This window comes from Cyrtonyx montezumae, unplaced genomic scaffold (assembly GCF_038088225.1).
Source record: "Cyrtonyx montezumae isolate F1298 unplaced genomic scaffold, pur_monq_1.0 scaffold_13, whole genome shotgun sequence".
NCBI lineage: Eukaryota > Metazoa > Chordata > Aves > Galliformes > Odontophoridae > Cyrtonyx > Cyrtonyx montezumae.
Window position 1 is genome coordinate 34,036,727 of NW_027071859.1, and position 53,799 is coordinate 34,090,525.

General features: G+C 41.8%; 2 protein-coding genes across 5 annotated transcripts; one reads left to right on the forward strand and one right to left on the reverse strand.

The window, feature by feature from the left end:
• The first annotated feature begins 2,340 nt into the window (after nt 1–2,340).
• On the forward strand, nt 2,341–21,439 carry PM20D2 (peptidase M20 domain containing 2). Of its 2 annotated transcripts, XM_065731022.1 has the most exons (7): nt 2,344–2,811; nt 2,885–3,033; nt 6,291–6,433; nt 9,216–9,370; nt 10,976–11,111; nt 15,323–15,430; nt 16,210–16,433. In XM_065731022.1, exons 1-7 carry the CDS (start codon nt 2,386–2,388, stop codon nt 16,410–16,412), a joined length of 1,320 nt encoding a protein of 439 aa, XP_065587094.1. In that variant the 5' UTR covers nt 2,344–2,385; the 3' UTR covers nt 16,413–16,433. The 2 variants fall into 2 exon arrangements, with proteins under 2 accessions (XP_065587095.1, XP_065587094.1); XM_065731023.1 differs by lacking the exons at nt 15,323–15,430; nt 16,210–16,433 and adding an exon at nt 21,242–21,439 and having other exon boundaries at nt 2,341–2,811.
• A 671-nt stretch (nt 21,440–22,110) lies between these two features.
• LOC136045217 (gamma-aminobutyric acid receptor subunit rho-1) lies at nt 22,111–50,658 on the reverse strand. Of its 3 annotated transcripts, none has more exons than XM_065731019.1 (10): nt 50,537–50,658; nt 39,463–39,516; nt 35,167–35,273; nt 33,751–33,818; nt 32,276–32,499; nt 30,351–30,433; nt 29,021–29,161; nt 28,428–28,580; nt 23,061–23,257; nt 22,111–22,398 (listed from the first exon to the last, which is right to left on the reverse strand). In XM_065731019.1, exons 1-10 carry the CDS (start codon nt 50,656–50,658, stop codon nt 22,111–22,113), a joined length of 1,437 nt encoding a protein of 478 aa, XP_065587091.1. The 3 variants fall into 3 exon arrangements, with proteins under 3 accessions (XP_065587091.1, XP_065587089.1, XP_065587092.1); XM_065731017.1 differs by having other exon boundaries at nt 35,167–35,276; XM_065731020.1 differs by lacking the exon at nt 39,463–39,516.
• Nucleotides 50,659–53,799: the final 3,141 nt, after the last annotated feature.

A 53,799-nucleotide genomic window follows, 5' to 3' on the forward strand; every position in this document is an offset into this window, starting at 1 on the left:
AAAACCATGGTGGAATCAGAAAGACACACTGTTGTCAGAGGGACATTATGTGCCTTGTGAAACTGTACTCAGCTGAAAAAACATATTCTGGGTTGCTTCTTGCTGGCCTTATTAGATGCCAGACCCAGGCAAAAAGGGTTGTCAGACCCAGAAAAGAGAAGCAGCAGGAGCAGGCTCCTGGAACTGGGGAGGCACAGAGCCCCGCAAAGAAAGACCTCTCAAGGAATGGCACCCTTGGGCATGCTGTGCTTGGCATTTGCTTCCTTCGTGTAGAGAAAACAGACACTTTCCCAGAGTGGCTGTTTCTAAAGCATGCTGGCATCACGCTGCCTCCTGCCTGCTCCAAAGCACTCTCAGCCCTTGAAATCACTGGGAAAGCAGAACTTATGCGACTCTTTCACTGTGTATGGGCACACTCTGCTACTGACTACATGTATGCATGACACAGTTGGAAGCGCAGTGCATATTTCTGGGTGGAGAGATTTGTTCTGCCTGGAAGTATGTGGGGAATAGAACAGACCACAGTATTTGCTGGACTGTGTTACAAGAGTAAAAATAACTCATGATAAATATTTGTGTCGGGGGCACAGGAGCATGAGCTTGGAGTGACCAAGGGTCATGCAGGGTTTGAATGGCACCAGGAAAAGAGAAGGGAAATGTGGTGTTTAGCAGGACAGAACACTCCTCCAGGTGACAGAAACATCATGGAGAAAGGGTACTGCTGATAAACATTTGATAAACAGCCTGGAGAAGAATTTTATTCAGTAAAATGAGGTAATTCAATAAATACAGGGGAAAAATCAGAATTTTTGTTTCTGTTGACTTTACCTTTGCCAGGTACAGATTGGTTACATAGGCAAGGTTCCTGCTGCCAGGCTTGTATCAAATATTAATCCATGATGAGCAATTCACTCCCATTACGACTACCGATAAGCCCTTGTTAGGGATATATGCATAAAGGATTTTAGACAAATACCATATGGCACAACAGCTCCAGGAAAATAAAAGAAACAAGCACCATGCACCCAATCATCAAGATTTCATTACAAAAGTCAGCTAGGCCACAGGTTGTCACAGGCGGTTGTTGAGGGCAGCAGCACAGTGCAGGCAGGCTGCACTGCATACTGCCAGCAAGGCCAATGCTTCCCAAAATCATCTTATTTGTTGTGCTCAGGCTGTGCAGATGCTTCACTCACACACCTGGGCTGCAGCAGGTTTACAGGGAAAGCATGAGTGAATGCCTATTTATTTATAAAATAATTGAAGCAAATGAGGGTTGAAACTGGGTGGTCTTTAAGGTCCATTCCAACCCAAGCCGTTCCACACTTGGTGCTGCTGTAGGTTCAGATGTGCAGCTGCACATTGCCTTTGCCTGAAAGGAGCAGGAAATTCACATGGTGAAGGAGAGGCTGAGACACACTGATCATACCTGGAGTACTGTGTCCAGTTCTGGACTCCCTGGTACAAAAAAGACCAGGATCTCCTTGAAAGAGTTCAGCAGAGGGCTACAAAGATGATAAAGGGCATGGAACACCTACCTCATGAGGAAAGGCTGAGAGACCTGGGTCTGTTCAGCCTCGAAAGAAGAAGACTCAGAGGGGATCTGATCCATGTCTATAAATATCTATGGAATGGGGGGCAAAGGGACGAGGCTGGACTCTTCTTTGCAGTGTGTGGTGATAGGATGAGGAGGAATGGCCACAAACTGAAGCATAGGAAGTTCTGCACAGATGTGCATGGGAACTTCTTCACAGTGCAGTGACGGAGCAGTGGCACAGCTGCACAGAGAGGTGGTGGAGTCTCCTTCTCTGGAGATGTTCAGGACCCGCCTGGACGCCTACCTGTGCAACCTGGGCTAGGGAGCTGCTTTGGCAGGGGGTTGGATTTGATGTTCTCTAGAGGTCTCTTCCAACCCCTACAATTCTGTGATCTCAGCAATGCTCACAAACACCCAAAGGCAGGATGCAAAGAGGGCCCTTTTCAGCGGTTTCTGTTGTCAGGGCCGAAGGCAATGGGCGCAGACTGAGCAGAGGAGGTTCCCTCTGAATCCCAAAAAGCACTTCTGCGCTGTGTTGCCACAGCGGGCATCTTTATCTTTAGGCCGAGAGGAAATGGCCTTAAGTTGCACAAGGAGCGGTTCAGTCCGCACATTAGGAAGACTTTTTTCTCTGCAGGAGTGGTGCTGCGCTGGCACGGGCTGCCCAGGCGGTCGCGGCACTGAGGGGCACTGCCGGTCGCGGTGCGGCTCAGAACTACATTTCCCAGCGCGCCGTGCGGCGCCGCGGAGGCAATAAAAGGCGGCGTGGCGGCGGCTCCCGGCGCATCCAGCAGCCGGCAGGTGCGAGCGGAGGAGCGGTGTTGTGTTGGCACGCGGGCCGCCCCGCCATGGGGCCGCAGCAACCGGCGCTGGACGAGCTGAAGCGGCGGGCGTGTGAGAGCGTGGAGCTGAACGCGGCGCGTCTGGGCGAGCTGAGCCGCAGCATCTGGCGGCGGCCCGAGCTGGCCTACCAGGAGCACCACGCGCACGACGCCATGACCGGCTTCTTCTCCGGCTCGGAGCTGCCCGGCGCCGCCTGGTCCGTGCGGCCGCGCTATAAGCTGGACACGGCCTTCCGCGCCGAGTGGGGCACGGCAACCCCCGCGCGGGGTCCCCGCCCGCTGAGCGTCGCTTTCCTGTGCGAGTACGACGCGCTGCCCGGCATCGGCCACGCGTGCGGACACAACCTCATCGCCGAGGTGGGGGCGGCCGCCGCGCTGGGCCTCAAGGCCGCCCTGGAGAGCCTGCCGCAGCCCGCGCCCGTCGCCGTGCAGGTGGGAGCGCTGCCCCGGGCGGGGACGGGGAGCGGGGCCTTCCCCGTGCTGAACGCGTGCGTTTGTGCCGCAGGTCACGGTGCTGGGGACGCCCGCCGAGGAGCAGGGAGGAGGCAAAATCGACCTGATCAATGCCGGGGCGTTTGACGGCCTGGATGTGGTCTTCATGGCGCACCCCTCGCAGGAAAACGCGGCTTATCTGCCCGATGTGGCGGAGCACGAGTGAGTGGGCGCGCTCAGGTGGAAAGGGCTGCCTCGGTGTTGTCCTTCCCTGTGTCATTAATTGTAGCTTCTTGCTTTTCTGGGCACCAGGTCACAGAGTTCTCTAGGCATCTTATTCTGATCGCCTTTGCAAGTGTTTGTTTTCATCTCTTGCTTTTGGAAACAGCTGACAGCCAGCAGAGCTTGATTGCTGTTTGGGTCCTGATTAATTTTCAGCCTAAATTTGCTATTCTGTATCTATTAACTCCAGTGTCAGCTGTGTCTTTTGACTCAAATTATTTCCTGGCATCCCTCGTGTGTACTGTCACTGTAAGTACAGGCAGCAGTCGTGCCCTCGCTCCCCTTTTTTCCAGTCAGCTGGCAGCACACCTCTTTGGCAGTGCTGCCTTGTCATCTCTTGATTAGCTCACATGTTCATTTTCAGCACTTGTTCTGTATTTGTACTTGCAGAGACTTGCTCCTTGCAGGATGTGTAACCAGAGCTGTGCACTTCTGGTGGAATTGCATTACTGAGCTAATGTGGGGTGTCTCATTTCCCAGAAATTTCAACATCTATGCAATCTTAAAGTGATTTGGCTTTCAGTAAACTGATAATTTATTTTGTAGGCAGCTGACATCTGTGGGGCTCTTCAGTTATTTTCAAGCATGTGGATTTTACAGAGAGATGCTTGGTCTGTGACTGCATGATTTCAAGCATTTTTCAGTTGAGTTCTTTTCCTGCTGTATTAGTTCTTGCGATTGTGCCATTCTTCTTCTGGTGATAGAAACCTTTTCCACTGTTATAATCTCAGGAGTATTCTATCAGCAGCTTTTTGATAGCAAATACCTTTTATGCCACAGTTATGAACGGTGCTTGATCCTGTGGATTTGCCCTGCAGGGTCTTTGCTAGTAACCTCTTTCCAGTGATTTTTTTCCACAGGTATTGAATTTGGCACTCTTAAATTCTGTAACAATTGTCCAGCCATGTGACTCGAGTAGTGAGTGCTGTTTTCATCTTGGCTGTTATCTCTCAGCCCCCTGTTCTTATTAGCTTTTTTTTTTTCAGTGTTGTTCCTGGTGAATAATTTATTCTGTTACTGCTTAGCTTTATGGTTAAAATTGACAATATTGGCAAGATCTACTCCTCCTTCCGTTGCTAGCTCTTTAACTCCCAATACACCACATGATGTTATGATGTAGAATATCAATAATACAACGAAAATCATAAAACCATAACACTCTGCTAGATTCTTTCATGTGAGGAATCTGAATTGTTTAATGTCCTTTTGACGCTTAGCTCAGCCTGGCTTCTAGTTGCTCTCCCTTAAGACTATGTTTGTAGCCTTCATTGACAGTCCTTTCTCCATTTCATCTTTTATGAAGGCCCCCTGAGATTGATGCGTCTCCCTTCAGAGGTGATATTCTATTGTAGGGTACAAATCCCAACTAGCCTTTAAAGCTTGAAGGTGGAGGAGACGTGAAATCGAAGCACTGAGTGGAAACAGCTTGCTGCCTCCAGAAGCTTGAAATACTCAGCTTATGCCATGATTGAAATAATGAGATTTTCAACATACAAAGACTGCTTTCATGCTTTGCATTTGGTCTTTTGGTTGTTTCTAAGGAATTTAAGAATTAACAATCACGAAATTATTAGAGCATCTATTTGCAAACTCAGTCTGACTTGTGCCTGAGGTAAAATCAACTCTCTGGGATAAGTGTTGTGAATGCATTCCATAATGTGTTGTTTCTTATTCATTTTTCATTGGATTAGCCAGAGGATTTTTTGGGTTAGTCAAACGAAAACTTAAGGCTTGTGTTATCCACCAAAACCTGTTTTCATTCTGTATGTGACATTTATACTGCAACAGAGGTCCAAAGAGAACTGCTGAACTTTTTAAATAAGCAGCTCATGTTTCTTGTGGACAAAAATGATTGCAGCATGACTGTGATCTTTACTTTGTCTTCTCTCTGGCTTGTTGGAGAATATTTAGGAGTTTGTCCTGTCATCTTTATGAGCTGAATTGAAGGCTGCAGGCTAATGCTTGGGATGTACTGATAGTGTGGAGTGTACGATCCTTGGGGAGAAGGGGAGAGGAGGGAGAAAGGGCATTATGAAAGCTTGCTTAGTTTAGATTGCAGATGCTAATGGAGACATCTGCTGCTGCAACAGGGGACTCCACTGTCTCCTTCTGTGCTGTCTGGTATGTAAGTGCCAGTATTGGCTTACAGCTATGGTATGAGGGTTCAGTTGAGGGCAAGTGGTTGAGCTGGCATTTGTGCAGGACAGGGACAGCCATGGTAGGCCTTCCCTAGCTGGGTTAGTGATGGGTGTGTCTCGAGAAACTCTGTGAGCCTGAGGATAGAGCATTGTATGTAAAGCCCTGGGATTTGAGTTCCAACCAATTTAGTTAAAGCCTCTGGTATGGATAAAAGCTGCTATTTGCATGTTTGAGAAATGGCAATAAATAGGTCGATGTTTAATATTTGCCTTGTGTGTAAGGTGTTATCATATATCTGAAGACACAGAATTTCTTTTTAAGGCCAATAAATGGCACTCATCAGAAGAGTTCATACTTGCTTCATCCTATTGGATATGTTGAGGTATGGTATTAAGACTTCTGTGAAGCTGGAGGACTCCTTTTGCAGTAGGTTTCTTCATCACTGCAAGCTTTTCTGTGTTGTTTTTTTTTTTTTGAGGTGTACAGGGAAAGGGCATTCTTGCTGTAGTGTTATGTACATTTTAATACTAGGCTGTCCCACTACTACACTTAAAACTTGCTTTTCTTTGTTTAGGCATGGGTTACATGTGATCTTACCAATGTACTTTTACTGTCAATTATATATAATTTACAGCCCAAATTTAAAAGTTTGGCAAGAATTAAGGCAGTCAACTTCTAATGATGAATTGATTATCCTCTGAGAACAATATTATTAGTTTCTCAGAACCATCAGGAAGGTATAGGAAAGACTGGAGAAATGTACGTAATACAAGAAGCCTTTAATCTGCAGGAAAGACTGTACATTATGGGATGTACATCTTTTGCCTGATTGGCTCTTGATATAATCTGATTTCATTAGTTTTGTAGAGATCTTTCAACACCTTCCTGCACTCAAAGGTAGTTTAACTTTGCAGTGATGTTGTGCTAGGTAAATTGTTGTTTGGTGTTCTTCTGCTCAAGGCTTAAATGTGACTATGTGAACAAAAGGAACTTTTTGTTTTAGAGGCTTTTTTTTAAAGTGAATGAATAGCAAATAAGCAATGCCTTTTATTTCCTAGTGTGACTGTGAAATACTATGGAAAAGCTTCTCATGCTGCTGCTTATCCTTGGGAAGGAGTTAATGCATTAGATGCTGCTGTTCTTGCATACAACAATCTGTCTGTTTTAAGACAGCAAATGAAACCTACCTGGAGAGTTCATGGTGAGATCTTCATTAAATCTGATATCCAGCACGTAAGACTTTAGGCTGTTCAAATACTAACTTGCAAAATCCCACAATTTGAGATATTGCACTGTTGCATTAAATTAGTAGTGTCACTTCAAATATGATGTAATATCACTGTTTCACTTAAATAGCATGTAATATTTGCAGTCATATCTATGTCACAATGAACTGTTGAAGATAGCTTAATTTTAAGCCTTTGCACTTAAAGTTTCAGTTCATAAAGAAGGAGCTAAGTATGCATCAATAGAATTCCTTAAAATTTGTGTTTTTGCAGAGGCTTAAGGTCAAATGCTTCTGAATAATGAAGTATTACTTTCTATATCATTTTTGTAGTAGACTGTAATTGTCATTTATGTTGACATTCATGTAGCGTTTTAGTGACTTAAATTCGTTTTCAGAAGTGCTAAGAAAGGTGATGGCAGGAATCTGTAGTTCTGGGTAGTGGTCCAATCAGATGTGCTGGATTCTACTGTTTAATATTTAGTAGACCTTGAAGTAGAAACATACCTTTCTTTTGCAGTAAGATATGTTAACTATTATACAAGATTTTGAAAGTAAATTAAGCCTTTCTTTTTGCATGATGAGGAAGTTACAGAAGTTGAGCTGGAGGCTGCCTATTGTCTGTAAACTCAGATTTCCCTTCCTATATCCAGTGCAGCTTTCCCAAAGTTCAAATTAAGAAATGTGCCCATTGCTGAAAGGATTTAAGAATGTAGAGTTGTTTATTTGGAAAACTCATTGTGAGCTATATCTAAATGGAGTGTGGAAGCCCTAATCCTTCTGACTGTAAATGAAGATACATTTGCAGTTCTGCTGTGCAGCTTACCCATAGGAGTTTCAGTAGGCATAGGCTAACCTCTCTAACCTATGGCACCATAGGAGATAAGGCATTTAATGATGAGTTTGGGTGTATGAACCTGTTGCAGGTTTAAGAAGGGACTTGGAAGTGCCTAACTCCTCTGCTTTTGTTTTGGTTTCTGCAAGCCTCATTAGCAAAAAAGACCTAAACAAACCTTGTAGAGATAACACTCCCACAGCTATAGTAAAACTTAAATTACTGTATTGTTTCTACTACTGTCATAAAGCTGGCTGTCAAGCTGGAAAAAATTTAAAATGCCTGTTGGGAAGGTGTAAGCAAGCAGAATGAGATTTAATTCTAGGAATGTTGTGCTTACAACTGTATTACAGCTTTTGTTTTGCAGGCTTGCATTAACTGCCCTAAGCAATCCTCTAAATCTTAGTCTTAATCCACTAACAAGCACTGAAATGCTTTTCCTTTGTTTTAAGTCTAGAATCTCTGAGCAGTGTTTTATGTAATTGATCATGTTACATTGAGTTGGTCTCGTATTTGTTGGGTTTATCTTCCTTCCCCACTTACAAGTAAATGTTGGAACTTAAAAAATAGTAGATTCCTTTTCTTTCTGCTCAACAAGTTGTGTTAAACAGTGTGTCAAAGAAAAGTTCCATCTAGAAGCAGGGTTCCGTCTGTAAAGCAGCCTGCTTTTAAGATTTGCTCTCCATTTATTATTTAAGTGAATGCATACCTATAGACTCTATCCAGTTATGCTTACGAAGTGCTGCATTGGAGAAAAGGGAAAGCTGTTTGCTCATTAAGCTACTTGTTTGAGCAGATATGTTTTGGTATGTCATGCAGATCTGTGTGATTGCTTTCTTTCTTTCTGGCTCTTTATGATGTCTCTCTGTCTCATCTGAGCTATTCCCTTTATGGCAGACAAGTGCTGATTGTTGCTTGATTCAGCACTTTGTTTGCTTTGACTGTATTCCAGGCTGAAAAGGTTGACTTGGGGTTTCCTAGTATTTATAGACTTCCTGCATCAAAGTTAAAGATTTTTTTGCTCCTTTGCATCCCGGCAGCATTGCACATTCAGGCTTCAGTCACACAGATCAGTAATTTTGGGCACTATTTCCATTTAGTGTAGATAAGATGATTTCTCAAGTTCTATGGGAAACAAATCGTATTCCACGTATATAAATTGAGAGCAGGAGGCCTGGGAACAAAGGCAGCTTGTCAAAAGCAACTAGCTATCTTGTAGTATTGATAATTACAGTATTTTATTGTTGGAATAGCTATGTATTATGGTTTTTTTCATAAGACCTTCAATGCCATAATCAAAAACAATGTAGCTGTCATATATTTCCTTGAAGGAATACTTGGAACTCAAACTTAACTCTCCAATAAAATTGTGTGTATGTAGTATAACACTAAGATTTCTGAAGAATTAGTATGAGAAATCTAACAAACTATCTGTCCTGTGTAGCATGTACATTATATCAACGTTGCAGAGAAATTGAGCTTATTACATTTTTTCTGCAATCTGATAGAAGTTGGAAACATCCCAGCTAAGAAAGCCTTTAAAAGCTGGAATTGAAGGTAGCCTTTTTAAAAGGCTAATTTCTTTGGCAGTGTCAGCCAGATTACTTTGTAACTGTAATGCATTTAGATTCCAGGGGATTAATTACAAATGCTAACTTGGTTTGTCTTTAGACTTATAACAGATGTCTAACAAAAGTATAGGATGAAACCATGCTGGAAAGCATGCACACATCCCACTTAATCTGATGCAATGAAATATTTTGCCTATGCACTATTATTTTTGGGCATTTTGTATTTCATACTCAGCTGATGCTTTGTTTTTGTATGTATTTAGTTCTTGAGTGAACAGTTTCATGACAAGGATGAAGATAAAGCAGCAGGATTTAACACTGATAGTTTAACATGACTTTTCTCTTTCTACAGGTGTAATAAAAAATGGTGGTGTGAAACCTAATATCATTCCTTCTTACACTGAACTGGAGTTTTACTTGCGTGCCCCTTCAATGAAAGATCTTTCTGTTCTGACAGAGAAGGTTGAGAACTGCTTCAAAGCCGCAGCACTGGCCACAGGATGCAAAGTATGAATATATTCTCATGGCCCTGTGTTTTGATCTTGAGTTGAGGAGCACGGAATTGAACACAGCGCACCAAAGGAGGAGAAAAATCTTTTTCCTTATCCTGTCAGTTTCTAACACAGCTCAGTTTACATTTGGTCCCGTTACCTCAAGGGCACCCTACTGAGTCCTGTTCACTATATCGTTTCCTTGCCATTTGGCTTCCAGACAGCACTGCTGCATGGGATTCTTCCCTCCTAGATGTAGGACATTGGGTTTGTTGAAGTTCATGTGGTTCCTGCCAGGCTGTTTCTATTTTTGTCGTGTTGACATGCTTCTGAATAGTACATAGCTCAGCCCTTCAGCTTATCAGCTGCTCCCTATGTATACCTTCACATTATCACCTGTTCCACTCTGATTAGTTATAGTTGGCAAATTTGAATGTGTTCCTGTTGTCTGTAACAGTAATGAAGATACCAAAACAGTAGTGACACCCATATTGATTCCAGAGGGATGCTACAAGTAATATGTAACAACTTGGATTTTTGTGTCACTGTTTGTTACGCTTTGAGACTGAATGTGGTCTGTGTCCATTGAGCCAGGTGTCATCGTGAAAAGCAGCTTGGTCATGTACCATCTAGTCTTCAGTAAATCTGTGCTTGATGTTCACTGTCACCTTATAATTCTTGTACCTGGACATTGGTTTTAGGGAGAATTAACTCCATAATCCTCCCCAGGAGCTTGAGCATAGGGTAGTAATTTCCAAGATCCTCCTGACCCTTCAAGATGAATATGTCAGCAATTTTTCAGTCACTTGGAACATTCATCTACTTCAGTGACATTTAAAAAGTGATAGCTCACGAATTGCAGTGGTATTCCTTTCTCACTGAACATCCCAGATGCCTCCATTCATCTTCCTGTGGCTGGTTCAAAGAATAGGATTACCTTGCAATGTATTTATGAGATAGGAGGTTCTTATTGCCCTCTTGGTACAGATTGCTAATACAGCTCATCAGAGCAAAGGGGGTAGTGTGTATATCATTGCGAGCCAGTGGATTGTGAGGATGTGTTTTAGGCATTAGATGCTGTTTACCTGTTTTGGCTTCTCCACTACAGCTAGAGAAGGGTTTCAGAAAGTCTGCTTCATTCTTATTAAAGTTAAAATCTCTTGGAGCTTGACATGGGTAGGTATTTTTTTACACTTGTTTTCAAACATTTATTGTGTGAGTTCATTCCATAAACACTATTGAGGCTGCAACTATTGGAACTGCTCTAAACAAAACTACTGAAACAGAATTTGGTGTAAGACTTAAATTGGTTTTGACATAGGTTGATAGTACCTGCAGTGAAAATCATTAGAAGATGATTAGAAGAATCATTACAGGAAGACTTTCTTACTTTTATTGGAGATAGGATTTCACAGACTTATGCAATTTGACTGTCTAATGGGAGCTTGACAGAAAATAAAGCTAATGCTTGGCTGAATGTTATATTTGTGAAAGAAACTTTGTGCTTTTGTCTGCTTTGATATGGTTATGGAGTATGGATATGTACTTTTTCAGTCTTTCTTTACATTAAACTGTCTCTGGTTGGAGAAAGGTGTCTTAACTGCTTGTTTCTCTTGACTAGGTGGAAATAAAAGGGGGTAAAAATGATTACTACAATGTTCTTCCAAATAAGAGCCTGGAGAAGATTTACAAGGAGAATGGAAAGAAGCTTGGAATAGAATTTATATCAGAAGACTGTATTTTGAATGGTTTGTCAGGTAACAGTGTTTTTTGGGTTTTTTTTTTTTTGTTATGACAGATTTATCAAGTCTTAAGTGTATAAAAGGATGACATGGAGGCAGGTTAAACAAAACAGTTTGATGAGAAGAAAAGGTCAAATTAGAAGACAAGCAATGCAAAAGGATCTGGACAGTGTTGGCTCTAGAAGCAGAGAAATTTTCCCACCACACATTTAAAGCAATTGCTTTATGGTAATATTTCTGAAAATACTAGGAATAAATAAGAAACACTCAGTTCTGGGATGAATTGAGGCTCCTTGTGTTGCTTTGAAGCACAGAATTCTGTTTTATGCTGTGACTAGAGATTACCTTTTAGAAACCTTGTTTTATAATATTGTCAGACTAACATATGAACAGATTTATGGACATCTAACTAAAATTATACCTTTTTTGAAGTGATTGTGTAAAGTTTTATGCATCCCAGTAACTGATTAAAACCTTATTCCATGAGCAGGTGATTCTATGCTTCTAGTTCACAAGTTCAGTGGATTAGTTTTCCATAGTGTGCCATTCAAGTAGGTGATCACTTCACTGTCTTGACTGTGTCTCAAAGCTACATTGTTTTCTTAATCTGAGCTGTATAGTAGTAGGACTGAATTCCTGAATGCTCAGGTGGGTTTCTTGTTACCTTTTGCAGTTTTTTAGAATCTTCCTGCAGGAGTGCTGTTCAAGTCTTGTAAGTGCTGCTAATACTTTATAGATGTACTGGTTGTAACTCATATATATTGTTTTTAGTCCACTCATGTTAAAAGCGTTTCTCTTTGGTCAGAAGGAAAAGTCTGTGCTCAGTAAAAATAGTTACTCTAATTAGTTTGTGTTACTAATATCCTGTATGTTAAACTCAGATTAGCTTTAGACAGATGAAGTTCTTGCTGTCTGGGCACAGATTTCTCAGACTCTTTGGGCGGGGTTTGTAACAGATCTAATGGGATTCTGGTTGCTTTTTTCTTCCATTTGCCACTTCTGAACTGAGGCAATGCTAGCACATTTTCCACCAATTGTTTTGGTTTGTTGGGTATAGAATCAATTTGTAACGAAGTCAGGTTTCTTTTTTCTCCCTTCAGTGTGTTACAAGTAAGATCTACTTTGCCCATTTAGCCTAAGAAAGGGGTGAAGCAGTGAGGAGCCTTATTTAGAATGTTCACTGTAGTGACATTTTTGGAACTATACTGGTTGTTTCCCTTGTTGTATTAAGTGTTCAGAAGGTCGTTAACAACTAGTGGTACTGATTGGTCAGGAAACCTTTAAATGAACTTGGTATAAACATCTATCTACTTGTAATAGTGCTTTCATATGTAAGTTACATGATACTTTTAGTATGAGACATTAACTTGCTTATGAAGCTCCTTATGTGGCTGTCCTGTCCTTAAACTGCTTGTCAGATGTCAAAATAGGGCTGAGAAGTGACATTGTTCACTACAGTAGGCTTTTACTGCCTTTTAATTTCCACAGTTTCTCCTGTGAGTTCTTGTGGTGGTGGGGCTGCAGGAGTAGTAACAAAGCACAGCCTCCAGACACTTAGAAGGAAACGTTTGTATGCAACCCTGTTTGGGGGAGGGTCGAGTGTTTTGTGTCATCTTCTTCAAGACCTCTATTTCTGTTCAGTTTTCATATGGTTTTCAATGTTTTCTTTTAGGATGTCAGTTTCTTCTGTTGAAAGGGAAGGAAAGCTCAGTTGCTTCTCCATGTCTGTGCAGCTGAAAAGTCGTTAACAGATGAGCGTGCTCGCTGCTGCCTCTACATGCGTATTAGTATTGGTCTGCTTCCAGGTATCACTCTAGGCAGCTAAGCATCATGAAAAACTCCTTTAGTCTATCAAATCCTTCTGCCTTGTGGCACACTCTGCTCATTTTGCACGCAAATGGAATGATGTCAAAGAACTGAGTTAGATTGCAGGGGTGCCATGACCTATTCCTCCTGCTGATGGGATAGCTTTACTGCAGGATCTTGGTGACCTCTCAAAGCACCCACCCTTGTGATAACTTATTCTGGTATCTTTAGGACTCATAGATTTTGCTGGTACCCTGTGCACAGGATTGGTTTAAATTAAGTTAAGGAACCAGTATGTTTTGAAAATGCTGCTTTTGAGTTTCTGGGGCTGAATAGTAAGGCTACCTGGCATCTATTGCATTTTTCTCTTCCACTCATTCTTCATGGTAATAACTGACTTCTATTAGGTGCTCAGTGACTTAAATAGGTTTTGGTACTTGCTTTGGGGTATTTTTCTGAGAGGCTGGAGCTCCAGTACATTTCTGTTGAAGATGGTGCATGAGTGCATATTGCATTCACAGCCGTGCTATTCTTCGTACTTCCTGAAGGAAGTCTGATCTGTACTTCTCTGGCAAGCTTACAGTTTCAGGTGATTGTCTGCAAGTATTTGGGACAGCTGTTGCTTTAAACATACTGATAGGTTGTTGTCACTACGGGGTTAACATTTTTCTAACAGAGGGTAAGATTTGACTTACATTTGTATTTAAATTGTTATTCAGTGAACTCATCTTTTAAACTGTCAGTGCCTGGTTTAAATATCTTACATTCAGCAAAAATAATTTAGAACTGACAGTAAATTGGAGATGAATGAGGTTTCATATGAATTAGTGAATTGAGATGCACTGGAAATCTAGGTTTCATTTGTTGGTTGAAAGCAAGAAAAAAAGCCAACTCAGTCTTTCCAGCTGATTGTGTATTAGGTAGGGCAAGTTTACAACTCTTGGTTCAGTCTGGATGAGGCAGACCTTTCAGACTCCTGGTTTGACCCTCCAGATTTACCAAAGAATGTATGAATAGTACAGAGTCCTGAAAAGGAAAATAACTTAGTGCTGTGCCAACAGTTGAATTTTCTTCAAATTCAAACTGTATTTATGGGAAAATAGCACTTTTTTTTGGAGAAGTCCTTCTCATTCCATTTATGTACAGACCCAGAAGGCACCAAACTTGTCCTTTTTTATCACAGAATGTAGTCCCTGTGGACTCACTTTTATTAACTACATTTCAACTTAAAAATCTATATTCTTCAGTCAGTTCACAACCAAGTCTCAAGGCATTGCTGATGTATTCTCACCAGCAATGTAATGGTATGGAGTCTACCTGGTGTGTTAGAAATGATTTTAAATAGTTGGCAATGTCCTTCCATAAGCTACTTCTAAAGAAACTCTTCACCTCTGACCTGAAAAAGGCTGATTAGAATCTCTTTAGTAGTTGGTCATCCCTCTTTACCCACCCCCACTAGGAAACAAGGTCATTTTATGCCTTCCCTGCTACCTGAATTTCACAGGAACTAGCATGTTCATTTCTCCAGCTTCTAAATGTCTCTTTAACAAATATGGAAGAACTGAGTGGATTGCCTATGTAGCTTAATTAGTAGTAAAAAAAAGCCTCTCAGGATGTAGTTATGGACACTTGGATGATTTATTATAAGGAATCCACCACTTTGGGATGGTATGTTTAAATAAACGATGTAGTCTTCAAGGTGGTTGCTGTTGCTAGCTAATATACCAGTGGTGCTAGCTAGTCAGATAGGGAAGAATCATTAAAATCTTGAGCATTGCTATCAAAAATCTATCAAAAATTCTTTACATCTACAGAGCAGTAGAGTCTTGTGTAGAGTTCAAGTTCTTGTTATTTCCAGAAGTTTTGTGTAGTTAATGTAACTGAGAATGATGAAGAAGCGCCAGAAAGCCTACTTGTCCTCAGTCTGGTTTTGTTTAAAAGTACATTGCTTGTACTTCAGAGTTGTTACCTCTTGTGAAATGTTTGCACAGTGGTGAAAAGAGGTAACTGTTGGGCATGCTCATAGGTGCTGGAGCAGGATTTGAAATAGCTGGGCTGTGCCAAATGCAAAGGCTTGGAGCTTTCCTCTTTTCTGAATTAACAGCTTACTCAGGAGATGCTTGATGAGCATCTCAGTAAGTGGGATAGGAACTGGTTGATGCAGCTTTCTTGCAGTTCTGTAACACATTAGTGACCAGAGCACACTGGAGAGCATCTGAAGATGGCTAGTTAGGAGAAAATTGATTCTCTGATGGGAGATTTTTATGTAGATCATGACTCATTGGAAATGCTTACATATTAGTATTTAGGACAAAGGATATTCTGTTTTAAAGGTGGGATGGAGATGATATTGGTCATAGATTCTCCTACACCATTTAAAATTTCAACACATTGACTGAGAATTTTCCTGCTACTTCTAGGTTCCACGGACTTCGGAAATGTTACCTTTGTAGTCCCTGGGCTTCATCCTTATTTTTATATTGGCTCTGATGCGTTGAACCATACTGAGCAATACACAGAAGCTGCAGGTGAGTGGAAGTGGAAATGTCAGAAGCTTACATCTAGAACTATGAAATACTGTACAGTCTGGCTGCTGACTCTTCACTACAGTGTGTTTAGGAACTAAATATTTTGAATTGCACAAGTTTAAAGCTTTTTAGTGCTTCTGCAGTGTTCAGAGCTACTGTATAGTGAATGTATTGAAGTGTAAGTACTGCATCTAAAAGTGGAGCTGCTTTCTTCAAGGGTGATGAGATAGTGAGCTGAATATGGATCTTGCAACAATTGCAGAGCTACAGACAAAAAGCTGAAAATGTCTAGTATTTCTATTTTTGCATTTAAAAATAGATATGTATGGACTAGATGACCCATTCCTCTTATTAAAAGCCAGACTTCTCTTCAGAGTACTGTCTTCTAAGAAATTAGAAGCATTAGCCAGCACTGCTGGCACATTCTAACAGTCTTTAAATATGAGACAAGAGATAAAAGTAGTAATTTTTACTCCTAAAACACAGTGTTCTGCAAATAGAGGTGACATTGTAAAACTGCTTTCTGTAAAAATGGAAATGTGAACTTTTGTTCTCCTATTTTCCATCTTGCTTATGTGAGAAGTAGAAAGTAAAGCGCTTGCGTGTCAAAAAAGTGTTTTGAGGCATCAGTCAGGCTTCGTGCAGTTCATTTTTGAGAAACTTTCAGCAATTGAAGCTCTCTAGGGTCTTATCTTATGAAATGCTTTACATAACTGATATTGGATTCCAACTACTAGATTGTCATATAACCTGAAATGTCTCTTACCTTTTTCCCACAGGGTCACAGAATGCCCAGTTCTATGCTTTGCGCACAGCAAAAGCTTTGGCTATGACAGCACTGGATGTCATTTTCAATCCAGATCTTCTAGAACAAGTTAGAGAAGACTTCAGACAAGTGAAGCTAAAAGAAGAGGGACAACTAAATCCAGTAGAAACTGACAAAAAGCCTGATGCTGGTGTAGGAGCCTGTGCATCACGCTGAACTTCATTAAACCTCTCTCAATGGGATTGATCCAGTGGAGACACCATTTGAATGTCAGTCGGGCCTGGGTAGGTGAGTAGCTGAAGAAACACTGTCTTTAGGAGAATCAAATAATAACATTGCTTTTAAAAATGCACACTTTTCTGTTGCTGTAACATTTGCTGTACTCTGTATGGTAGTGATTCTCAGACCTCGGATATGTTGTCTGTCAGTTACAGAGTTGAATAAATGGTAGCATTTAGATCACTAAATGATTCTCTGTTGCTGTTGAAATATCCCTTATGGAAAATACAACATTTATACACAAAACTTCTGAAATAAGCATTATTCACTTCGATCACAGGCTGATTCTGACTTACAGGGGCATTTGTCTGACCAGTTAGCTTGTCTTGGAACAAGGCAAACTTAAAACCTGAGATGGTTTCACTGGAAGGTTGGATGTTTGGAAGCAGGCCTGTTTTTGATGGTAGTAGAAGATAACTTTTTATAGAGGCAAGATCTGTAAAGATTGACTGTCCTGAAATGCACTGACCTTCCTTCTGCTAAATTTTAGAGGTGTTACTGAGTCCTCAAAAAACAATAAGCAGATGAATGTTTTTGTCTAGCCGTAATTGGTATGTGCTAAATTTGTACTCCAGGGCAAAACAAATATCCACGTAAAGCATTTTCATTAGCCTGAACTGATGAATGTATACAGCAAAAGCAGTGGAGTTGTTTTTTATGAGAATGCAAGTGTGATACCATGGAACATCAACTGAAGGTAACTTTAAACTTGCTTTGTTCAGACTCCTGTAGTAAGCTCTGAGAAGCTTGTGCTGAAGATTTCTATTGAAAGAGCTGATTTCTCAAACCTGTTTTGTCCTGTATCTCACGTGTCAGATCTGTTAAGTCTCACCAGTTATCCTTTCTGTGTGTAGTGTGTTTAGTCTGTTTAATCCTTATTACTTGACTTCTCAGAGACGTTTGTGTGGCAGATTTTATTTGTGGAATGGTCTGTATGAAAACAAGCTATGTTTTTTAATTGATTCTTCGAACTATCATGTGAACACATAAGAAACTAATTTTTGGTCAGATGCAAGTTACTGAATAGACAGACTGAGTGAAAAGCAGCTTGTTGGCTGATGTTTTCCTATGCATAGCCTCGAGCTTCTGAAAAATCAGTAAGTCTATATATCTAAAACAATTTTGGAAACATTTGGAAACGTTTTTGAGATGAAGTGACAGAATCCCAGTGATGGGAATATGTGCTAATTGTTGTGCAGGCTGATGTGTTACTGCCTTCTCAGTGCTTTGTCCAACCAACTGGCAGTTCATTGCATCATATCCAAGGTCATTTTAAACATCTCAGTAATAAAAGCACATCTTAATTTTCTTGCAATCATTGCTGGAATGAAAAGACGACTACTCAAAGTACTGATTAAAGATGAATTTATATCAATCAGAATTGCAATTGTGGCTGACTTTGTTTGTCTACTGATTAATATTGGTAAGCCATTTGGGTTCATTTGTATTTGTATACTGTGCTTGATTTATGTTTTCTGGTTTGGTATAATTACACAAGAGCCAAGGGGTTTTTGAGCTCTCCTGTTTTCATTTTGGTCTCCCAGCAAACAGTTCTTTCGAGGGATATAGTGCTTTTCAAATGCAATATTTGATAGTAGTTTTTATCATTCTCAGGCTGGTTCAACTGTTAAAACTTGTTAGAATGTGTAGGGTTGGCAGGGTCCTCCAGAAGGAGCTCGGGCAGTCCCTGTCCAGCCTCCAGCTTGAGGTGGGGCAGTCACCCCTGCTGGGTCAGGTTAGTTTGGCTTCATCTGAATCCTGAAAGCCTCCAAGCACTGAGGCTTTTCAGCTTCCCCAGGCAAATGAATCCTGCTTTCTCTCAAAAAAACTTTTCTGAAGTTCAGAACCAAAGCAGTTTGGGATTCAAGGTAAGACATTCATTGTCATGATGATGTGTGTTTTGTTTTCAGCAAAGGTATTTCAAATCTCATAAAACCAGATTGTAACAGGCACTATTCTTTCAAGAATCAAGTATTGCAAATCCTTCTAAGTTTTTGCTAACATATTTCTGAAAGTTACTGTTTACATGGACACCATATATGACAGTCCAGTTTTGATGTGTGGCTGTTTTGTGAGTTAGTGGTGCTGTGTATGTTTAACAGCAGGCAGTGCTTATGTAAACCAAGGTGCTGGGTTTGAGAGAAAGTGGGAGGCAAAGCTCCTTTTAAAATTACCTTTGCTGATGGATGTATGCCTCAGAAATAACAGATCACTATAGATGAAGTATTGTAAGTGGTTTCTGGAGCCCATTAAGGGGTCCCAGTGCTCTCTCCTTGTCCCTTAAGGCTTGTAGGGTTCTGTTCTTTACTGGATCACTTGCCCAGGAGAGAAAACTGAAATCTAATTATTTGATTGCTATGAGAATGCCCTTCTGGTAGGAGAGGTAATTTGTTTTTCTTCATGCCTTTTCATTAATCTAGCTGTTTCTGACTGAAATTTTCCTTCTTGCTCCTTCACCACCTCGGTACAGAGTAACATCCTTCAGTCTGCAAAGCTTTTAATCCCTAGCAGAATTTGTCTAACCAGAACCCATCTGGACCAGCAACAGACTTCAGCCTCTAAAAACAGCACCATCCCAGAGGGGACTTTAGGTTGAGCTCTGAGAAGTTGGTCTGAATCATATCACAATGCCTTGAGCAAGACAGGTGAGAACTGCTACATCCTGACAGTCTTGGGTAGGGGACAGAAATTAATGTCATCTTCTCTGATTCTCATCTGAGCTGTGGCTGTGAAATCCTGGATCTCTCTGGTGCTGTGGGATTTAAAGTTGTTTGGTATTTGATCAGATCCAGAGCAAAACATATCTTTTGTACATATATAAACTCAGAGAGATCATTCCTTTGAAGGTGGGAAACATGGTGCTGTACAAGTATGGAGCTCTGATTCTGATGATGAGCATTTCTAGAAACAAACCAAAACAGAGAAACCACTCATTTATTGTGGAAATGAGAAGGAGCAGAGGGTTAAAGTTTGGATACAAACCAATACACTGGAAGGTGAGAAGTAGTTACTGTGTATGAAGTGCGTTTAATGGTTGCTATCCTTAATAGCAAACACCGGCTGTGTATGACATATCCTGTTCTTATACAATGCATCTACATACACACATAAGACTGAAAAGGCACTCAAGTTTCCAAAATAAAACACAGGTAATTTAATGATGTGAGTCCAGATGCGGAGGCTGCAGAATCTGTTCAGGATGCTGTGTCAGAAGGGAAGCTTTCAGAATCTTATGGAAAGTTAAAAGCCAGTCTTCCCCTGGAAGCCAAGGGATCTGAAAGTCCAACTCCCATTTGTATCTCCAAAATCTTAATTTTCTGGTTAGTGGTCCTATGATGAAATGTGTAGTACTGAACCAAATAGCACGGTATAGGCTTCTTAATAACATGGGTAGGTCTCTGTAATATCTGGTACTCCTCTCTGTGCTGTTCTTACAGTTGTGGGAGCGGATGGGTTCTTAGGAGTCTGAGGACCTAAAACATATTCCTGTGTAAGCAGTTCCCGAGACGCCTTGGAGCTCTCTGTGAGGAAAGGTGCTTCTACTGTGGTGATCTTCCCACTTTCATCCAATGAATATGTTACATTTTAATGCATGTTTTCAATCTTTTGAAGAAAACCCTCAGTGGATAGAAATACAGTGTGGTAAGAAGAAGCTAAGATGGTATGTGTATGTGAAGAAAAATCTATGTAGGAATTGGTGACAAAGCTTTCTCATGGTGGCCGGGTTTGTCTTTTAGTAACAGTAGAGCTTGTGGTTTCAGTGGCACATAGGCTGTAAGCGCAAGAGGCCCTGTAGGTACATTTTGCATTTCACAGTTTCAGCAGATATAAGAAGTGCTGAGTACTTAAGAGTGGCATTTATTTACATGATGAAGTGGCAGTCAGCAGTAATGTCCGTAATGTCTATGCCACGAGTACAATGCATGTAGTCCAGGGCAGGTTTTGTGTGACAGGATTCGATGTTCCTTCTGGAGACACCACTGTCTATTATCAGTCCTATTACCAGAGCAGCTACACCTGTGGAGGACAAGAGCATGCTCTGTGTGAGGAAGTGTTCAGTAGAACACCTGCAGTGTGTGCCTGTAGGATTCCGTAACAGCATGCATGTGCTTCAAGTCCTGTTCGTGCCACACCTTGGTTGTCTGTGTATGTGGGTGACGTGGCAGCAGACCTGACACGATGACTGATTTTCTGAGATAGCTTCAGTGCTACTATTACTTTAAAGGCCCCTGAGTACTTCTGCACTACAAATTTTGCAATGTACAGCTGCAGCACTTATGCTGACTGACTGCTCTTCTGAAGCTGTGATGTCACATAGGGACTGAGGTGAGTGCTGTGTGCCACCAGTGCCGGCCTTGTCGTCTTGTCCTGCCCTGGATGGTTCTGCACCTGCTCCGAGGGCCCACTGGGTTGTGAGGTGCCAGGGAGAAGCAGAGTTGCTCCAACGGGTCTGGGTCTCTCTCACGGTGGGAGCTCCTTTCCACTTCATTCCAAAGCTTTCAGCAGGGTAACTTTACAATGGTAATGCATCTGCTTTGTCACCTGCGGAGCACCTTTCTGCTGGGCTTTCACTAAAACAGATGGACCAGGCTTCTTCTGGAACTGCCTGCACTCACCAAAGGCTTTGGCAGGGGCAGGAGTTTTTACAGGCCGCAGCAGTTCTTGTCATTCAGGTTGCAGAGAGCTCTCCTGTACCAGCCAGTAGCACCGAAGCTGTCTCAGTGAGAAGTGGCTTCTCCTACAGTGACTGTGTTCTTTTTTTGTAGGCACCCACTTGTCTTCACTGGACCACTTTGCAGAGAAATCCTTTTCCTCTCCTAGGAAACTCAAGCAAAACTCCCACTGACCCAAATAAGCAGCTCCATGGAGAGGTCCTGTGTTTCCCAGAGGATTTGGCATCACAGAAAGTCCAACTTTTGTTCAGACTGATGTATTCCTTGGTGAATACACTGAAAGTTACATTTTTAAAGGTCAGTCAGTACAGCTTGGAAATGCTTCATTGTTTTTAAGAACAACTGAGTCAGCATAAGTCTGAAAGGTATTGCTGCTTGGCTCTGTCAGTGCAGTGCTGCCTGCACAGTGTGCACAGAAAGCCACCTTTGGCCAACAATAGTCTTTCTGAAACGTTTCCCACTACTGGACATTTTGTTTTTGCAATAGCTGCTTCTGACCTCATCCTGCAAGCACACAAGTGTTTGCATATCTTTTGTACTTATCAATGCCAAATGCTGTGAGAGTGCTGAGTTCAGAGGTGTGTGCATGTATGTGCTCAAATACTAAGAGAATTAGGATTTGGGGCACAAAATGGAAGTTGTGATGTATATAAGCAGCTGGCAATTAGTGTCACTCCTTAAAGTAATTTACAGTGGCCTGTGAGGCACAAGAAGGAACGTAGCACAACTTTAAGTATGTATAAAGTTTTAGATTGGATATCCTATGTTTATTTGAAATGTGAAACTTGCACAGTTATTTATGCCACAGATGAGTCGTTGCATCTAGTAAAAAAAAAAAAAACAACAACTTGAAATCCTGAAAGAAGTCGATCTTCAAATTAATTCTCTATTTCCATGTTGTTAGCCTATGAGACAGTACTCCGGCCTCCTGCTGCAACACACCGTGACTGCAGGAGTTATGTTTATGAAAAAATGGACCAGTATATCAAATTAAATAGAATGTATGCACCAGGGAATATTATCCTGGAGTACTTGTCAATGGCGTGGGTGTCGATCCGCATGCTGACGTATCTCTGGTTTTTCCTCCTGCCCGAGCCCCTCTCGGACCCCAGTGCTAGGTGCACCATCATTCTGTCCTGCTTGTCCCCATTCTCAGACACGTAGTGCCCCAGCTCATTCACGTCACCATCATTGTAGCTGCCGTCCACCATCATGGGCCGGGGCTGAGGAAGGCTGCATGTACAGGGGAGCTGTGGACACAGGCAAGGGCAGAGATTGGGGAGTTATGTCCAGGTAGGCACAGACAGCCCTTTATTCCCTGTGAAAGCAGTGGGGAGACGAGCCTGGGGAACTAAGATGGCTGGGATATAGAAAGAACAGTGAGAGTTATTTCACATCTGCCAGACACAGTGTAATCACAGAGAGAGCAAAGCTGTCTGTGGGAAAGTTCCTTTGGTTTAAGCACAGGTATCAGGGCAAAAATAAAGGTGGGACCTATACATAGAAGCTGAGAAAGTCAGAGAAGGCAGAGGGGAATTCCAAGGAGAAGTGTATTCAGGTTTGCCCCATTTGAAGAGAGGAGCCTAGGCTGAAATTTTGGGCAGGTAGTTATAATTTAAGGTTAAAAGGCAAAAGGGGGGAAATAGGACCACTGTGTAGAAGTCTAGGGCTATATGTGGAGGGAAATATTGCCCTCAGATCCCAGTGAAAGTACACCTAACTGTTATGTTGGGTGCCTGTAGCACATCTTTATAACCAGGAATGTCTCACTGCTGGTATCTTTTTGCAAACACCATATTTTCCCAGAGCAGACGAGGGCAACACACTGTAGGTGCAAACTTCTGAACATCTCCAGACGTTTGCCACACTTTTCTCAAGGGCATAAAACTGCATCTGAGGTGGCGAAACTCACCTTATCCCGGAGTTTCCTCTCCTTCCGCTCTTGCACTGTGGTCAGGTAATTCACTGCTGCGTACTCCAGCACTGACAGGAAGACGAACACAAAGCTGACCCACAGGTAAATGTCCACTGCTTTGATGTAGGAAACGCGGGGCATGGAGGCGTTCACCCCAGTGATGATGGTAGACATGGTCAGCACGGTGGTGATCCCTGGGAACACAACAGCAGAGGGATCCTGTAAGGTTTCTTCAACCTAAACTCTTCATCACCATTTCCTGACATCTGACCTGACCTTTTCACGTTGGTGTGGTGGGTTTCGCTGCCTGGGGACGGTCTTTCTTACTTGGGTTTCTTTTCTTTTCTGTGAGAACACCTCTAATTCTGATTCTCCACACCACTGCCTCCATCCTATGGCAGGCAGCAGAGCTTTAAGCCTGGACTACCTGTGTCCCATTGTCAGGTACAGGACAGTCCCATGGAAAGCACGAAAGTCACAGCTTCTAGTTCAGCTCCTTCAGCTGCTGCTTCCACCAGGTTCCCCAAGCCTGGTGTGCTCCATCTGCCCCAGGATGTGCTGTTTCATGGGAAGTAACCAGTCAGCTCCCACTCTTGGAGCATGTCTTCCTCTCAGGGACTAATGTGGCCCACAGGGCAATGCTGCCATGAATTACTCTGTGAGTGAGTGCAATGAACCCACTAGGAAGGGCATGAGCCTCCTATGACAGGGGCTAATAATTATGGCACGTTAATGATCCTCTTGAAAGTTGAAATGAGATATTTCAGCGGGGCAAAAAGATGTACTTCTGACTGACAAAGAAAGGACAGGGAACACAGATTGTTCTATACCTCGATGTCTTTCTTGTAGTGAGGAGCCCAAAACTGAATGCAGTGCTCAAGATGCTGCCTCAGCAGTGCCATGTAACAGAGGGACAATCACCAACCTGCTCCCGCTGGCTGCACTATTTTTGTTATGCGCCAAGATGCTGTTGGCCTTCTTGGCCATCCAGGCACATTGTTGATTCCCATTAATCTTGCTGTCAACCAATGCACCCAAATTCTTTTCTTTCACACAAACTTCCAGCCACCCTGCCCAAAGCCTTTGGTGATGCTTGGAGTTGCTGTGATGAAAATACAAGACCCAGCACTTGGTCTTGTTAAAGCTCATTCAAATTGGCCTTAGTCCATTAAAACAGCCTGTCCAGATCCCTCTGAAGGGCCCTTCTACTCTCAGGCAGATTGATGCCTCCTTCCAGTTTGGTGTCACCTGCAAACTTACTGAGGGTGCACTCAATCTCCTCATCCAGGGATAAAGATATTAAACAGGACAGGCCCCAATACCAGCCCCTGGAGAATGCCACTATTGACCAATAACCAGCTAGAATTAATTAAGTTCACCACCACTCTCTGGTCATCTAGCCAGTTCTTTTTCCAGCAAATAGTGTAGCTGTCCAAGCCACAGGCTGCCAGCTTCTGAAGGAGAATGCTGTGGGAGACAAAGTCAAAGGCTTTGCTAGAGTCTAGGTAGGTTACATCCACAGCCTGTCCCTCATCCCTCAGGTGGAGGTGGGTCACTCAGGTATAGGAGATCAGGTTGGTCAAGCAGGACCTGCCTTTTATGAACTCATGCAGGCTGCACCTGAATCCCCAGTTGTCCTGCACTTGCATTGCACTCTGGAGATTATTTACTCCACTCTGCTGAGTACTGTAAGGATATTGTTTGCTACAGTAAATTTCACAGTGTTTAAACCACTGATTAGAGGAGCCCCAGGAATTATTAAATCCTATCTAATTGCAAATCAGAATAAAACCAGAAATGACAGAGAATAGAATAAAAACCAAGGCATCAATGCTCTGAACTCTCTCAGACAATTCCCTGCATGAGCAAAATTAGTATACAGTATTGTTAACTACAGCCGTGAAGCGGGTGAGGATAACGTCAGCCCTGAAGCCCTGGGGAAAAGTCTATAAAGAGACCCATAAAACATGGAACAGAAACTAAGTTAAAGGGAAATAAATCTGAAGCCCTGCAAACTAAACTTCTAGAACAGTTAAATGAGTTATGGAACACAGCATTAACCCTAGACATACCCAGAGCAATGATGCACCCTCTACCTACTAGCATTATTTTGAGCCTAATTGAGGCATTCCAGAAGCAAGGTAGCAGTGAAGGAAAGGATCACATTTTAGCTCCTCTGGTGCCAGGCTCAGAAAGAAACAAACTCCTTAAGGAAGTATTGCAAGGACAGAAGTAGGAACCAGTGGTGCGCAGAAACGACAGGGTCTGCCTGTTTGAGCAAAAGCTTATCAGTAAGTAATAATAGTCTATTTCTATATGCATCTATATATATATGTGTGTATGAGTGTATGCATAGATATATACATTAATTTCAACTGCTCCTTAGGAAAAATTAGTGACATCTTCTTAATAAATACAACAGAACAAATGTTAATGTCAACATAACCATATGCCATGAAGCTGAGCATGAGATCTGGATGGCAAAGAGTTAAATTTAGTGTTTTGAATGGAGTGAGTGTTGTTTGCCAAACTGCCACAGCCAATTTATGGCTCCCAGACAAGAAACACATGTTGGCTACTTGCTTGCAATTTTAAACTGCCATGAAAAATGTTTCTGATTTCAATGTCTTAAATGGACAACTTTGGCAACTGATCCTCCAGTTCAAACATCAATCTCCAACCCTGGTAAGAACAGGGAGGTTACAGTATGTATGTTTCTCACAACTCCTGCACTTTCTAATTCAGAATTACTGAAATACTGCAATAATCTATTCCTGTAGAGACGCAGGGTGGAATTTTTAAGACCAATTAACTTGGAAAAATAGCAAACTATCTCTTTTTATCACAACGGTTTGTGCTGTTCATGCTGAACTCTGAACAGTTTTACCCCCACAAGATGTGAAATTGCACCAACATAATATTACACTCTAACTGGAGGAGCAGCCCCTCAAAGGGCGAGGAGAGCAGCAACAGTGCAACTAATTCAACTGCTTTTCAAGAGAGAGAACAGCAATACTCTGTATAGACAACAGTCCCTTTGCCTTTCATTTGGATAGTCAGTCAAATAAGCCAAGAAAATAAACACCACCACTGAAGCCAGCTATGTGAAGCAAAATGTACAGTTAGTGCACAATAGATTTTTTTTTTTTTACTTTTTAACAGGCTAGGTAACCATCTCAGAATCTCCCACCCAGAACAAGTTTTTATTTTCTCTTTATTTTCTCAAGATGACAAAAGCATGATGTTTATGTTGTTGTTTGAGACATTAGTAATGCTACACTTTCTAAACCAGTGATCAGACAACTTGGGAGCGGCCATGAACCCATGCTCATGAGTATAACAGGAATATGGGAATCAAGTCTAAGATTGCCTAAAGACAATCACCTTGTGGACCTATAAACAGAGGTCCTTAGCAAATTGCCCCTTGAGCTCTCCAAGATAGTACTGGACTGTGATCCCGAATGTCCCTCTGTGATACTTCTTAGGACAGATCTTTCCAAGATCAAAGCTTGTTCACAAGTGAACACCACCGAGGGAGGAGGATGAGTAGTTCACCAATGGGGAAGTGTTTGGGCACACAGCTGAGTTTAGAAATCCCCCACTACCCTGCAGTCACGTGACCCTTGCTATTCTTGAGTCTTTAATTAAGTTACTCTTTCGATTGTAGCAAATTCAGTTGAGTGATGGTTTTAAACTGGCTGATGATAAAGTCCAGATAAAATGATGTTAAGGATCATAGAATCTAACTTGTGATTCAGATAAAATTATTAAAAAATCCTGAATTGCTGCTAAATCTAATCTATACAAAGATCTATTCATGACAGTGTGTTTGCGACCCAGAAAGCCAGCCACATACTGGGCTGCATCAAAAGACCTGCAGTAAGCAGACCAAGGGAGGTGGCTCTCTATTCTTCTCTCATGAAACTTGATCTGGAATACTGTGCTCAGGTTTGAAGCCCCTCAACATTAGAAGGAATGGAACTGTTTGAGTGGGTCCAGAGGAGGACCACAATGATGATGATCAGGGGACCAGAGCTCCTCTGTCATGAAGAGAGGCTTAGAGAGTTGGACTGTTCAGCCTGGAGAAAGAGCTCCAGGGAGACCTTGAAGTGGCCTTCCAGTACCTAAAGGGGGCCCTACAGGAAACAAAGGGACTTTTTACATGGTCCAGTAGTGACTAAAAGATGGTAGATTTAGATTGGATATTAGAATGAAATTCTCAGAGCATAAGAATTTCCCTCTGGGGAAATGAGGCACAAGAACAAGTTGCCCAGAAAAGCTGTGGATTCGCCATCCCTAAGTGTTCAAGGCCAGGTTGGATGGGGCAGACTGATCTGGTGGGTGGCAGCCCAGCCCAGAAAGGTGAAGGGGTGGATATAAATAATATTTAAGATCCCTTCCAACCCAATCCATTCTATGATTCTACAATTCTATGATTACATGATTCTACTATTCTATGTCTCTGTGCTTATGCATCATGTAAACATGAAGGACTGAATTCACAGGAGTATTCAGAAAAGTTCTCCCGAACTCAGTGCCTTCATCTCAAAAAGCCACAACACAAATGTTTTAGTTCCCTCTGAACAGTACCTCATAGCTATGGATGGTGATTCTAAACAGACATGTGGCCCATTGCCATATCTTTCAGTGGAGGGGAAACAGAAATGCTAAACATAATTTTAATAAATAAAACTCTGAGATATGCTCCCTGGAACAAATGGAATCAAACTTGGGCTTCAAGTCTGCAAAATATACAAACGACACTTTGCTAAAGGCAAATAATCTTCTTCAGAATATTTATGTCAACAACATAACTGCACTCCCATGGTGGTTTCTCTGGTATACAGCTTCATCTGTCAAAACATGTTTAAGAAGGGATGCTGTATCCCTCACATGAGTCTTTAATCTTATTTAACAAGTTGAAAACAAGTAAGCTTGGCTTACTGTTTTACCTCCACACTCTCTTCTAGAAAAACTCAATAAACTGAAATGTTGTCACAGCTGCTAGCTGTGTTTTTCATCTTCTTACTCCCTTGAAGTCTCTGAAGGATACTGGTACTTCATCTCTCTGTGTCCCGGGTATCTGTTCAACAGCAATAGAAGCATAGCATGACACTTGATCCCATGTGCAACTACCGCTTATCAGAGCAGGGAAGACAATTTATTTGGCACTGCAGGGCAAATGGAGAGAGGTCTAGTCCTCATCACAGGGGGAATGTGTGGCATAGATCATTTCTGTGCCTCAAGATTATGTAGGGACAACACAGAAACAGTGCATGGCACAGGTGATTTTGTCTTGATGGTCAAAGCCGTAATTGCATACAACTACCCCTTAAGTGTATCGACTACAAGATTACTTTTTACCTAAAGGAACTCTGGCAGGAACTGCTCGACGGTCAATCCAGAAGGACACCCAGGACAGCATAACCATGAGAGTGGCAGGGAAGTAGGTTTGGAGCAAGAAGAAGAAGATGTGTCGACGCAAGGTGAAGTTGATGTAGAGACGATTGTACCATCCTGCAGAATAGGGAGAAGAAAAAAGGGAAGTCACGCCACCACCAAACTTCTTTCAGATAGGTGTTATATCAGTGGAATAGCACCATATTCGCTTTTAGGAAAAAGAATGAGAAGGCACAGATCACTGCAGTTTACAGAAAAGACTCCTTACTGAGCCATCACTGTCAAAACACCTCTCAAGATCACATCTTCCAGAGAAGATACTACAACTTGTACGTTAGGGACTGAAATTCACATTAAAGTTCAGTATGCTCTTGTAGAGTTGTTGTCTTTCCAGATTATCTAGTCTAAAGAAAGTGTGGGGGATACTTGGCACCTTGTAGGAGCCATGGTATGGAAGAGGAGCAAGTCTAGATGTACCCTAGGGGACCTTTCAATGAACAAACCTCAGCAAATCCACAGCCCTTTCCCCTGGCCTCTGCCGTGGTTCTAGTACCCACCTGTGCTGCTGTAAAAGGCAAGTTTTGTGGTAGTGTGGAACTCCTGGATCAGAAACTGAGACAGCGATATCCTCTCATCTGTTTTTAGGGAATCATTTCCATTCTTCCAGTAGAGCATGAGGTCATCTTCGGTGTATGCATCTAGGGAAGCAGAGCAAGCCTCAGTTCAGTGCAGCGAGCCAGCTACCACAGCCCAAGTTGTACACGCATACCTTCAAGGTTACATGTGAGCTCCCAGCTGAAAGGGACAATGCCAGCATTTGACTGAGATCTGCAATGCTAGTGAGCATGGATGCAGCAGAGAGCAGACAAGCTCACTGTCACAGTGCTCAGTCCTGATGACTTTTTGTAAAACTTTTTGTTTCTCTTACCATCATTTCACACATATAACCATCATCTCAGGTTACCTGCCATATGAGAACTTGAAAAATTGTCCCTTTTAGTTATCCTAGGCTCAGAAGTGAAGGAGACTTAGAAGAAAGAGGGTAACAGGAGGAACAGGCTTTTATCAACAGTACGTGCAAGACATGCAAGAGGGCAAACTCTTGAGTAAACCTTCTGTCTGTAACGCACATATGAACATTACAGGTTTTGTTTTTTTAATGAATATGAAAATATAGTAATGTTGATCCTTTCAGATGGGCTTTAATAATAGGTCTTTCCAGACAGAGAGGAAAAAAAAACAAACAAATAACTTTATTGAAAGACAATTAAGATTGTAATTCTGTACATCAGATTTAAGAAGGAGAAGAAACAACTCTTAAAAAGCTATAAGTTTAAAATGTAGTGGTACAAAATGCAGGACAATTTCACGTAAATCATACCTGGAACAAAGGAGCTGCCTGTGGGTGCAAGCTGGGTTTATTACTCACGGGTGTAAGGAACACCAAGGGAAGGTGATTGGTTTGACAGCTCCGTTGTGGTTCCTACACCACAGATGAGCAGATGTGCATGAGAAAGGCACAGAGCCATTTGTTTCTGTGTTTAAGAGCTGCCGTGCAGGAAAGTACCTGGGGAAGTGGGTGCTGCTGCACACCTGCTATCTGCAGGCAAGAAAGCCAGCATTCTCTGGGGATGGGATGGCAGCAGGGCAGCCCAGCTGTATTTTGGAGACTGTGGCAAAACAGCACTCACAGCTAGCATTTGGAAACACTGCCTTGCTGCAAACACCATCTAATTCAAGTTAAAAATTACAGGCAGGGAATTTTTCTCAGTGCTGACTATACTTGCAGCTCTCATGAATGTAGCAGTTGCTGGCTGATATAATTAAACACCATTTGGGTGCCCACTGGGCACAGCACTCAGCTTCCCTATGCTTCCACTTACTTACAGCTTTCAATCTCCAGGGAACACGTCTGTGTGTCCAGGGGAAAGCGACTAAAATCCATGTTGCACATCGCTGTTACTGTCACTCTAGGAACAATAAAAATCACCTCATTAAAAGCTTGGCTTCATGTGTGACTGAAAAATAGTAAAGCTGCAAGATGTTTTTGAACAATTGGTCACTGAAAGCCTTTAGTTAAAGCCATTCCAATGAACTTAAAGCTATTTCTTCTTCCTAGAAAATCAGCATTAGGAAAGGTGGCTAGAGTTCGGTCGTAACGAATTGCTACCAGAGGACACAACCACTGGAGAAGAAAATGGGAAAGAACAGGGAGGACGCTTTTTCCCCTCTGCTGTCAGATCTCTGCAGAGGTCTGTGCTTTCAGCACCTACTTTGCACAACAGAGTAATTCGGGTTTGTCAAAGCCCAGTGCCATGCAGGATGCAGGCAGTTTTCTCCCTGCACCGTGACTTCCGTCTGCTCAGTGAAAGTCAGATGGCTGTCCATGGGTGTCAGCCAGCAGAGGGCTCAGGCACCGCCTCCTGTTAGGACTGGAGCTGGTGCACAGTTAAGACCACTGAAATGCTCTGCCTCATACATCAAAAACCCCGGTCTTGCAATACTCTGATTACATCATTTATAATAGCATAGATTTGTGTTTGCACTGGAAGCATCCCTAAGTCTTTACTCAACTGGCCTGAGCTCTACGGAAATAAATGAAAATAAAAACGTAAATCGCAATATGGAAAGAATTAATGAATTACAACAGGATTAAAGCCTGACAGACAACTGTCACCTAATGATAAAATTAAGATGCAACCTCTTATGTTAGTGCACCTTGTGGATTTCTGGATTCATGTTGCTTTCCTATCTGGATTTTATCTTAGAGTGAACCTGCTTAGCTCAGACTTCCTGTGTAGGTGCCAGTGAGGTCTACAGTGTTTTCCAAGAAGAGAGAAGACATCTGGTAAGAGTTTTAAAAAGACAGACACTGGGGAAAAAATAAAATACACAGGCAAAGGAATTCAGCAAAGACTGTCAGTTGGCAAAGACATCTTTGTTTTTAAGTATTCATATTTCTCTTCCAAACATGAAGTACTCCAGGCTGCGTTCACCACTGAATAAAATAATGCAGTGCTATCATCTTGCTATTCAAGATGCCACATCCAGCCTTGCCTTGAATGCCTCCAGAGATTGGACATCCACAACCCCTCTGGGCAACCTGTTCCAGTGCGTCACCACCTTCTGAGTGAAAAAAGAATGCATTACCTATCTCCTGTTTGGCTTATTTATTATGTGTTTTGCTATTTCATTGCTATGGTGCTGATGTTGACTTTCTTGCATCAGAATATCGTATAGCCATTTTCTCTCTCATAGGTTTTTACGGGTCATTTAGCAACACTTGTTTTGTAACCAAATGGAGCTGCAGGCATGAAGAAGCAGCCCTAATTTTAGTTTCTTTTGGAGAGTGACAGATGCTCCTCAGTTAGCCTCTCCAAACATGAAAGTAGCAGCTAGGAAGGAAAAAAACCCTGTTTTAATAACCTTCAGTCTCGTGATCAATAATGTTCAACCCCTTTGTGAGACACCTGATTTATGTTTGAAACTTGAGATCACTGCTGCAAAAAAAAAAAAAAAAAGGGAAGGGAAAGGAAAGGGATGGAACAGAAACTTCCTAGAACTAAGCTTCAGTACTACTTGCTCCACTTACCCAGTGCCCCCCAGTTGCTCACCCTGGACACATAAGCATTTTTTCTTATGATAAAAGAGGAGTACTATTCCTCCTGACTTCAGTAGCTAGCCAATACATTCACATTTTTAATTTATTTTTTTTTAGTGTGAAGTCATGCAAAAAATGAGATATAGGAATCAATTATACCGCATTCTGTCTCATACCACTAATGGTTCATGCCAACCAAATGCAGTTTTACCTGAGGCTATAAAGTACCTTCCCATCTGGCTGGACCCGCAGCATGACATTGTCAGTGGTGGTGTCATGGATGAAGGAACGCTTGGAGTGGACAAAGAACATGTCAGGAACCCAGATCTTCTTCACCAGCCTGCCATCAAATGTCATGCTTTGGTTGTTTGTGCTGGGGAAGGACAACCTCTCATCTTTCCAGTAGTGTCTCAGATAAAGCGTCATGGTGAAGTCCTGCAACAAAAAGGTTTGTGTCACAATCTATGCCTCATCAGCATAGCAGTGATTTCTTCTCTCTAGTACAAACTGCACCTTATGAAGTTCACGAGGGCACATCCATTCTCTACGACACAGAGAACTGAGTTAATGCGTTCAGAAATCACAGACAAATCATCCAGTAGCAAATTTCCCTTTGAAATTCAAACCTTTGCATTTTGGTGTCTTGAGTCACTCAAGGGACTGAAAAGCAGATACACCGAGGCAGCTGTTGGCAATGAGCACTACCAACAATTTAACCCCTCGTCCCTTATGATGCTGCATTTCTGGAGCTGAGAACAACTGCTCCTGCAGCTGCTACAGCAATTTTCTTGTCCTGGACAGCTAGAGGAGCTGTTTCCACCTTACCAATTATATGGTAGGATAAGAAGGACAGAGACTCAGTAATGAATGAAATCAGCCTGTGCAGAGTGCCAGCACCAGTTCCACACACTCCTGAAATACTACCTGAACACCAACATGAAGGTTCAGAGTGGACTCACAGTGCCTTCCACTGGTGCCCAGCACACAGTAGGAGTGTCAACTGATATTGAGCCAAAAATGGGCCCTGGAGAAACTTCTGTCCTCTGAAAACTCACCCCTTCTTGTGACTACACACTGTGTAGTAAACTCACTGAAAGGGTTGACCTTTCCTCTGAAGTGAGGGGACATTGAAACATTGGGTATTCCTGATCTCATGGTACTGCTGCCACATGACAAGTATGCTCTCACCCCTGTAGCTCTCAGTATGGATTCTGGCTAGGATCAGTCTCTCTCTTGACCACTTCAGAGTGTGGCCAAAGTGCAATCTTGTCAGCAAAATATCAAAGCACCCTAAACCTAACACAGTAATTGGTCTCCTCAGAGCTGTTAAGTGCTACCACTTCTTAAGAAGAATGTAAAAACTCAAATCCTTTGAGGCAGTTTTGGCAGTGTTCGATCACTTTGTCTTTCTTAGAGAAAAGAAAATGTCAGATTAACTTCTATTTGCTTCAAGACATTTAAAGGGATGAAACAGTGAGGTCAGTAGAAGTCTCAGTAGAAGTAATTGCCAGCAGATTCACTTCAAACAAAATACCCAGGAGACTGCAGTCTCCATCTGAGGAGGAATTCAAACCCAAAAGCCAGAGCCCCAAGTAGCCTGCTCTATTTCATCCTGCTCTCAGAAGGGGTTTGGACTAGGTGCTTTCCAGAAGTCCAGTCCAGCCTCAGCTCTTCTGTGACACTTACCATATCCACCTCAGAAATGCTGTCCAGACTTTCAACTTGGACATCCACTCCTACAGGAATTGCAGGACCTAAAAAAAAAAAAAAAGAAAAGAAAAGAAAAAGCTTGAGGAACTATAAGCCTGGTGGGATAAAGTTTCCACATCTTACAAATTAAATCAAATGTTCAGTCTGGAATAGAAACAACAGTAAAATAATTGAAGGTAGAAGCAACTGGAATTCATAACAAAAGCCTCCTAATAATAATCTTAATTGCTGTGAGAATGACCTAATACTTTCTCCTTTTATTGTTACATTCCACATCTCTTCAAAACTTAAAAGTAAAGCCTTCAGTGTTGGAGGCTGATGCTCATCAGACAGACGCCAGCAGAGCTCCTATGTGCACAGAGTAGCAGTGGTACAACTAAGGGGATGTGAGAGATTTACTCCAGATTTTCCCTCACTTTCTCTGCCCACCTCTCAGGCTAATACCTGAGAACTGCCCTGTGCATTTGGCTCTCACACCACTTGCTGCTTGGCTGTGGAGAGGACAGAGTGTTGGGTAGGACTACGCCGCAGGACACAAGGTGTGTGCCACGAAACTGAGGGCTCCTGAGGTCTGACTGTCACATCCCATAACTGGGATTTGGATATATATATTTTTTGCCCTCCAGACTTCAACTAGCCTCTCACATACCTCTGGCAATTACAGTGCAGGAGATCTGTGAAAATAAATAATGCTCACGTTAGTGAGCTGCTATGAAACTGAAACCTTTTTAAATTAATTGAACATGCTGGTATTTGGTATATTGAGCATTTAGCAATAAAACCTACTTTCATGAGAGTATATAATGGTATCCTGGATTTGAATGACCATCTGTCAGCCAGAAAGGGTAGATAAATTTCATCGTTCTCTAATCCACAGGCTGAAAGAAAGCATGTTCGTCTTCATCCTGTTCCCTTAAAGCTTCGTGGCTGTACTGTACAGCAACCAAAACTGTGAGCAAGCATTAGCACACAGCAGTGAAAACATCTTCTTTGGTGTTAAAAGTGAAACAGCCTAGTCAGCAAGCATGGTACGTGATTTGACTATGTGCACAAATTGCCACAGTAAGCTGCATCTGTAGAATTCCCCCATCATCCAGGAATACATGCAAAGTGTATTTGGAGATATTATCAGAAGAAAGCATCACTGATTATCAGGAATATTACACTGCTTTTAATCATATCTCAATGGTTTCAACCAAGCTGTTCTTCCAAGGAAGAAGGCCATTTCACTGCACAACTATCCCCCCAGGCATGCTGTGAATTTACAACAAAAACAGATGAGAGAAAGAGAAGCCTCTGCTTGTCAGTCTGCTTGTTGACCCAACTAAATGGTACAGTATAATGAAGTGATGGTGCAAAACTGGAACAGCGACAAATGTGTAGATTGTGTACCTCCAAAACCTGGTCTCATGCTGAAGTCATGGTCATCTATTCGTAGCAGCTGTTCTGACTTTGTCAGTGGAGATTTGGTGATGTCAGGGCTTCGCTTTAGGATTGGACTACTAGGAAGAGAGAAACACAGCTATGAGTCCTGCACAGTGCCTGTGAGAGATCCTGACCCACTTCACTCTAGTCTGAAAACCAGAACCAACTCAAGTTAATCTTCCCATTAAGCCGTAGCCCTGTGAATGTTAGCAGTGCTTGGCAAAATGACCCCCACGCTCACTAAGGAGCACTTAAGCATCTGTGATAATTCTGACACACTGAGAAAACATTTGTTTTGTGAGTTTTTGTCTTGGTAAAGTTATCTGTGCTTATGACACAGTTTGAATCATCCAAATATATGTCCAAGAAAAAATTACATGCACGGGTAAATGAGGAAAAGGAAATAAGGAGCAAATTTTCTGACATTGATTTCTGACAGGACACGAGGCCAGGAATTAGGGAAACAATATACGAAATAAGCTACTGGCTGTTGTCCAAGAACAAAATGGAGACAGGCTGGGAACCAGGCCAGGAGGCAGGCCATCCCGTAACTGGGGATAAACTCAATTAGCTCCTGCTCCAGTTTTCTAACAAAGATAAAAAGGAACATTAAAGACTAGAGATTCTGAGGTGGTCCCTGCAGAAGTTGTTGGAGGCACAGAGGATGCTCTGCTCCTCTTCCAAATCCATCTCTGAGGGTGAAAAGCACTATTTGACTCCCCAGCACCTTGGCCAGGACAGGAGCTGCAGCAGATCTTCTCAGCAATACCATGCTAGCGAAGCCTTGCTGCACTCTGAGCAGCCATACAACAGCTGTTAGGGCAGCAGGAAAGCTCAAAACAGGAGAGAAGGTTTTGCTGTTTCTTCATCTGTAAGAAGATGATATGCTCCAAGAGGCATTTATTTTACTAGGCAGAAGACAAGTTCACAATAGATCAAAGAGACACCGAACAACAAAGAAACTTGACAGGGAATATTTTCTTGTGATAAAACTCTTCCTAAATTAGGTTGCTTAACCATGCTGTACTTCTCAGAGGCCCACAGTCAGCTGTACCACAAGATATCAACACAACAATCTCCTAACAGAACCTGAACTGCAAAATATCTTTGAAAGATGCTCAGTCTCAATAATTTCTAGGAGTGACAAGTAGCCTACATGTATTGGTATATTCTCCAAGATGTTACTTATCCCTAAGGGCACTTTAAAATGTGGGCCTTGCTTCTACTTTAAATTTCTTCCATTCAACCCCTTCCCACAGCACTCTGCTCCTATAAGGAAAGTGACTACCTGAATAAGAAGCCTACAAGCCAAAATAATTTATCTCTCCATTAACAGTGATTATACTATGTTTTTTCCTGCTTTAACAAAAAGCACATTTCCCAAATATTGAGTTGTTCCTATATGTAATGCCATAAGACAGAAAAACAGAGCAGTAATAACAGGATAGCAGAGTCCCAGGCTGCAAGCAAATGAAGATAAGCCACGGATACAGAAACAAAGGGAAAACATCTGCTTACCCTTAGAAGGCCTCAGCTAGGCAGGGATCACTAGCAAGACACCCTTACCTCCATTGCTGACCCTCAAACAAGGTCTGGGATGGATCCTGGCTCCACCCCTTCTAGTCACTCAGGTGTATTGCTTTCACCTGAGCTCCCCTGGGTTGGCCCTGCCTTCCCACCAGGTCCTCTATCACTGGTTCAGGTTGTGACTTAGCATTTCTACTACACTACAGTTCTTCCTACTTGTCGGCATCCAGAAAGAAGTAAGTAAAAGGAGTAAAGTAACAGGAATAGGGTACAAGAAAATAACACAGAAGTGTATAATATTGAAAGGTTTGCCTAGGAACCTCAGTTGTCAGGCATCAACACAGGAGAAAAGGCATTAGCTGGGTATCAGACAAGAGGTAATGCTGAGCTGTGGAAAGACCCATGGGATTGCAAATATGCATTAGGGAAGGTTTATACCCAGCTGAGACAGGGGAGTGTTATTACCAGCTTGCTAGCAAAGCTTCAGACATTTGCGAGCAGTCTTGGTCACTGATGCTCAGAACAGGACTTTCTCCCTGATATGGACAATGGAAAGGGTGTGCAGTGTGATGGAGAGTCACGGAGACTGGCTCCACAGGAAGGGAAGGTACAGGGCTCTGTAGGTGAGTCAGCAGAGGGTGAAAGGAACAGACAAAACTGCAATGTCAGCAATGAACAACTGGTACAGAGTGGTTCGGATCTAATTAGGGGCAGAGTTAATGTCTCTAACCAATGGAGCAGGAAGGCTCTGCTTCCCTAAAGGCAGGGCTGGAGAGGATGTTTCTCTTGTCTGTAGCAGGGAGATGGTCCTTTTAGTTACTAGGGGTGAGATCTGGTCACTGCAAAGTCCCTCTCCCTCCTAGGTTTTTAGGGACTGCTCATTGGTCCTCCCACTTCACACAAGGTGGTAAGCACATTCCCTTGCTCCTTTCTTTTGTATGCACTTACATGTGATATATTTTGTGGGATTACTCATTCTGAAGTTCAGTCCCCATGCCTTGGGACCTCGCACCTGGTGACCATGCCTTTACTCACATGCATTTGGCATGTTTCCTCGGTAGGGTATGGCCTACATTATTGGGAATGATTGGCCAATCCTACAATTACTTGCCTCTCCACTAAGATTTATATTTTTTGTAAGCTTCACTAGCAATTGTTTCACGGGTTTTATCATCCTGTTCGAAACACTGAATAACAGCACATGATATTTCTTCACGTTTCTATTTTAAGCAACTTGCTCAGAAAAAGTCTTCCACATTAAATGAGAATCTGAGGCACCAGCTCCCCAGTTTTTGATCTATTTATTATGGATATGTAATTCATTTGCATTATGCTACTGTCTACTGCTAAGGTTTAGTCATATCTCCTGAGTGTACATCCAATACTTCATGGATGCTTGAATCCACCATATAACCATTCTGGCCTTTGTCACATTTGCCAGCTTCCTAAAACAGTTTCATTTGAAATATAAGGAGGATATTTTTTAGAACTACATTTCTAAACTTCATAGAGATTTCTTCTGTTAAGTTTCCTTCTATATTTGCAGGAATGGCAATACTGGGGGACTTTTTGCATTCTCAATATTTATTCCCATTTTTTATAGTTGTAAGGGGGTTTATTTTTCCTGCTACTGAACTCAATGTCTCAATTTTGAACCATGTCTGTGATACCAGGAATCACTTTTGCTTATCTTAGCTTTTTGGCCGTGTCCTCGTTACAGTGGTTCATTTAAAAAACTTGAAAACTCCAATGTAAGTACGAAACCAGAAAAGTATGTAATATAAGTATGAAGTGGAAAAATATTTTAGCACTGAGTTGTGATTTTTTTTTCATAAGAAATGTGAGAAGATATCAAAGGTTTTATTCATTTTAGATAAAGTTGTTAAACCAACAGGTTTTACTTTGTTTTAGATGAAAGAATGAGGATTTAATTTTGTTATTTCTGTTGGTGGTTTTTTTCCCTTCAATTTCTATTTTCCCTTCAAATTTTCTGTTTTCAACTAGGTGAAGAGGGACAGATATACAATCAGAATCGAAAGGTGAAAGCACTTTTATTCCACCAGCAACGTGCAGAAAGCATGATTAAACTTAAAGACTTCTCTTCTTGGGAGATTAATGCTATAAAATGTAGGTTTTTATTCCAACTCTACTATTTTGTTTTGTTTTCATACTCTTTACTAAAATACAGAAAGTCAAAATATCTTTCAACTAGGACGGTTGGTTTGTTGTGATTCTGTTAGATCCATTTAAAACGAAGATGGGGGAAGGTTGGAAGATGTTTTATGCATGAAGTGAGGGAACAGTGCAAGTTCCTTGGGGTCTGAGGCTCTGGGAGCATTTTAAGGGCATGTTGCTCTTCTGCTCCAACTGGCTGAGCAGCTCCAAATTGTCAGATGGCTGTGCTCCATGCCATGCTGGGCAGGTGCTGGTGGCCACAGTAGTGACCCTGATTGGAGAGGATTATACCTGACCTAAATACTGTCCAGCACCTGACAACAAATCGTGCAGCACTGCTGTTTGAAGCCAAATGGCCGTGCAAAATGGCCACGGTATCTAACCATGGTTCTTCAAGGGGAGTTTGGCTTCCTTCATACCCTGCTGAACCCTGTTAATGGCATGAATCCTATTTAAGACATTTATGCTAGCTTGTTGTTAAAGGCTTTGGAGAGGTTTTCTCCCCCTTCTTTGCTGGCCCCATCATAGGAGGCCTGAGGTGGTGGCTGGGACTTCACCTACCTGCCCTGCTTGTGCGCCTCGCCGTGGGCTTCTCGCCTCTGCCGCTGGGGCCGGCTGCAGGGAAACAAGAAAAGGGAGAGCTGAAACAGTCTACCACAAGGATCCACAGCTCCCACCACACAGTTTGACAATACTGGGAGGGAAAAACAGAAATCCTGCAGCATTGCCTTTTGTAGCACTGGGGAATGGCTCTTAATTTACCTTTTTATTGAAGGTTGGTAAAAAGGGCTGCTCTCCTCACAGCCCTTTTGCTGTCTGAGGAATCATAGAATCGTTATGGTTGGAAAGAGAAAAAGGCACCAAAGAGTAGGAAAAAGTGAGCTTAAGCAGTTCTTTTTAGACATTGCCTCTATTCCACTAAGATAATTGAATATTTTCATGAGAAGAAAACCTCTGTGAAGTATTCCATGAGAAAAAAAAAAAAAAAAAGAAATTTTAGAATTGTATGTTTCTGTTTTTGTATTGTTTTGCAGCTGGCTCTCAAGAGAGTCCCTGTTCCCCTCTAGTGCTGGGATAATATTTTATTTTATCATTAGAGCAAAAAATGTTTGAGCAGTATAATTGCTAGCTTGAGTAAAAATAACATTTTTAACATTTAACTCTTTCAGCTCATTTTTAATTAAACGTTTAAAAATTAGCTTATCTCTGAAATAAACACTAGTTCTACTCAACTTTACTAATGAGTCTTTTTGCCCATTAACATAAATTTCATATCCCAGTCTTGAGACAGGCAGAGGAAAAACTTCATTTCTGTCACTATCCGAGTGCCATCATCCCTGGGGTGAATGGAGGCCAAATGTCAGGCTTTGTGGGCTGGTTTTATCCTAGGCTGGGAACTCTGAAAACAAATGCCATTGTAGGAAAATTCCTATTGCTGCTGTTACAGAACTGTAGACAATCTCCATATGGCCCACGATGGTGAGCACAGGACCTCAACTCACCCTGAGATGAAGCATTTGCCAAGTGAGATTGGTTTCTTGATGTAATCTGTTGTGTTTTGTAGAAGAGAGCTGGAAATAAATCCACATACAGACTCTTCTGTTGGGACAATACTGCACCACTGCTGTTGCAAGAAGCAGCTTTTTTGGTGCTTGGACCCAGACACGATGCAGCAACTTGCACTTGAGAATGCAAGATGCGCTTTCTAGAGACTTCTGCCTTCTTGACATGCCCTTGGACTGCTACTGATGTGTCTTACTGCTGCACACTTCTTGTTTGCTGGCCATAAGGAAGTAATATCACTTGTTTTGGGCATAAGCAGATTTTGGCAAAGAGCTGACCTATTTACATGACTTATATGCCTAGTAAACTCTTGGCTGATTGGTTGTAATGCTGGTATTCAAACAGGGGTCAAGTAAGACATCTTCCTCCTTTTTCTTCATTCCTCATTGTTGAGCCGATCTAGTTTTTCACATTGCCTCTGATCCTGTCCTGGCTGCTGAGAAAGCCTTCAAGGAGTGGCCAAATCCTCCCTATCCTTTGCACCTGGCAAATTCATGTAGTGACCCTTCCAAGTGATTCTCCACTGACCCTATACTAAGCTTTATTTCTGTACTACAAACCAGCATAAAAAGCCCACCATGCTCCAGATGCTGTGGACACTGTGCTCATTTGTGCTTTGGTTCAGTTCCTTCACTTCTTAACAATAACCTCATTCCATTTTCCTTGCCATAGCTCTGGGCAGCCTGCGTCAGCACTTCACCACTCTCTGAGCAAAAAATTTATTCCTAACATCTAACCTAAACCTACTCTCTTTTTGTCTAAACTTCTTCCCCCTTGTTCTACCAGAATAATGAACAACTTTTGTTTATTTATTTATTCATTTATTTGTTTCAGTGCCAATATTTAACTCCTAACAGTTATAGTGCCAAAAGGAATTTCATGGCTCTCTTGAAGCTCACAGATATTTTTTTATGAAAAAAAAAAATACTCATCACTGGATCAAACTGTTTTCATTCACTGTTCTCCATAGTGTTTGTTTTTGGGTTTTTTGCTCTGCAAGAGCACCTTTCAGGCCCTTGGTGGCACCTGTGATGAAGCCTCTCCAAAGTCATCATTATTATCATCAGGTACCCTTACTGAACAAGTAAACCTTAGGACTTCTAGAGAAGGAAATATTCAGCAAAAGGGTTGAATATTTTTTCATATACACAAGGCAAAACTCGGTTACTACTTAAGAAGAAAAAAAAAAACAAAACAAAAACCGGAGTTTTAATATAGCACTTAGATTACCTCCAACAAAGCAAAGAGAATTGCAGAGTTAGGGATGGCCATGTCTGTTTTCAGAAGATGCAGTCCAAACATAACATCTGATGGACACAGCAAGCACTTCCGAATGCCAGACTTCAAAGCATGTGTGCCAGAGGAGTGACAGGATCACACTGTGCACCATACTACCCACAATATTCCTCATCATTTAAACAAGAGCTTTTGGAGGCAACCACAAGTTTGAGAGAAGTCACTACACATCCTAGTATTTTGGTTTAAAATTACTTATGCAGGACAAAATTCTTGTTTTTAAACTGTGTTCTCCTTTGCTTGTATTTATGTTGGGTCATGTGTCCTGGTTAGTATGTTTAAAGATAAAGAAATACTGCCACTTGCTATTGTGGGTGGTTGCATCTTTGAAAAGAAATGGGGAGGGCTGTTTTTTGTATTCACATCATGAAGTCTGAGAAACAGAGGGATTCAGAGCCATTTTGTTTTTGAGTGATATAGAAAATTCAATGAGAATGACATTTTAATCCAGTATTAATGGAATATACATAAATTGTAGAATTCAAAATATCCTAAAGCAGAAGACACATAAACACCCATTAAGTTCTGTGCTTCCTTTGTTCTTTCACTGGTCACAAATAAAAGTAAAAAATAATCAAGACACTTACTGGTTATTCAGAAAAAACATCATGTCGGCTGAGGTCTTGGCATTGTGTCTGAATTGGCAAAAATAACATTTCCCCAATGTGGAAAAAACTGCACCCAGTGGTTGTTTTTTTTGAAGAAACACTGACTTGTGAGCATCTGGCAGCACAGTGTGGATCAGGGAATGACATGTTGAAGGACACATAGATAAGCTAGAGGTGTTTAAATCAACTGAGGCTGACAGCACATCGCTAGGAGTACCATGAGTACCAGCTAGTACAGTCTCCAAGTCATTAGCAGGTACAACCAAGGACTCCACAAAAATTCCACTGAGAGGGAAGGCAAACAGCAAACCTGAATATCAGCAGGGAAAGAAGAATTTTGAATTTTTGACATTTGGAAAGAAACTGGGACAAAATCATGATCTTTTTGTACGTCCCTTTGGAGATAATGAGATTATAAAGATCACTGAATGTGAATCTTTACAATAATTGACGTCAAACTGGAATAGTGTCCTTCTGACAGTGTATCTGGATGCCTAGTGTAAGCAAGAGGAAAAGTGGATTTGAGTAAGGTTTTTAAAATTTCATTACTAAACTAGAGAATAAATTGGAAGACAATGGTTAGGGCAACTGCCACTGTCAAGCTGAAGAGACATTTTAAATGACATCTCATATCTTTCATCCAGGGAAGTACTAGTCAATATTTTCAATAATAATGCTGATGACAGAACTGTACATCTTGTATGCAATAGCATGCTAGAAAGGAATACAGACACTTTGGGATTTAAGATCAGAATTCAAAGCAGTCCCAGCAGATTGCAGGAATGGTCTGGTATTTATAAGATGAATGTCAGTAAAAGAGAGTATAAAGAGCAGTGAAATACAGAAAAATAATTGCACAAATGTGGAGCCACCAGTACAAGAAAGACAGAGCTGTTGGAGAGGGTCCAGAGGAGAGCCATGAAGATGATCAGGGGACTGGAACACCTCTCCTACGAAGACAGGCTGAGGAAGCTGAGCTTGTTCAGCTTGGAGAAAAGGCAGCTGTGGGGTGACCTAATTGCAGCCTTTCAGTGCCTAAAGGGAGCCTGTAAACAGGAGAAGAGTCAGCTCTTTGAAAGGATAGATAACAGCAAGACAAGGGGAAATGGTTTTAAGCTGAGGGAGGGAAGATTTAGGTTGGATGTCAGGAGGAAGTTCTTCACAATGAGAGTGGTGAGGTGCTGGAACGGGCTGCCTGGATAGGTTGTGAATGCCCCATCCCTGAAAAAGTTCAAGGCCAGATTGGGGTCCTTGGCAGCCTGGTCTAGTGTTAAATGGGGAGGTTAGTGCCCCTGCCTGTGGCAGGGGGCTTGGAGATTCATGATCCTCAAGGTCCCTTCCAACCCGGGCCATTCTGTGATTCTGTGATTACTACTACATTTGTCTTAATTCCTTATTTACAACAATGATAAGATTCTGTCTTTGTCAGGGCAATAAAACATCAACAGTTAAGGTATTCATTTCCACTATAAAACAAATACAGGATTGTAATAATTCCACTGTTGGGTCAGTGTTAAGAAATATTTATATTTGCACAGGATCAGAGACAGATCTCGCGGACAGGACAGTAAGAAGACTATGGGCCTTCACCCAAAAGAAAGGTAAGTAAGAATATGCTGAATCAGTTTTAAAATTATCCTTGATATCATAGAAGAAAAGCTGACAACTTCAATCTTTCTTTGGAAAAAGATCTCCAAGTAGAGTCAGCATCGGAGGGACTTGTCAGTGGGCTTATGGAAACTCAGGTGTACAGTGTCTTGCTCACCTTCATCTGCAAGTTAATCAACTTGTTGAGAACTCCAGTATATTTATAGGGCGTAACATTCTTCAAGAAAAGTAAATTGACCCTCACTATTCTTCAGTTTGTACTGTGTTTACCTGCTGTCTATTACTGCTGATTTTTGTTGTATTTGTAGGTAATCTGTTCAATGGAGAAATACATAACTTCTCAGATTCCACTTGGAGCTCTTTTACCAGAGACTGGCATTTGAATGACATGTGAATGACTACAAAAGATAAAAAAAACAACAAAAGGAATAATGGAGAGTTTTTACTATGAAGAAAGGTTGTCATTACAGTCTCCTGGGAATCTATGGTCAGATCCGTGTTATTCAACAAACTGAATAAAATTCAATAAATTGAATAGATTCATGAGAATGTTTCCTGGCAGCCTGAGCAAGGCTCTCCAAATGAGGAGGGATACAACAGACAAATGAACTTTATAACATCAGGGCAACATGGTGAAGGTGAACAGGAATTTGTTGCTCAAAGCTTTAGAGAACACCTATCAAGAGGAAATTAGAAAGGAAGTACAGAAACACAGCATGTCACTGTGAAGTTCACTCTCACTGAAAGCTGAAGGTGCTAAAAATGCAAGTGAGCTTGAAAGGTGGCTGTGCATTTATAGAAAAAGGACCAGAAGGATCGTTTCAGGTGTGACTCCAACCTTTGAATCAGAATATCAAGCAATTTATATGTAGCCAGGAAGGATGAAACTGCCTTGCAGTATCTCTGGGTTGGTTTGGTGTTTTTGTTTTGTTTTGTCTTATGCTCAGTTGCAAATATGTCTTTAGAATCTATTATGTCTCCTTACACCAGCTTATAAAACACATTGAGGCAATGGTAGGCTAGAGGACCTACCATGTATGAAGCTGCTGATCCTGAGCACATTATGTGGCAGTGATACTGATTGGAGATTTTGTCATCAGTGGCTTAGTAAAGTGGCACAATACGTGCCCATCAATGTAGCTACAAAAATATCAGTAGAGACAATTTTGGGACACAAATCACCTGAATAGACAGAAAGCTATGTCAAGTGTAGACCCAAAATAAGCTCTAGAAAGGATGAAAGGAGGTGGGTGATAAAGATGAGAGTAGAAAATACAATTTTCAGAGAAGCATTATTTGCAGTGATAAGCATAGAGAGGGCTCCTTCAGCTGGGTTTTGAGAAAAACACATAAAACTTGCAAGAAAAAATGCCTGTCAGGATTGAAGTTTTTTAAAGAGCAACAAGGATGGAAAGGAAAAATTAGAGAAATAGCAAAGAAAAAATGAAGATAAAAAAAGCATATGGTAAATAAAATTAGTGCTGTTGGACAGAAGAAAGAGATTTCTGGAAAGTGGAAAAAGAGGAAAAACAGGCAGCAGCTGTGAAGGAGAAAAGGAAGTTACAGAATAATATTGGATAAAAGCAGCAGAAGAAAACTTGGCAGAGCCACGTTACAGAGAAAATTGATATGCCTTGGGGTAAATAGATGAGGTAGTGAAGAGGAGGCTGAGGAAGTAAGGGATAAAAAAAAGCAGAAAAAGCAAGCTGGAGAAGAGGAGGAATCATGCAGTGAGAGATAAGGAACTGAAACTGAAAAGAAGAAAGAGAGACGCAGGTTCTCAGCAGGGGAGATGGAGAGACATCCATTGCTCTGGTCTCAAGCCCAGGCTGGGTCTCTTGGTGCTCCCAAGGCACTGCAGTGCCCTTGGTTCCAGGCACAGCGCACACTGATGAGCTGAATACACAGTGCTTTGGAGCTGTGGATGCTCAGCACCCCACTGGTTCTGGATTGCTCCTGGTAATGTGCTCACATAGACATTGCTTTCATGAGCATTTCACAGGCTTATCATACACTCCGAAGATATGATCTAAAGACAGCTTGCATTAGTAAAATTTGTTGAAACAAATAAATGCTTTCAGAATCAATCCTGAAGACAAGATACAACAGCAAAACTCTAGGACAAGATAATAGCTTAAGGACTGCTGGGAAGTAAAGGAAGAGATTCTGTTAGGGCTCATGGGCGAATTTATGAGGCCAAATAAAAGCTCTGCAGGCCATGAAGGCAGGAGCTGGTAATGTAGATGCCCTGTCCAAAACAAAACAAAACAAAACAAAAAAACTAAGGCAGTGTAATTTAGCAAATGTTCAGAAGGATGCTGAGCCTTTGAGAAAGGACTGGGAAGGAAACGTGGGTGCCTCCCATCACATAAGAAGAGTGACACTAATGGTAGTAAAATTTGAAAGTGTCACAGAGAGAAAAAACTCTGGCTATGAGGGTGACCCTGTGATAACAAGCAGTGAGGGCTTGTTGTAGAGAGTATCAACCAACTGCAGTAAAAGATAGCCTTTTTTGACAGAGATGTGGACAGGGAGATCAAGTGGAGCGGAAAGAGTTACTGTTCGGAGACTGCAATGGGGCAGAATGATTATAACATAGACAAGGAAAGGTAGGGGCAAGACTAAAAACATGAAGCAAATCTCTCAGCTAAGATTAAACAAACACAAGCTGCAAATCTTGTACAGTGAAATCTCTTCCGCTGAGAGTTTTTTGTCTAAAACGTGGTTACAGTGCTGTCCAGGGAGATTGTCGTGTTAAAGGAGATTCTTTTTCTCCTCAGCAGTTAGCTCTGGCAGAGCAACCTGGGCTCAGCTCCAGACCACTTCTTTTCCTTTTGCTCACCCTCTCTAGCAGATTCTGCAAGACTAATTAGCAATGCAGGCTTTGGCCACTTTGTTGGCATAATAATGTTGTGGCCTTTAGATGAGTGCTCTGGTGACCCCACACAACCTGGTGGCTCTCCACGAGCCCGAGCAGTTGGGAACGTGGTAAACAGCCCCAGTTCTGGCACTCAGCGTCGCAGATTGGATCCGTAGGGGTTTTGGCACCGTGAATCTTACAGGAATGAATTTAGCTTTGCAAACTCTACAGGATTTGCACATGGTTGACTGCAAACTGTGAGCAGGTCTGCAAGATGCAGAAGGATTTATTTTTATATTGCTACTCTTCAAAGAGAAATTCCCTTGAGGTGATTTGTCCTGGAGATAAACAAAAATCAGTAGATGAGTTTTTGACTCGCATACAGATACTCTGACAATTAATTACAATGTTGAGAGGCTCTGTAGAAAGTCTTGTACAATAACACTCTCTAGACTGCTTTTTTTTCACTGTGTATACATAATTCAACTTATGCTTATTTGTTATTTAATTGTCGTACTCTGTCTTGTGGCTCAAAGAATCATCAATTTTATCTCAGAAATTATTAGGAACCTTCTGCAAAATTCCTCTCTTGCAAGCCTGGTCCCCAAAGGACCATGACTCTCTGTTCATCCTTCTTCAAGGCTTCAAGGCTGTTCATCCTTCTTCAAGTCCTGCCTTACGCTAGAATTGCTACCTTGGGGTACCTGCAGTGACAGAAGTTGTGACAAAAATGGTGTCTGACACTGCAGCCCAAATACACCCCATTCACCCTATCAGCCAGAGAGCAAAGGCTGTGGGATCAGATGGATTTGGGCAGATGAAAGGAGAAGCCTTGAGGCTGACAACACTTGAGAAAATTGTGAGTTTTTATTTGAAATCAGTGTGGAGCAAGAAAGACTCCTTGGAAGAAGTCAACACTTGCAGAACTTCACCATCCAAAGAGGCAAGCCAAAAGTGCATATTTCCTCCATCAGCTACACATGAGTTAGAAGCAGAGGTGGGCACGTCTCTCAAGGACAGCAGGAAACTGGCAGCACACTCAAGGTGGCAGGTCTCTAAAGCAGGTGCCCACTCCACCTGCCAGCCTTTGCACCTCATGTCTCCAAATGACTAGAAGCTAGAAAGGCCAGAGGTGCAAGCTAATCCAGTCTGAGCATGTTGTGGTCCTGTGGAGCCTGCCTTTTACACTTTAGATTGATTTGCTCCATCAGACTGCAGTGAGCCTCTTCAGAAGGCAAAAGCGACTGTAGATTTCCAACAAAATCTAAATCATCTAAATGATCAGCAACAATCTTTGCAACAAGTTTCTTTTGATGTTATACAGGATCATGTGACAGCAAACAGGTCTGGCTTTATCTCTAGGCAAAGGCTTGTGTCCTGCTACACCTGGGTGCCCAGTCACGTCGAGTGTGCATTATCTCCACTGCAGGACTGCAACTGAGACCATCAATGCAGTGCCAGGAGGTCAACAGAAGTAACAGCACCTATGTACAAATACTGCAGCCAGTCCTGCTGTTAGCCCTGCAGAAGGAGTGAGGGGACAAGGCCAAGGTCTATGCTGAGAAATTTAAGAAGCTTGATCTGAATTTATCTAAGAGGAAATGAAGAGTGGTTTTGATTCACCTACAAATATCTGGATGGAAAAGAGATCGGGTAGCAAAGAATAGGAGTAAACAGATGAGAGCTGAAGTTAAAGATGCGTACAATACTGTAGTACTGTTATTATTATTTTCTGTTTACACTGAAGATAATTATCAGAAATTAGGAGTTCACAGAGAATAATTCATACAGCAGAAGGCTTCACTGCTTGTAGTTAGAAGGAAAACATGGATGGCCAGAACCATCCTTTTTCTTCTCATCAACAATAAGGCTGTCAGAACAATGGTCTTGCATGGCCTATCCCATACTGGGAAGACAAGCACCGTGCTGGCTTCTTGATGGACAATGAACCAGTGCTGCTGTCCCCGCCAGCCCTTCTCAGCATCAGCACTCCACTGCTGAGGCAGAAGTAGGCCAGAAATGTCTCCCAGGCCAGTGTGGGAGTGCTGTGAGGGTGGTGGGCCTGGCTTGGGAGCTGCAACTCCTCAGGGCAACCTGAGAGGCTTGTCTTGGCACAATTATACCACATGCACCCGGCCTGGGTAGAAGAGACACTCCTATGTGAAATGAATAGGTGTTTATTTTCCATTTGCATGCAATTTTAATGCTTCTGCTGTGATTTGGTACACTGTTTCTTAATCACACCAATGCTATTGTGCTTGGTGCAGTGGGAGCTGGTGCTGAAGATGCTGGTCGAGAACATGGCTGGGGATACACATGCCTCTCTGCTGGCTGCTTCTTAGTTCAAACTGAAGCACTTTGCTTCTCATGCTTTTGCCACAGTCAGCATAGCACCTCCACCATCACTGCCATGAACACCCAAGGAGAACAGAGGTTTTGAGTTTCCCCACAGATAATGACTCTGGGAATGCATCCTTGGGGGCTGACCATGAGCAGAGCATCCATTTTGCCAGTTATACTTCCACGAAGGTGGCATCAATGGTTAAAGCCATTACTTGTGTATAAGACGGCTCAGTGACCTTCACATGCTACCATGACACTGCAGTTGCTCTGTCTTGTTTTCCTAAGCAATGACAGAAAGGAACCCTGGAAAATAAAAAGGCACTACACTTTCCTCCCTTCCACTTTTCAATTAATTTTTCCTGAAAGCTAACAGGAATGACTTCAGTTCTTCAAGACTGTGGCTCTCCAGCATTTCTATCCCTTTGCACTGTACAGTATTGATGGCAAACTGGAGTTATTAAAGAACAAAAACAGTGACTGGGACAAAACAGAAATTGCATAGGTTCAGCCTTCCACAGGCAGAAATGCAGACAACATTTGAACAGTGATCTAAATGCATCAGTTACATCCTCCAAAAACATATTTTTTTCCTCCAGAGATGCCTTTTAATGTGTCTGAGTATGAAAATCCTCATACAAAATTTCAAATACTCTCCAAACAGAATACAAGTAATCAAAACAAAGTTGTAGGAATAAAAACCCCAAACATTTTCTCAACTCAGTGCCTCCTGAAATGACAGTTTACGAGACAGTGGGAAAAAAAACATCATATACATATCCTTTCTGAAAGAGGGAGAGATGGAAGGGAAGAACAAGCTGAATATTTTCATTCATTTTGCATCATTTCATTCACTTCACACAAAACCCTGAATGCTCTTTCTGTTTCCTTTGATAACTGACCATAGCCTTGAAGTTTGCATTTTTTTCCCCTCAAAAGGTTTATAAGCAAACAGCATGGGAAGAAGAAAAGAAATTCTGAATCTTTTCAATTCTTGTCTCCAGTCAATTTAATCTTCAGTGAATACAGCAATCCTCAAGCACCTAAGTTTCCTTTCCACACTCATGTAAATACTCTACAAAATTTTTACCCTGATAAATATAATCAAATACTTCTCTTCTGCACCTTCCCAAACTTTAAGATACCACAAAAAAGCATTTTTTTTTTTGAGGGAAACTCTTATTTTCATTACAGAAAATGCATTAGGAATTACTGATTGTCAAAAACTGAAAAGGACAACATTTTAACTGATAGCTCAACACCTGCAAATTCAGAACAATTGTTAGACACTATATTTTGATCTTTAACACTGCATTTGTCCAAACAGTATCTATTTGAATGTAAAAAAAATGAAACTCACCTGCCTTTTTTGTATACCTCATGTATTTCTTTTCCTTGCCGGTGGACTCTGCATTCAGTGGATAAAACCCATCCCCACAACAGCAGGAAGATGCTAAAATGCATTTTATGGACAGTCAACATGTTACCTGAAGGCTCTGTGTCCAGAAATAGTCCATACAAGAAGAAGAAAGCCAAAATGTAGACCCTGTTTCTCTTTTTAAGACATTATCGGTCTGATCGTTATTGGAAGGATGTTTACTCATACAAAAAATCATCCTGCAGTATTTAATCTGGACAGTGGGGAAAGCAATTTCCACTAAACCTATAAATCCTTCTACGTCAGATGGCAGGGATTTTCTAGCAGTGTTCATGTATTCTCAGAGAACAATTATTTTTTTTGTCCAAACAAGCTATTTTATTAATTGGTTTAAATTGAACCTTTTTTTACTATCTATCATAAGTGACACATTTGTACTTCTGTCTGGTTAACCAAAGCAGCACAGCTGATCAGACAGGTGTTATAAGTCATTTTTAATCACTGAACTTACCTGTATGTTGGTAATATTTGTTACAAGTATTCCAACAGATTAAAAAGTGTTAATAAGCATACTTGCATGCAGCAAAAAGTCTTCATTTCCACTTGTCTCTGCACGATAGTGTTTTGGTCCTCTGTGTTTTCCTAAATACTTTATCAGTCTGTGGAGTTTTGCCCAGAGTGGTCAGTGCCTGCAAGGTTGGTGCCAGGGTCTCTGGGAAGCATACCAGTGGGGACACAGAGGGACAAAAGGACAGCATGAACACAAGACTGTTTGGAAGGATCTTATCAAAGAAAAGCAGCATTAGGCCAGAGCTATGGGAGAGCTCAGAGGGCTGCTGTGCTGGGTCTCATGGGGCTAACAAAATTCCCATTCTTACTACCAAAAAGAAAATATCATGGGCAGAAACACATGGTTGAGCCAACAATATTACTCATTTATTTGGAGCTCCCTCCCTCACTGTATTGCTCACAGTTTCATGTTTACCATCCTACTACTCTGAGTCTTCCCACAAGGCTTCACAGTTGCCTTGTCGCCACGTTCGTGGTGATCGCTCTTATCACATGGTGAGGCAGGGAAACCTTGTCCCATCCACCCCTTTGCTTGCAAGGCACTTCCTCTGCCCATTACCCATGGGTTTCTATTTTAGAGCAGTTTGTCAAGTCACTCATCTCTTTTCATGGAAGTCCTTTACAAAAACCCTTGAGAGCAGACCTCTACCTGGCCTAAACTGCCACAGCTTTATTAACTTAAGCGAGCATTTATGCTGCCATGGGATCTGGAGAATCAAAAGCCTCTGAAATTTCATTCCATCAATCAAGACTCAGTTTAAAGTTTCGCTGGGCTAAAGCTGTGACTTCACAAAGTTACTCAGGCTTCAAGAGATGAGGAATCAGTCACCACTAGTTCGCTTAAAAGGTTAATCGCGGCTGCTGTTCAAGCAAGTTGTACCCATCTTATCTTAAAAATGATCTGTTTTCAGTTTCTAATGATTCGTACATTCTTCTCAGTGAGGATAAAATATACCTTAATAGATGCCCTTTTCACCTGATGATATTAGATAAGCTTTAATCAAATCTCAGTCTTTGCAATGATCTGTATAACTATTTTCTCCTCTTTGGAACGAATTTTTGTAGCTTCTTAATGCACTGGAATACGGTGCCCAGCAAGGTTGTGGATGCCCCCTACCTGGAGGCGTTCAAGGCCAGGCTGGTTGGGGCTGTGAGCAACCTGCTCTAGTGGGAGGTGTCCCTGCCTATAGCAGGGGGTTGGAACTACATGATCTTAAAGTTCCTTTCCAACACAAACTATTCAGATTCTCTATGATCCCCTGATTCTATGATGTTATTAAAGTGCTATTCCCTTTCTAATGCACAAGAAAGCTTCCTGGGAGCAATGAGGATCCACACGCATTGAACAACTGTGAATCCACTCTGCTTCCCAGGAAAAGCTGAGGTCCCTTGATACACACAAGACAAGTATCTTCTGATTGACTGAGGGATTTTTTTAGAAGATATTGTGAAGACTCAGCAATATTTTCCTTCAGTACAAGGAAAATCTGTAGATACTGAGCAAGAAAAGAAGGAATACTTCACAGTGAACAGTATTTTCAACAAATCAGTCTGTTCTTTCAGTTTCTAGATTAACTGTGAGATGACTGCATTTTTCTCAAGTGAATTTATTAAGTTTCTCAGTTGATGCATTTGGGAAGGGAAGCATTTCCTAGGGATTCAAAGTGAAACACTGTAAATGTGAAGCATTTAGTTTCAATTGGTTTGATAAGCCCACAGGATTTGTTCCAGTTCACTCATTAAGTAGCTGTTCACAGATATAAAAATAAACATATCCTCTTCATTCTAGATTCCCAAGTAGCAGCATATGCACTAACCTTCTACCCATATATGACAATATTCATTGGTAAATCTCAAAGCAAATTTTAGAATGTCAGTTGAAAGCTTCAATACCTTTACCAGTTTTACAGACAGGAGAGAAAGTGAAATGATTTTGCTAAATCCTTTGCAGACATTCAGTCTATAGCCACATCTATGAGCAAATGAAGAAATAAGAATGGACTATTGAGATGAAGACAAGTGAGTGATGTTGAGCTTCATAATAGGAAAGATGATTTATTTCCTTTTAATGGCTGAAGGCATCTTTCCTGGAGTGCTCTTGTGCTTTAAGTCAGACATCAGATTTATCTGGGTTAGAGTAGGAGCTGAATGCAAATGCTAATCTACAATGGGAAAAAAAAAAAAAAAGTAAATCTCAGGCAACTGAATGAGATGAAACTGAACAGGGAAAGTTAAAAAAAAAATGTAGAGCACTTGCTGAAGCAGGAATGAATACCAGAATTTTCAGTGCTGATTCCCAGTCACCCTAGCCCTGGGTTGTTTTAAAGTGAAGCTCCACATCTGCTGGCATCGATGTGTGCTCATGACCTTATACAGCCATACTCTGCTTCTTTCTCCCTGCACTCACACTTCTGCCAAAGGGTCTGAACACTGAGCCAGGCCAGAGGGACCATGCAGCGGAAAATGTACCATTTCTATTCTTACCACCTCCAGAACAGTTCCCTGTGATGTTTTGTGAGTCCAACCCTGGCCGAGGGGAAGGGCAACCCCTGTATCCACCAATGGATGCAGCCCCCAGCTCCTGCTGAGCTTAGAGACCTGCTTTGACACCATCTGGCTGGCACTGCTGCCTCTGCTCAGGAGCTTTGTCTCTTTTATCCTCAGAGAAGTTCAGT

What these genes read in the sequence shown, in the direction of transcription:
- PM20D2 (XM_065731022.1), top strand. Translation starts at nt 2,386, where the DNA reads ATGGGGCCGCAGCAACCGGCGCTGGACGAGCTGAAGCGGCGGGCGTGT. An exon ending in CCGCGCCCGTCGCCGTGCAG is followed by an intron (nt 2,812 to 2,884) that starts GTGGGAGCGCTG and finishes TTTGTGCCGCAG; the next exon opens with GTCACGGTGCTGGGGACGCC. An exon ending in GCAATACACAGAAGCTGCAG is followed by an intron (nt 15,431 to 16,209) that starts GTGAGTGGAAGT and finishes TTTTTCCCACAG; the next exon opens with GGTCACAGAATGCCCAGTTC.
- LOC136045217 (XM_065731017.1), bottom strand. Translation starts at nt 50,658, where the DNA reads ATGTTGACTGTCCATAAAATGCATTTTAGCATCTTCCTGCTGTTGTGG. An exon ending in TTCCCTGGAGATTGAAAGCT is followed by an intron (nt 29,162 to 30,350) that starts GTAAGTAAGTGG and finishes CTGCTTCCCTAG; the next exon opens with ATGCATACACCGAAGATGAC. An exon ending in TGCCTTTTACAGCAGCACAG is followed by an intron (nt 28,581 to 29,020) that starts GTGGGTACTAGA and finishes CCTATTCTGCAG; the next exon opens with GATGGTACAATCGTCTCTAC.